Consider the following 72089-nt stretch of genomic DNA (forward strand, 5'->3'; position numbering starts at 1 on the left):
AAATAAGATAATACTTCTCATTTAGGCTCCATTTCAATTGCACCAACAATGTGGTTGAATATGAATGCTTGATTCAAGGTCTCCTACTTGCCCAAAAGAGAGCAATTCAAGCCTTTAAAGTATATGGAGATAGTAAGTTGGTAGTTAACCCAGTGAGAAATTAGAACATTAACAAGAATGGTCTGCTCAAGTTTTATAAACATAGAGTATGGGATTTTCTTGAAGGTTTCAATGCATTTAATATTCAAAGCATCCCTAGGAAAGAAAATAGAAATGCTAATAGACTTGCAGCAATAGGTGCATCTTATGATGTGCCAGGGAATCTTGAGGAGGAAAAGAAGTAGCAAATCAAGGTGGTAGTAAGGCTTGCCATCCCTGACAACAACACTCAATGGCAAGTGTTTGAGTCTGATGAGAAAATTGTGAGTTCCTTGCAGAATGAGGTAGAATTCTCAGATAGAAACCAGTCAAGACTGTAGGACCAGTATGGTGATCAGATCATCAACCTCAATTCCAACAAGTTACCTAAAGGTCTCATTACCTTGGAGAGTGTCTTTAATCCTGATGAGAAAACAAGAGGTAGAGGCATGAACCTAGCTACTGATGGAAATGATCACACTCCAGTCACGATTGCTGATGGAAGATCCTTAAATATGGGAAAGGTATGTTCTGAAACTAAGCAAGAAAATTTTATTCATCTATGTCAAGAATTTAACAATGTATTTGCTTGGACATACGATGATTTAAAGGGTTTTGACACAAGGTTATTTCAGCATACCATAGATCTAGTTGATGATGTAAAACCAATAAGACAAAAACAAAGACCAGTGAATCCTAAAATTGAACCCTTAATGAGAAAAGAGCTATCCAAGTTGATTGAGGCTAATATAATTTTTCCCATCAAGCACTCATCATGGGTAGCTAACCTAGTCCTTGTTAGGAAGAAGAATGGAGAAATCAGACTGTGTGTGGACTTTAGGGACCTTAATCAGGCTTTCGTTAAAGATCATCATTGTATCCCTTCCATGGAGAAAATTTTTTCCAAGGTCAGTGGTTCAAGGAGATTCTCTTTTCTTGATGGATTCTTTAGTTATAATCAAGTGCTAGTTAAAGAATCTAATAAATATAAGACTGCATTTACTACTAAATGGGGCACCTATGCTTATTGCAAGATGCCATTTGGGCTAACCAATGTAGGTGCTACATTTTAGAAGGAAATGAAGATGGACTTCAAGAAATTGATTGACAGGTCTATCTTAGTCTACCTTGATGATATTACAGTGTATTCTAAGAATGCAGAAGATCATTTTGATCATCTAAGATAGGTATTCCTAAGATGTAGAGAGTTTGGGGTGTCCCTTAACCCAAGCAATTGTGTCTTTTCCACCAATCAAGGGAAACTGTTGGGACACATTGTATCTGAGGATGGTCTGACCATTGATTTAAAAAGGACAAAAGCAATACTTGCCCTCCCTCTTCCTAAACACAAGAAAGGGCTACAAAGTTTCCGTGGTAGGATAAATTTTGTAAGAAGATTTATTCCCAATCTTGCTACCATGGTGAAACCTCTTATAGCTATGCTCAAGAAGGTTATGGCCTTTGCATGGACCAAGGAAGGGAAGAAATTTTTTGACAAGATCAAGGTAGCGATAGCCTTAGCCCCTACTCTCATGAACCCAAATTTTGAAAAGGATTTCATCCTCTATACCCTAGGTGTAAGTTGAGCATCTCTGTTGTTTTGACTCAAAAAAATGAGAAGGATGAAGAGCAACCCATAGCTTTCTTCAGTGAAGGGCTTAAAGAATATGAAGATAAATATAGCTTTGTAGAGAAGCAAGCCCTTGCAGTCATTAGAGCCTTTAAAAATTTCTGACACCTCCTATCCCATAATAAAATCCATTTGTTATTACCCCATGCCAGTGTAAAGGATTTCCTTCTGAACAAGGATATTAGTGAAAAGAGAGCTAGCTAGATTACTAAAGTGATTGAATATGACGTTGACATCCAGATTACCGAGCTGGTAAGGGGAAAGGGGTTGTACAAACAAATTTATCATGCCAGGAATCTGATGAAGAGGATGCTATGGTGTTAACAGAACAACAAGAGGTAAGAAAGGATGATCCAAGGAGCTAGATAGATGACATGAGATGTTTCTTATTAGGGGATGGATACCCTTAGGCATTGGACAGAGCTAAAAGGAGACAATATAGATTACAGTCAATCCCTTATGTCATGATTGATGGTATCCTATTTAGGAGAGGTTTTAAAGGACCCCGGCTAAGATGCATTGACACAAACCAAGCTAAAAGAATAGTCAAAGAGCTTCATGATGTCCCTAATGGTGGTCACTTCTCAGCAAGGACAACTGCAATGAAGATAATGAGGGCTAGTTATTATTAGCCATCCCTATTCCATGATTACCATAGACATGTGAGGAAGTGCGAAAAATGTGCCTTCTTCTTTGGTAAATAGAAGCTTGCAGGTCTTCCCCTCCATCCTATCCAGCTAGATCAACCTTTTTCTCAATGGGGATTGGATTTCATAAGCCCTATCAATCCTTCTTCCAGTTCTGGTCACAAGTGGATTTTTGCTACTAAAGATTACTTCACTAGATGGACAAAGGCCATTGCATTGAAGGGTGCCACTAAATCTTCAGTTGTTGAGTTCCTTGATGGAATTGAGACCAGTTTTGGTGCCCCTTCAACCATTATTTCAGATAATGCAAAGTCTTTTGTTGAAGCTCAGATTTGTGCATGGGAAGTGGATCACAATATCTATTTGAGAACATCCTCAAATTATTACCCCCAGGGTAATGGCCTAGATGAGTCATTCAACAAGAACCTGATTAGGATCCTAAAAAGGACAATAGAAGATAACCAAAGATGTTGGCATAAGAAGCTGAAGACTACACTATGGGTGGATAGAATAACACCTAAAAAATCGTTAGGGAACTCTCCATTTGTACTAGTATATGGTAGAGAGGTAAGGCTTCCAATTTCACTGGAGTTCCTAGCCCTAGAGTTAGCTCATTAGTTGGAACTAAGTGAAAATGATGCTATGACAATAAGAATGGTAGAGCTAATGGAGCTAGAAGAAAAATTAAATAAAGCAATGTAGACCCTAGAGATACATCAGTAGCAGATGAAGAGGAATTTTGATAAGAAGGCTAGGGTTAGAATCTTCTAAGAAGGAGATTTAATTCTAAAGTGGGGTGCAGATAGGGCAAAACTAGGAAGACACTCAAAATTTGATGCATTATGGAGTGGCCCCTATCTGATTGCCAATTGCAAGTAGGCCAATGCGTTTCAATTGAGCAGGCCAAATGGTGAAGTTTTTCCCATTCTAGTCAATGGGATTTATCTTAAAGATTGCTTCTGATGAAGGTCAAGTTCCTATATATAAGTAGTTTAGTTTCCTTCTGTTGTTTCTTGCTTTTCAAGAAGTGTGCAGGTACAACTATCTTCCTATGAGGTAGTAGATTTTGAGGTGTTTCAGGTTGCAGAGGAAGTTTTGTTTCTGGTTCCAATTGTGGTTGCAGAGTTTTTTAGGGTTTTCATGTTTTGACCTCTCATAGGTAGGGTTAGGGTTTCACAGTATACACTGGACCCATTTTTTTGACTCCATAGCCCAATGGATACATAAGGCCACTGGTCATACACATAGCAAGCTTGTGTCCCCTATGAGTCGCCAGAAATGTTACCACATTTTTTTACCTCCGCCAAGATTCAAAATTTTAAAATGTTTCCTCGCCCAATGGTTACCCTCCTCGCTTTATTGTTATTTTTAATCGCCATGGGAATATTGAAAAAATTAAATGTTCAAACCTTAGAGTATTCCCTTATTTCCTAAGGTTGTTTTTTGACCACCCACGACACCTCCATCGTTAGATCAAAGAGAATCAATGGTTAGGCCCTATGTTGCTATGGAGATTTCCAAAGCCTATCACGATAGCAACATAGCACCCTCTCAATATGTGGCACGGTGGGTCTAGTTTGCAAGGCAGAGGTTAAGGGGTAGGTTGGGAAAGTAATGCATCATCAGAGGGCACTATGGCGCTAACAAAAAATTAGTGCTTCTTGCCATTAGCAACATAGTGCCCAGCCAACCAAAGATGTAGTGGGACCCTAGGTGACATGGAGGTGTGGTTGCATTGAAATGAAGTCTTGACTTATCGCCAGCTGGGTGGATCTTGATGTCAGCAATTTTGGACCCACTATCTTTCAGATGTTTCATGTAGTTTTCTTCACCCTTGGATCAACACAAATGAATGATGGGTGCTATCTCGCTATGAGAAAATGCACGTGATTTTTTCATAGTAACATAGCACCTTAGTGACATGTGGTAGGTTAGTGGGGTCAAGCAATATTAAGACGTGATAGGTGGTGCTACATCAGGCTAGGTGTAATAGTTGGATCATGGGCCCGAGAAATTTCAATGGATGAATGTGTAGAGTACAACGAGTCTTCATGATCGTCAGATCAATGGAAATCTATGGTGGGCACTATCTCACTATGGGAAGTTGCACACTATTTTCCCATACCAACATAGTGCCTAAGGGACATGTGTCCTCATGGGCCCAAGGAGGAAGCACACTAAATATAATAGTTAAGGAGCTGACAGTTAATGTTGCGGTCAGGTTTGGAGACATCATAGTTAAAGTTAACAGTTTAAAGGGTGGCGCAGCTACTTGAATAGAAGTTCACCACTGGGCGCTATGGTGCTATCACAAATTTTGAGTATTTTTCCCATAGTGACATAGCACCCAGTCAATAAAAGTAAGGTGGTCAACTACAGAAAGACTTCCTAGGTGGCAAAACAAAAGGAGGTGATTTGCCCGCGTGGCCCAGTTGGCTTGTGGGACCTTGTTGACTCTTTGACCTACTAATTTTTGAACTAGAAATAGAAGAAGTCAAGTTTTCCATGAAATTTGATCTTGTGATCAATGCTCAACTACTCCAGAATGAGTGATAAATGTAGAAGGGACATTCTATCATCATGGTGAATCCATCTACCTGATTAGAAGTTATTCATCAGCACCATTCTATCTTCTCAAGGCTCTTTCAGTGAGATATCAGATTGTGTTTTACCAAAGACCCATGCCTCAATCAAATTTTCAGTGGGCGAGGCTTAATGACAGTTGTTGAGCAATAATTGCAGAGCAAAAAATTCCTAGTTATGCCAAAGCTATAAAGGAAAATTTTGTAAATTTTGTCCAGGTCGACCTTTCTCTGACATTTCTCTGTTGTTGCTCTACAATTCTAGTGTGAATTCCCCTGTGCCTTTGAACTGTATGATTCTCCACTTATCTCCTTCAGCCATTGGTATGAAAGTGCAAGAACTCTTTGCCTTCACCATTATTTTGTGAAAATCTATAATCTACATGACTGTATCTCTGTTGGCCTGTGAATGACATATAAGTGAACATCTTTCCTTGTGTCATTCATCTTGGTTTTTTGATCTGCATGTGGTTATTAGATCAAAGCAAGTCTGGATGTGTATATCCTTAGTTTCATTCTAGTTCAGTAGTGCATATATGGTCAGGAATTGGTTTGAACACTCTATTTTGGTCCATCACCTCTTTAGATTAGACTAGGTAGATTTTCTTTCATGCTCTCCTTCTCCCTTTTCCTCTCCAAGAGTAGTTAAGTGTACCCTGATAGTAAGAGGAATCCGGCCTTCTCTGGAGACTCAACCTCACAGTTCAAGTCCCACAGCTTGGAGGTTGTTTCCATGTTTCACTAAGTTGTCCTCATTCATAGGCCTTGGACAAGGGTGCAAACCTAAGTGACAACAATTACTTTAGGCAGTTCCTAAAGTAAGATCCACTACATCATTTTGTATTAAATGAGTGTCAACTTATTTGATACAAGGCACTCCCTCTATCTTTTACATATCTTTTGATAGGGATATCACCCCTAGTTTAAATCTTAGATACTCATAAGCATCCTTAGGTAATACTTTTGTGAGGATATCAACAATTTGCTCCTTTGTGTTAATATATTCCATCATCACCTCTTTATCTTGAGCCATTTCCCTTACATAATGATACTTGATTGCACTGTGCTTTTTTTTTGTATGCATAACAGGATTCTTTGATATATTGATAGCACTTGTATTATTACAATAAAGTGTCACTAGTTTTGTGATTTCTTCTTTCATTCCCTTAAGTAGTTGTTTGATCCATATAATGTTTGTGTAGTTAATAGCAACAACAACATACTTTGCTGCTATAGTAGATTGGGAAGTACAACTTTATTTCTTGCTAGTTTATGTAACATGTCTTTTTTCTAAAAATAATGCTCCTCCACTCGTGCTCTTTCTACCATCAATATTTCTAGCCTAATCAGCATCAATGTAGGCTCTCAGTTCAAATTTTTCATTCTTCTTATAGTATAAACCAAACTTTTCTATTCCTTTCAAGTATGTCATTATCCTTTTCATAACCATCAAGTGATTCTCTCTAGGATTAGTAGAGAATCTTGTAGCTATCCCCACAACTAATGCAATATCAAGTCTATTGTGTATCACATATTACAATTTTCCAATCTTGGATTTGTATAATGTTTGATTTACCTTAGCAAAATAATTTCTTTGATAGCTTGAGTGCTATCACCATAGGTGTGCTTACTGGTTTGGAATTCTCTAGTCTAAATGTCTTCAATATTTCTTTGACATATTTTGATTGAGTGATATATATACCATATTTTAGTTTATATACTTGTAGTCCCACAAATAATTTGATCTCACTAAACATTGACAATTCAAATTATTCCTTCATCTAAATTGAAAAATCCTTACACAAAGCATCTTGATCTACAAATATGATAGCATCAACAAATATTTCAGATAATAATATACCTTTGTCCTTATCTGTCTTCATGTATAAATTTTTGTTATCATCTATCCTTTCAAATCCAATCTTCACAAGATAAGCATGGAGTCTCTTATACTGTGCTCTTGGTGCTTGTTTTTGTGTAGTCTACATACCATGTTCTTATTATTTTTATTAACAAAATCTTTTGGTTGTTTTATGCAGACTTCTTCTTCTAATATGCCATTTAGAAATGCAGACTTGACATCCATCTGATAAACTTTGAAACCTTTGTATGCAACATAAGCAAGTAAAATTCTTACCCCTTCCATTCTTGCAATAGGGGCAAATGTCTCACCATAGTCAATTCCTTCTTCTTGTGGATACCCTTGGAAAACTAGTCTTACTTTGTTTCTTGTCACTTCACCATTCTCATCTAGCTTGTTTCTGAATACCCATTTGGTGCCAATCACATACTTGTCTTCTACTCTTGGTACTAGACTCCATGCCTTCTTCTTCCATTGCCTTGTGCATGTCTAAACTCTGAGCACACTTCTATGAGTCATTATATCTAAGATTTTTCAAGAATGAGGTCTTAAATGGCAACTTATAACTCTCTATTCATGGAGTGCAAGAGTTTGTAATGGAGGCTCTCAATTTTACCTAGTTTGTACCTATGAAAGTACACCATGAAATAAGAGATTCAAGGATCAAAATATGAATGCAAATGAAGATGCAAACTAATCTAAATGATAACAATGCAAACCGATGCAAGAAAGGAAATTTAATCTATGAAAGGAAATAACAATGCAATATTAATTTAGGAAAATAAACATGGATCTAAGTTAATATGCAAATGTAAGGATGGAACCCCATGATGGAATCCATGGATGCATGAGAGTAGAAGAAAAGAAGATAGAAGTTCTCCATAGAAAGCTTTAGTATTCAAACTCCTTCAAAAATCACTCTACAAACCTACAGCATAACAATATCATAATAATGGATGTTCAAACCTACATCATAACAATAGAATAATTATGGATGTTCAAAATGATGAGAGCGCTTTCCCTTACAAAGGAAAATATGGAGGTGAGAGGCTTCTCACAACCAATATGGGATAATAGAGTTTGATCAATGTGAGACAAAATTCCACCAATGAGAAAATAGGAGCATTTGAGAAGAAAGAGGGAAGAGGAAAAAAAGGACTCCCACTTAGAGATATGTGCATTTAAGTGTAGAGAAAACAAAAAGAGATTTATTTAATTTCATTTCCTTTTTCAAGTGGCTTTAATTTTTATTTATTCAATTTCCTTTATCATCACAAAGAGATATTTAAGTGGGAATTTTATTTAATTAAAAGGGAGCAATTTATTTCAATTAAAAAGGAAATATTTAATTAAATTAAAAGAGAGGTTTTTCTCTTAATTAATTATATGTGGATGAATTTAATTAAAAGAGAGGTTTTCCTTTAATTAAATGGGTACTTATTTAATTTAATTAAAAGAGAGATTTTCTTTTAATTAAACAAGACTTCAAATAAAATGATCAACCTTTAGAAAAATAAATAATCAAATTTGACCAAAGAAGTTGATTTAATAAAATATTGCAAACCATTTGATTCAAGAAATTGATAAATTGATAAATTGAATAATGGGGGCCCATAATCTAGGTGACAATTTTAGGTTGCATGCATTTGCCCCTCTTTGACTAATGTGTGATCAATTTGAGAACACATGTAGTCAAAGAATGAAATTGAAGTGTGAGATCAATTTGGGATTACAAAAAACCCCAGATGTGTGGTCGATTTGGAAACACATTAGGACAAAGAATACAAATAAATTTTGACTTTAAAAAAACGTCAAGGATAAAATTGACAAAAATAAATCAAGGATTGAAGTTTGATAAGTGTTGCCCCCTCGTGATCAAAATCAAAATAAGATAGAGGAGAAAAAATAATTGATAAAATTAATCAAATCGAACAAAAGATAAGGTTCTTGATGTGGGATGAAAGATATAAGAATAATAGAACCAAGGTAGATCATCAAGTGTGAAATATTATGCCCCAAAGGTGATTTAGAAGAAAATAAGTGGGGTAAAAGAAAATGGAAGATAGAAGTTTGGAAGAGATGAAAAGAAAAAAAAAGAAGAAAAGAAAATTTTCATAAGAAATAGAATGCTCCAAAATCAATCAACCATTTAAAATAGAAATTTTGATTTAGATCACAAAAGAAGATAAGGAAATGAAGATCAAAACATGACCATAGTTGATTAAAAGTCCACAAGAAAGATGAAGGGAAAACCCTCTCAAACTCATAATGCAACCTAAAAATGCAAACTAACATGAAGTCTAATAATGCAAGCTACATGAAAATTCAATGGTGTACTTGCAACAGAGCAATTTTAACATAGGATTTTGTGTTCATCATTTATTAGAGACTGTAAAAGAACTTATTCCTATCATTGGGCCATTATTAATGGACATTAGAAAATCACACAATCATCACTAGTCACAAATGCAACTATGAAGATATGAATGTGATTTATATTAGATTGGAATGTGGAAAGATTCTAACATAAGCATCAAAGACATAAAGGTCAAGATGACTGTGATGTCATCTTACCCAATTTAATGTAGCAAAACCATGGTCACATCAAGGCATAGATGTCAGGATGACCATAAGAATAGTTATGAAAAAATACTGAAGGATGATGCTTCAAATCTCCTAAGTGTGTTAAAGGGACAACAAGAGACACTCTAGAGTTTCAAGACCACACCCACAAGAAGAAAATAAATAAAAATATGCCCCATGCCCCAAGTCCTCTAGCTATGCATCTCGGAGAGACTTATTAGACAAGGACACTCAACAAAAATCAATAATAGTTAGCACACAAAGAAAAGATCATGACATAAGTCAAGCATTAAGTTTTGAATTAAAAAATGTAAGTGTGTTAACTGATACTGAGTTCTGAGCATAAGGACCAAATCCTTGCAAGTAGGTAAGATCACATGACGAAACTAGTTAAGACTAAATTGATAAGTGTTGAAAAAAATTTGATGTTAGGGATCATATTGAAAAATAAAATTGGGATGGTGTTGAAAAACATCTCTTGCAAGGTATCCTAAAGACTAACATAGCCAAGAGACCAAACCTAACATAGTTAGGCCCCTTAGACAAAGACCAATTTCGAAACAAGGCAACAAGGACAAGGCATGATGGAGAAAGACCAAGTGTCAAGGACATTCGCTAAGAAAGAGAGGTGCAAATGGCTCAAGTAGTGCTCATTTCCAAGTTTTCACCACTTGAATTTTTATTTTTAAAAAAATTTCAAGACTTTTTATAATTTTTTTGTATTTTCGCTACCAAGGTGTTTATTCCTAGGTTTTCACCAAGGCACTTTTTCTTCTTTTCTTTTTTTAATTTTTGAATTTTGAATTTTTTATTTTGTATTTTTGGAATACATAATTTTTTTATGAGATACATCAAAGAACCTATTGCTAAGATGATAATTTTTTAAGGACATTTTTCGATTTTTAGAATTTTCACAATATACCATTTTTTTGGATTTTTGAAATATATCATTTTTTTTTTTGTATTTTTTTAGGATCAATAAATATATACAAAGGTGCCCCCAGATAGAATGAGCATCACTTTGAAGAAAGAGAACATTTTTTAGTCCCAATGTCTAGCAAGGTAGAGGACATGATGGAGCAACAAGCTAGTGGCTATGATGGATAAGCAAGGAGTGTATGAAGCTAGGGAAAAATTGTCATGTAAAGCACATTTGGACAAGTAGTGAAAGGCTAGAATAAGATAATTCATGAAAGGATAATGTAAAAGTGGAAAGGATGCAATCCAAAGGAGTAGACATGTTAAGAGGCTTCATAGCATCATATTTTACTCTTTTTTATTAGATAAAGACTAAAGGGGTAAATGGGAAAAGGACAGTGAAAGACTAGAATGAATGGAGGAAAATAGATATAAAGGCTAAATATGAAAGGAATGAAAACAAGATCATCATAAGATAGCTCACAAGATAGCCAAATGTTTGTGTATAGGTCAACATTGTCGAAATCAAAAGAGAATGGATGAAAGATGTACAAGAACTACACATGATGCCTGATTGTTAGGTTTTCATTATGGTACTTATCCAAGGTGCCACAATAGAGTGGTTTTCACCATAGGATAAATTTATTTCTCTTTACTTTTTCTACCAAGGTGTCTAATTACTAGGTTTTCACCAAGGCACATTTTCAAATTTTTCATTTTATTTATTTCTTTCTTTTTAAATTTTTTTTTAAAACTTTTTTTCTAAATTTTTTTGGAAGAAGTCAAGCTTTTTAGACAATTCTCTTTGAAAGTTTAAGCCATGACATGTAAAGGAGTTGAAATGATATGCTCAAAGATGTTGATAAGAAAAGGAAGATGGAAGACAAAAATGAAGGATATGGCTTCATACAAAGAGAGTGAGATTGGAAGATGAAAATGAAGGCAAGATAAACATCAACACACACCTTGAAGGGTGGTGAGAGGATGGAGAAAATGTGAATGGATGAATATGTGAAGGAATATGATGAGTGGATAGAAGAGGTTGTGGTTGTGGTGCATGGAATGGAAGAATGTTTTTGGAAGAAGATGAAGTGGAATTCTTTGGAAGCTTGAATGTCAACTTCAATTTCTATTTAACATCAGAATCTCTCAAGAGAGACTTTGGAATCCATATAGCCATAGGCCTCTTTTTATTTATTTTTGATGATTTAGAGATAATATCTTCAATGATGGATTTTGGAACCCATACTTGTCTTATATTTTTTTTCTTAGATATCTCTTTTGACTTTATGCCCCCATGTTGATTATAGGTGACATGGTGGTCTTCTTTTTTATATGGATTCTTGAATTGCTTCTTTTTCTTGTATTGAACATTCAAGTTACTTCCAAAAGACTTGGGACTTGTGGAAGAAGAAGGATGATATGAATGGTTTAAGTAAGTGGGTGGATGAAAAGGACTGAAGGATATGCATCTACATTGATCTTGAGGAAATATAAGAGAGGAAGGGATGTAAGGACCCAAGATGGATGATGAATTAGGAGAGTTGGGAGGGAAAAGTGAAGGGAAATAAGGAACAAAGATATAAGGAAGATGTGAAGCATTTAGTATTTTTGGGAGAGGTCCAAGGATGGATGTGGATGATGCAAAAGGGTAATCAATAAGTTCATCAACATCTATATTATAATCAAGAACATCAACATCTTTAGAGTGAGCATTAGGATTTTCAATAAGGTCATGAACATCTTGAATAGGAGTACTTGAAGCTTAAGAAGACTTACGAAGAGTAGAAAGTGGAAAGGAACATGGAGTGATAGAACAAGAAGATGGAATAATTTGATCTTGACAAGGATCTTTGGATAGCATAAGTGTAGAATTTTGTTCTTGATTTTCAATAGGCTCAACATTGGAAGTAACAAAACTATTTTTTATAACCTTAATGGAAGCATCATAATTGGAAGGTACAACTATATTAAGGTTATTTTGATTTTCAATAAGCTCAATGGTGTAAGTATTAGCTTGATCTTGCTTAGGAGAAGATTTAAGACATGGTGGAATGAATGAGGAAGGGCATGGAGTATCAAAAGAACAATGAGATGGACCAAAGACATTGTAAAAACAATTGGATGACATAGAGGGTTCCTTATCTTGATCTTTCTTTATATTCTTTTCTTTATAATTTTTAGAGTCCTCTTGACATGAAGCCACTCCTAAGGAGAAGGAATCATGCTAGAATTGTATAGAAGACTTTGGAATAGATGATGAAGAACTAGCTGAAGTAGGCATTATAGCACATGAAGGCTTAGGATCTTTAGGTTTAGCATTATCAAGAGTATTTTCAGCCAAGTGAAGGTTAGCTTGAGTTTCTTTAAGAGGTTTTCTTTAAGGATAACTATAGGTAACCGCATGAAAATCATTAGAATCTTTGTTGGATGAAGGATTGGTAGAAGATTTGAGAGACTAAGAATCTTTAGGGGATGTATGGATAGTGGAGGAAGTAGAATATGGAAGGGGAGCATTAGAAGACAAAGGTTCAACATTAACATGATCTTTCTCAAGACTATAATTTTTATTTTTAGCATGATGGTTCTTAGAAGAGGAACTTTGATGCCATTAACGTTCTATTTCAGTACAAAAAAATGCTTTCTCTTCCTAAAAAAATGTAGATTTATCATTTAGGTATTGTTCACAAAATTTGTCAATATTTTTAAAAAAATTTGAGTCATATGGATTACCATCAATATCTATCTATGACTCATCCCCTTTAAGCACAAGCATAGGGCTAGGAGGACTTTAAGGATGCATAGGAATATAATAGTCATCGTCATCATAATCATTGTCACTATAGGCATTATAGATAGGCATATGACAAAAAATTTCATGTTGCTCATTATGGTATGTCTTAATAAGAGGAATAAGACTCTTGGTTGAAGTAGAAGAAGATTGATATCTTGAAGAATAGTTAGGTGAAGACCTAGATGAATGATATTTAGAAGAATCATGGTAATACATGGAATATGAAGAATGTGAATGATATTTAGAAGAATCATGACAAGACTTGGAAGATGAAGAATGTGAATGATATTTAGAAGAATCATGATAAGACTTAAAAGATGAAGAATTTGAATGATATTTATAAGAATCATGATAAGACTTAAAAGATGAAGAATGTGAATGATATCTAGAAGAATCATGACGAGACTTGGAAGATAAGGAATATTTGGAAGAAGGATATTGTGATCTAATCTTGCATATGATTGTAGCAAGAACATCTGATTTATTCCTTTTTTCAATCATTTTTTCACAAGGTTAGCATCCATATATCTATTGTAATAACAACACTTTTCAAATTTAAGAAGGAGGTCAAGTTCATCTGAGCTCAAATGAGGATCCCTAACAAGATATTCAAGATTCATCATTCTAGAAGAAGAAGAATCAAGCATGGAAGAAGAGAAATGGTGAATAGAAGAAGGTAGACTATATGATAATAGGAGGAAAATAATAAAGAAGACATGAAGAAGTGGAAGAAGGGAAATGAGAGATTAGAAAGACATGGAAGATGAAGAAGAAAGAAGACCAAGAGTCATTTTGTGAAATTTAATATCATTTGAGTTCATTTGAATGTTGACCAACATATAATAGCACTTGTAAGCAACATGAAAGAAAAGGTACTAGTTGATAGGATAATCCTAAGAAATGTTAGTACCAAACTAGGATAATAAAAGGACTCACTTGTCCAAGAAAGAGATGATAGGATAAAATATTGCAATAGGAATAAACCAACATAAGCCACAAAGGTGCCCACAACTTTGGGTGAATACCCTAGCACATATGGACTAGGAGGATGATTTACCCAGATTTTAATTAATTAAAATTAAATTTTGATGAAAGTGGATGGATAAGAAATTACTAAGACTCTTCAAGTGTAATATCAAAGAATCTAAAGTATATCTTTCTCAAGAAGGATAGTCTCCAACTCACCAACTTCAAACAAGGTCTCTTATGGAATCAATGATTACTAATTTAAGAGGTCAAAGCACAATAACCCAAGGTGCAAACAAGCTTCTAACAATGGGGTAAGTAGCCTAATCTAAACTAGATCAACCTAGGGAGATTAGAAATAATAGGACAACAAAGAAATTTTCTCATAAAATCTTGACTCAAGAACTCAAATTTTATTTGTTTTAAATGTCCAACTAGGTGTATCAATAGATTTTTAATCATGAACCAAGCACACAAGACAACAATTGGAAATTTCAAGAAAATGTCTTCAAACAATGAGCAAGGGACAAAGAAACCTTGTAGATGAACAAGAATAGTGTCATAGTATCTATCTAATTCTTAGAATTACCACTATGTATTTTCTCAAAATATTTTTCAATCATGCACATACTCATAGAAAAGAAAATTCAAAAGCACTATGGTTCTTAGTAATATTCAACTCTGTAGCTTTTGCAATTTAGAGTGGGTGAAATCCAATCTCGACACACCAAGGTTTTGACATATTTTGAGAATTTAATCAATCAAAGATACTAAGGAGATCTGATAGTCCAACAAAAGACTACACCCATGAGGACTTCCCCCACAAGGACATTTATATAGTGGTTTCTACTATCACATCAAAAATGGCTATTACCACTTGAGGTACCATCCATGTGGTTGACCCAATAAAGAGAATGTCCACTATGGTTTAACCCTCTCTAATCAAGGAAGACTCACAAAGTTGTACCACATGGGTACTTGGTTTGGATTCAAACGTTCCAAGTTTTTGATGTTTCCAAAAGAGAATAGAGCATACTCCTCTAGCCTCTTCACCTTACTCGAACATAGAAAACAAGATTCTTTGACATGGTAATTTGAAATCACCTCACCAAATTTTTGAAAAATCCAATAACAAACACCACCAATCTCAAAAGAGAAACTACTAATGGATGTTGAGGACAAATCCAAGTGGAATAGTGAGATAATAACAAATATCCTTCCCTACCTACAAGGGGATCCATTGTCAAAAGGAGCTTCACATGTAAAACAAGTGAATGAAGCTTAGTCTCTCAAGATCTCCCAAATAGTATTCATAGGGCCTAATTATTATGTGAAACATAGATGCATGAAAGAAAATCTAGATCCAATTTTAGAGCACTAAATGAAGTGTGAATCTATGAAAGCATGTAAAAAAACTCAAGCCAAACACATGAGAGAGTACATTTTACTTCCAAATCCAAATGTTATAGAGATCCAAAAAAAATCTTGAACACTCACTCGCAATAAACAAAGCAACAAGAAAAACAAGCAAACACAAGATATGCAATATATATCCAACTTATGCAAAACTAGGGTTAGATCTGAAAATCTAATTTTTAAGAGTGATAATAATCAACAAATAACCCAAATGAAAGATCACATCATGCATTAATCCATTGTAAAAATTAAATGCAAGCTATTCCTTAAATGCCCTTTTTTTATTGATTTTTTTGACGTAGTCATCAAGATTGGACCTATATGATATGAATTCAGATCCAAAACCCTAAATGTAGAAAAGTGACCTAGATCAAAAATTAAAGAGCTCTCCAAAAATGTTAGAGTTCTGAAAATATCTTGTCATTTGTACCCTAGGGAGCAATTTTGTCAAAATAAACTAGTTTTTGCAAATCAAACTATTGATCCCTAATATGATCTATAAAATCAAAACACAAAAAACCAAATCTATTTAGAATTTAGAGAGCTTTCCCAAAATGATTTTTTATTAAAAATAAAGAAAAAATTATTAAAAATCAAAAATACCTTAGAAAATATAAATATTAGACTCAAGCTTTCTTGAAATGTCACCACTTTATAAAAAAAAATTCAACTTAAAATAGCTAGCCATTTGGGAGATATGATCAAAGCTTTCAGATCTAGAGTTTTTTATCTCCAAACAAATTTGCACAAGGGGTTAGATCTAAAAATGTCCACAACTAGCAAGTAAAGGTGGGTGGCCCCACGGTGGGTGCCAAAGATGTATGCCTAAAATGTGAGCACATGTCTATGAGTCATCATATTCAAGATTTCTCAAGAATGAAGTCTCGAATGGTGGCTCAAAGCTCTCTATTCATGGAGTGCAAGGGTTTGTAATGGAGGCTCTTAGTTTGACCTATTTTTTACCCATGAAAGTACACCATGAAATAAGAGATTCAAGGACCAAAATATGAATGCAAATGAAGATACAAACTAATCTAAATGATAACAATGCAAAGCAATGCAAGAAAAGAAATCTAATCTATGAAAATAAACATGGATATAAGCTAATATGAAAATTCAAAGATGAAACCCCATGATGGAAGCCATGAATGCATGAGAGAAGAAGACAAGAAGATAAGAGTTCTCCAGAAAAAGCTTTAGTATTCAAACTCCTTCAAAAATTGCCCTCCAAACTTGTAGCATAACAATATCATAATAATGGATGTTCAAACCTCCAGCATAACAATAGAATAATTATGGATGTCCAAAATGAGAAGAGAGCTCTCCCTTATAAAGGAAAATATGGAGGTGAGAGGCTTCTCACAACCAATATGGGATAATAGAGTTTGATCCATGTGAGACAAAATTTCACCAATGAGAAAAGAAGAGTATTTGAGAAGAAACTGGAAAGAGGAAAAATATGACTCCCACTTAGAGATATGTGCATTTAAGTGTAGAGAAAATAAAAAAAGATTTATTTTATTTTATTTCCTTTTTCAAGTGGGTGTAACTTTTATTTATTCAATTTCCTTTTTCATTACAAAGACATATTTAAGTGGAAATTTTATTTAATTAAAAGGGAGCAAGTTCTTTTAATTAAATAGGAAATATTTAATTAAATTAAAAGAGGGATTTTTCTCTTAATTAATTAAATGTGGATGAATTTAATAAAAAGAGAGGTTTTCCTTTAATTAAATGGGGACTTTTTTTATTTAATTAAAAGAGAGATTTTCTTTTAATTAAACAAGACTTAGGATAGAATAATCAACCTTAGAAAAATAAATAATCAAATTTGATGAAGGAAATTGATTTAATAAAATATTGCAAACCATTTGATTTAGGAAATTGATAAATTGAATAATGGGGGCCCATAGTCTAGGCGACCATTTCAGGGTGCATACACCTTGTACTAATCATCATCTTCCAATGTATCTTTCACTATCTTAGGTTACTTCATGCTTAAAAAACATGATTCAATACTTCTCAATCTATTTCTTGTCATTGGCCTTGCATCTTTGTCTCCAATGATTTGATCTATAAGATGATGTCTTTTGAAATATTTGGATAGTCTAGGCACAATTCTTGTAACTACAATTTTTCTCTTAGCTTCAATGTCACTGTGTACATCTCTGTCGGGTGTTTCAACATATCTTTCATGTGTGCTAATCTCATAATCAAAATGTACATTTTCCTCATTTTGCAACTCAGTTCTTGAATGCAACTTGGCATTCACAGGTTGTGACTTGGCAGTTATTGAGACTTGCTTTTGGTTTACAACTTGATTTGTAGCATCTTCTTTAGTAGGCATTCATTTATAGAAATACACAAATGATTTGTATTCTTCTAGTTCCTTTGTAGATTTATCCTCATGTACTTCTATAAATTCATCAAAATTCACATTTGCACTTTCCACAATATTGTTAGTGTTAGTAATTAAACAATTGTAAGCTTTATTTCTTGTGGATTAACCAAGGAATATATCTTCTTCACTTTTTACATCAAACTTTCCACTCCTAACATCCTTAAGAATATAGAATTTTCTTTCAAATACCTTAAAGTATTTCAAATTAGGTGGATATCCATGCCATAGTTCAAAATGTGCTGAATGAGTACCTTTCTTCACTTGCACATAGTTCAAGGTATATACAACAATACTTATAGCTTCTCTCTAGTATTTCAGAGAAACATTCTTCTCCATCATGAGTGTTTTGGCATACTCCATTATAGACCTATTTCTTCTTTTAGCAATTCCATTTTGTAGAGGGGTCCTAGTTGTAGATGTCTATTTTTCATTCCTCTATCATTATAGAACATCTCAAACTCATTTGAAGCGAATTCTCCTCATTAATCTGATCTCAAGAATTTAAGACTTTTACCTATTTCTTTTTCAACTCTTGCGAAGTACCACTTAAACATTTGAAAAGCATCAGATTTTTGTTTTAGAAACATGACTACCATCATCCTAGAGTAATCATCAACAAATGACTTGATGTACTTATCTCCTTTGTAGCTTTGCACTTCAATAGGTCCACACAAATTAGTATGAATAATTTCAAGTATTTACTTAGATGTATAAGCTTTACTTTTAAAGCTTGACTTTGTCATCTTGAATAACTAATATTGTCTGCATATTATATTATCTAGTTTCTTCAACTTAGGCAAACCTCTAACTCTTTTCATGTTACTGATACTAATCAGATTATCAAAGTTAACATGACATAATCTATTGTGCCAAAGATATACATCCTCAAATTTTTCAATAAGACAAGTAGCATCTTCTATATCTAGATAGAATAGATTACTTCTAGTTTGATCACCTTCTCCAATCAAGTTTCCATTTGTGTCATATATCTTGGAAATTTTATTTTCAAACTCAACTTTGCATCCCAAATTATTCAATTGTGACACACTTAACAAGTTATAAATCAATTCTTCAAAATAATAAGCATTGTCACATGACATCCTGTCTGTGAGTTTGATAGACCCTTTTCCTTTTATCAAACATGGTGCATTATTACAAAACCTTACACTGTTTCCATCATAACAAGGTAAGGTAATGAACTTACTTTTGTCTCTAGTCATTTGATGTGAGCATCCACTATCAATGATCCATTTTTCATTCTTGTTCACACAAGTCATAAGTGAAGTTACCTCATCCTCATTAGATTTGTCCTTCATTACAACATATATCACTTCATCATCATTTTCATCTGAATCATGTTCATCAACAATGTAGCATGAATTCTTTCCTTTGTATTTTTAGTCTCTTCCATCATCTTCTCTTCTTTTTTTGTGCTTATTTCCTTCTTTTTATTTCTTCTTCTGTGTATATCTTGCAGCAATATGACCAACTTAATTTCAATTGAAAAAAATGATGGGTAACTTACCTTTGAATTTTCCTTTTCCTCTATGAAATCTTCTTTCCAACAATTCTTCCAATTGTTCAATGTCTTTCTCATCTGTGTTACTATCACTGGATGCATACTTTATCTTTCTTTCCTTCTTCTTCTGCTTTACCTCCTCAAAGTCCTTCAATAACAATTTTGCTTTTAAAGTTGATTCAATACTCTTTGGTTTGTAGTTGTCAAAATTAGATAGCTCAAAAGCCATGAGTCTACCTACCAGACTTTCAAGTATTAGATCATTTCATTATACTATACATCTTAACTCTTGGATTGCAGAAACTCTAATGGCATAAATAGGAAATAATGTCCTAAAGACTTTACTTAGCATAGAATCATCATCTATTTTACTAGTAGCACCTTTTCTTGCACTAAAAACTTCTTTTATCCTAGAAACATATTGAGCAATATTCTTACCTTCTTCAATTCTCATTTCATCAAACTTACCTCTGAGGCTCTCTGAGTTGGCTCTTTGAACACTTTTGTCTCCTCTATAGATCATGTCTATGGTATCCCGCATCTTATTTACACTATTAAGGCCTTTTATATCATTAAATTTGGCTAGCTTAGGGCAGAGACAATCTCCAACACTGCCTAATTGTGTTCTTTCTTTTTCTTCATTTCTTTAGTAGTTAGTGCTCCTGTTGGATCAACATACTCCACTAAAATGCAATATTGTGCATGATCTCCAAGTCCTCCAAGGTATACCTTCATCAAATTTTACTATGCAGGAAAGTTATCTCTGTTGAGCTTGGGTACTTCTCTTTTTTACATCTTGATCTTTGTACTTCTAGTACCTTAAAACTAATCGTCTTAAGCAGATGGCTCTGATACCAATTGTTGGAATTCTTTTAGAATAATTAAGAGGGGCAGGGTGGAGAGGGGGGGGTGAATCAATTATTCAAGGTCTATATGTACCAATGAAAATTTTCATAATTCAGTGAACCCATAAAACATTCTTATCAATGCATGCATTCATTGTGTATCAACTAAAACTTATATGTTACTATCAAATCAACTTCTAGAAATGTAAAGCATGAAACACAACACATCCATCAACACATTTGACACAATAATTTAATGTTGAAACCCAATTTGGTAAAAACCACTAGTAACATGATACTCTATTTTCACTCTTCTAAAATGATGCCTTGTTAAAGGCCAACCCTATTAAAGGTTACAATAGACACTTCTAAATGTGATTTGGTCAAGGGATTTTAGTCACCCTGCTAAAAGTGAGCCTTGTTAAAGGACTTTAGACCATTCAATTGGAATGTAACCCTATTAAAGGATTTTTCAATGATTGTTAAGTCAACCTTACTTCAAAGGATTTACCCATGATTGATACAATTGTTAGAAAGTAACAATAGAGCTTTGTTTTGATACAACTTACAACCTTACTTGTACATTATAGATCCCTATTTAGTCCTCAACTCTACTTAGCTTCCATTATTTACAACTCTGATAGATTATTCACCATTCAAGCATTCACCCTCTTAATCTTTTTTTCTTAGTATGGCATTGTAAACTTCTTCACTTGGGTCACTTGATCAAGAAAAACCCCTTTCCTTCTCCTTATCAAATTTTTGCATCAAACTCTCTAACTCTTTTACTTCATGACCAAATATTCCTATATACAAGAAACTAGAACATATTCTCACTCATTATCGATCATCAAAACTAGGGTTTTTGATGGATTAGGTAGGATACAATGTATCTACCTCATATCTTGTCTTCTTTAGAAAATTCTCATAGAATCCATTTGAATTCACCTCCAAAATAGTTTACATAAGATTATGTGACACTAGCTCATTAATCTTGTCTTCCTCCTGATTCACAAGTTTCAAGAAAAAAAATTTGTCAACTTTTATTTGAAAAATCTTCAGTCTTTTTCATAATGTAGTAGCTTAACATTATCAATCTTCTAATGCTTGACACATAGTGTGCTACTTGGCATCAACTATAAAATCACTTGGCATCAGCTGAATTTTACTAGTGCTTAGCATCAACTAAAAAATTACTTGACATCTACTAACTTGCTTGGCATCCACTAGAATTTTCTTTCACTCAACTCCAAGTAACTTTTTTCTTGTCTCAAACTAACTTTTCTTGGAACCTACTATCCACTTGATCAATCTTGGCAAATGAACTTTGTTCAACTTTATACTTCTAAACTTTATGAGTGTATCCATCCATTTTGTAACCTCAAATAGATCATCAATACATTATGTTATCACTATCTTAACTGATTCTTATACTTCATTACATAATCATAACTCAACCTTTCCTCTAGGTACATTTTTTACATCTTGTTGATCATATCCTCCTCATCAATCAACTAAGTGATAGTACTTGAAATATATAATCAATTGTCTTACCAGCAAATACTAGGTTTGACATCAGTGATAAAACAATGACTGAAACACATAGTTTTCTTCTATAATCTTTCTAATCAAATGATCTTTTCAATTAGATAGAAATAGTATATGCCAAGCATTAGAGACTTCAGATGCTGAGTGAAATAGTTTTCATATAGTTATTTGTAAAGGCACAAATAACTACGTAAATCATTTTTGAATCAACTAAAGATTGAATTATGATATTTTAGAGACAAGGATGAATCTTAATTAGATTCCCAATGCAATTACATGTAGCCAATCAAAAAAAGTGAAGGTTTAAGTGGAAAATAGATGAATCACAACAGTTGATTCATACCTAACCCTAAATCATGAAAGTGTTCTTAAGGAGGACAAACCCTAAGCTCTCTAGTGCATGTAAGGTGTTGAAGGAGAGTATAGAGAAGTTTTCATGTACAAATAGAATGTTCATGGTGGCTAAGGAGTCGTTAAGTGAGATTGCATTACATAATTAGTTAGGAATAGAGGAAAGAGAAGAGTATACATCAAAGAGACATTTGATCAACAAGGATCAAGAAGACAACAATTTAGAGGTGAACATCAAGCAACCAAGTGCTAACTGTAGGATCATTGCTAAATCATTCTAGTAGGTGAATCAATCAAATCTCTTAACAGTGTGGTCCTAATAGGTTATATTGAAATCCTTTAATAGGGTTCTTACTTAATTGTGAGTTAAAGTACTTTAGCAAGGAACACTTCTAACAGGGTGTTGAAATCCTTTAACAGGGCGAGACCTAATTGTATTTGTCATTCTTTAACAAGGAAAACCTTTCACAAGGTAGATCATGTCTCATGATCAAAAAATTATAACCTTCACTGGATACACTTTATTACTCCAATAGTGAAGATTTGTGGGTGTCATCCCCACCCCAGTTTTAGCTTCTCACTTGGAGGGTTTTTTTGTAATCATGTCTAATGTCATATGTGTGAATACTTACTTTCTTACATGTTTTAGGTGTGCATGATTTACATGTTATTTCAGTTTACACATTGAATTTATGAGATGAATATGTGGTGAAAGGTGTATGGTTCCATGTTTAAACTATTGATTCACCCGGGCCCTCTCTCAAAATTTTACCTTTCCTATTGTAATTCCAACAATTGGTATTAGTGCCTTGTTCTCTAAAAGAGAAGCTTTGCAGTTTTGAGGAAAGATCTTGAAATGGAAGTCTACAAATTAGGAAAGACTATTTAGAATCAAGAGATTGAAATATATCCCATTCTACATCAAATGAATGAAGCAAGAGAAGAAATAAAGAAATCCTTGAAGAGAAGGTAGGAAATTGCTATTGTAGAGAATGAGACACAATACAAAGAGATAAACACTACTAAGCTATTTTTTGATGGAGATTGTAATGAATTTGATGCAACTATTATAGATCTAATGGAAAGGAATAGAGTCCAAGATGAGGAAATTATACTTCTCAATTTAGAGCAATAATCACAAGCCATATTACTATGTGAGGTGACTGAACAGAAGAAGAAAGCTATGAAATACAAAGCCATGATTGAAGATGATAAAATAATTTTGGCCAATAGACTAAAAGAGAAATCATCAGAGCTAACCAATATTTCCAACATGGAATTGGATACACTAAGTCAAATGATGAATGCTAACTATGAGCTGAATGTCAAGGACATTGAAATAACAACATTGAAGTTGCAGAATGAACAATTGCAAAGTGACCTAAAAAGGGGAATTTTTTTTTCTAAAAGTTTCAATAAGCCTAATGAAGCCATCAAATACTTTGAGCAACTGTTGGGATACCCTAGATCCAATAATGACACATCTAGACTTGGATACACAAGTACTAAAGAAGGAGAGGCATCCAAAAGTGCTAAAGAAAGGAATAAAAAAGGTAAGGATTCAAAACCTACTTGTCATAATTTTTGTAAGAAAATACATACTGCTAATGTGTGTAGGAGAAAAACTATAAATCAAAATGTCAAGAACAAGGGTTCATTTCCATAAGTGCAACAAAAAAGGTCATTAGGCATATGAATGTAGCACCAAGACCATGAACACATAAATATTTGAAGGATACTACTACAACTATTAGAAGTATGTACATAGAGCTTTTGAGTGCAAATCCAAACCCATGTAGTCATCAAATAGGAAAATGAAGGTAAGGAATAATGGAAACTCTTATAACTAGGATTATAATACTAGATATAGCTATCATTATTGTCAAGAATATGGACCTGTTCCTAAGAATTTTATCAGGACACACTTCAAAGGTGACTACAAAAGGTGGTTAAGTCAAACCACATTTTTTAGCTACTTGAAGACAGGTCACATCTATAGGTATTGGCCAACAAGGTCAAAGGCACCAAGTTGTGAATTTGACAAACGAAAAGGCAAGGCAAATGTTGAAAATATCAAAAAGAAAATGAAAAAGACATGGAAGAAGAAAGATAATTGTAGCACATCAAATGAAGAAGGGATCACTTCACCTAATGGGTCTGGTCATCACAACTAGTCAAACTAAGTAATCAAGAGGTATGTGGGACTGATATTTAAAAGTTATATCATTCATTAGTTCCAAAGGATTTAGAACTAAAATGATTACATAAGCATGAATGAAGATGCAAGATGTTTTTAGGAATCCAAGAAAATTACCTATGTTTTTCATGTTGTTGTTGAGCATCAAAAGTTTCTTGTATATGCCAAGTAAAATGCTAGAAGATGTTGAGCTAATAGACTAGCTAGTTGATGCCAAGCTAGTAATGGATTTCAAGTGAATGGAATGTTAATGGATGCCAAGTGAGATGAAAATTGGTTGATTTCAAGCTTATAGTTGTGTAAGCACTTAGTATTAATTCTAGAGTTTTAAAGGGTATTTCATTGGTTTTAAGCTCATTTCACATCATTTCAAAATCAAGAGAGAGTAAGGAGAGTAGAAGGAAATCTAGAAATCCATTCAAAATGGTTGTAGAAGGTTTGAGAAATTATTTAACACTAGTTCATCATATCTTATAAGGTATTTATCAAGAGTCAAGCTACATCACAATGGCATCTAGTTCAAAGAATGTAAAGGGTAAGGAGGTTTTAAACATTTAGCTAGTTACTAATGAAGTTAAGCAACCTATATTCAAGGCCATGACAAACATTTCTTACAAGAAAGATCCCTCTGGTGTGTTATCCATAATACCACTGAATTTTTTAATGGTGCAAGATGTTAGGAAATGTTATAATTGCAAAATAGGAAGTATTGGTGATATGAAGATTAGGGAAGCATACAATAGATTATGTGAGAAAGATGTATTTAAATGGTGTAGAGGCACCTAAAATACAAGCTACATGATGTTAAGAGACACTATATGAGATATGAAAATATATTTGATTCATTTGTGAGATATTTTAGTTGATATGTAAGGCTATGTGAAGCCATTTGTATAACATTGTTAATATTTTCATGCTAAGGTCCTAGTTTTGTCAAGAAGATAAAAATATGAAATAATTTCTAATAAATGCTAAAATTTATGTAAATTTTCAAGTAATTCCATTTTAGGATGATTCAAGTGTCCATTCAAATAGTTTTTAAGTTTGGAGTTAAAATTGTGAAGTTGTCACAATGACATAAAAGGTTGTAATGCAAAAATGCATAAAGTGCATAATGTTGTAAGGAGAAGGATTATTGGTTCAAAAGGTGGTTGGGATTTTGTAAACCACCAAAAAAACTATAAAATCATTGTATTGGTTGTTCCAAATCAGATTTGAATGAATGAGAAGAGGAAGATCATTTTGAAATAATTGGTATCTTCATAACTTGTAGTTTTGATTGGTGTTAACTATTTTTATGTGGTTTCCAGGTATTGTATAGACCTTTAAAGCATATAAATTTTGTAAAAAGTGTAAATTATTTCAATTAGGGTGAATAATATTTCTTTTTATTCTATTTTGGAGTGATTATGCTGAGAAATGAATAAGTTATGGTAGATTTGGCAAAAGTTGTTATTTGCAGATTTGAGACTACTTGACCATAGACTTAATGCAACATTTGGTATGGAAATATTTTGGAGAGTTATTACATCTAATAATATTCATTGAAAATATATGTAAACTAACTTTCATTCCCTTTTGGTTTGATTCATTTTTGTGCGTATTTGTGAAAGTGATATGCATTTGAATGGAAACTAGTTTTTAAAGATCTCCATTGGAGTTGCAAGCTATAATTTTTTCTTGTAAAATTATTTATCAATGGAAAAATAAATGGCTTATACATAATGAAACTAGAATCACAAAGGATAAATTAAAAATTAATTTGGTTTCATTTAGATTTTTTTTGAGAAACATATTAGGTGCCCTAGGCAGGGTTATGGGTTTTACTTTTGGTTTTTGACAAAAAAATTGGGTCTTGATAAAGAGATCATTACTTGTAATTTGTTTATTATATTGAGGTCATATTTATATATATTTTAGAATGAATAATTCTAAATAGAAATTCCAAAGGGTTTGGAAATAAATTATTAGAATTGAAAGTTATGAATGATATTCTATGGAATAGAAATTAGACTATGTAAATGGTGAAATATTGATGAATGTTGTGTTCACCTTATGAGATGCCTCTAATAATGGAATACTTAAATGAATTTTGAAGGGATTAGAATGTATCCCACTTTTTTTTAAATTTTTAATTAGACATAGAAGTATGATTGTTTGAATGAAGATGTTGTCTTTATTGGTGTATAATGTCAGGGTTCTTTGTTGAAATCCTTGAGATGTTCATGGTTCCTTGAGGGTGTACTAGCCTATTGTGAATCCCTTGAGTTGAGATAAGAATACTTGAAGATAAATATATAAGGCTATACATTAGATTGGTATTAGAGCTTGAAGATCTTGAGTGTGTGAGTAGAGCACTAAGGGAGGCAATCCACACTAGGACCTTGGAGATTTGGTATTTATTTTGTTGATGAGTTTTGGTTGTAGGTGCTCATCCATCTTGTTGCATGTGAAGGCTGGGTTGTGTGTATAGAAAATAAAAGTATATCAAAGTCAAAAAGAAGGTCTAAGTCCAAGGAGTGGTCCATTTTATTTCCAAGAGACTATGGAGAGAGGCAAATAGGAGGACTCCTAGGTGAGGCACAAGGGTGAGTTTGAAGCAGCATTGTAAAGGTGGATCTCTTATTGATAAGGCACCGTGGAGTTGCAGCCATTAATGCTCCACTAATAGGAGTATTTGAGAAATTTATTTTGAGTAAAATCTTGTGTCTTTGAAAGCTAAGTTGATTAGAGAAAAAGCTTGAAGAGGAAAAGGTGAAGGTGAAGATTTTTGGTTAAAATTTTTTTCTTGCAGGTTATTGGTTGCATATTTCAAAGGGACTTGAAAACTTTTCAAGGTTGGAGTATGGTGAAAACAAACCTAAAATACAAGATACATAAGATACATGAGGTTAAGATTCACTAGATCAGATATGAAAATATATTTCATTCATTTATTAGATATTTTAGTTGATATGTAGTGCTATGTGAAGCCATTTGTATGACATTGTTAATATTGTCATGTTAAGGTCGTAGATTTGTCAAGAAGATCAAAATAAGAAAGAACGTCTAATAAAGGATAAACTTTATGTAAAATTTCAAGTAAGTCCATTTTAGGGTTATTCAAGTGTCCATGCAAATAATTTTTAAGTTTGGAGTCAAAATTGTGAAGTTGTCACAATGACATAAAAAGTTGTAGTGCAAAAATGCATAAAGTGCATAATATTGTAAGGGGAAGGATTATTGGTTCAAAAGGTGGTTGGGAATTTTTAAACCACCAAAACCACTATAAAATCATTTTATTGGTCATTCCAAATCAGATTTGAATGAATGAGAAGAGGAAGATCATTTTGAAACAATTGGTATCTTCATAACTTGCAGTTTTGATTGTGTTAACATTTTTTATGTTGTTTTCAGGTCTTGTACAGACCTATATAGACTGAAAATATTGTTAAAAGTGTAAATTATTTCAATTAGGATGAAAATTACTTCTTTTGGTTTTGTTTTGGAGTTATTATGTTGAGAAATGAATAAGTTATGGAAGATTTGGCAAAAGTTGTTATTTGCATATTTGAGACTGCTTGACCACAGTCTAAATGAAACATTTTGTATAGACATATTTTGGAGAATGAGGACCTCTTATAATATTCATTGGAAATATTTGTGAACTAAATTTCATTCTATTTTGGTTTGAATCATTTTTGTGCAAATTTTTAAAAGTTATATATATTTGAGTGAAACTAGTTTTTAAAGATCTCCATTGGAGTTGCAGGCATTAATTTGTGCTTGTGAAATGGTTTATGAATGGGAAAAATAAATTTATTATATATCATGAAACTATAATCACAAAGGATGAATTATAAATTTATTTGGTTTCATTTTTTATTTTTTTTAGAAAGATATCAGATGCCCCAGGCAGGGTTTTGGGTTTTACTTTTGGTTTTTGATAGAAAAATTAGGTCTTGATAAATAGATTATAACTTGTAATTGGATTGTTGGATTTGGCTCATATTTGGATATATTTTAGAAGGAATAATGCTAAATAAATTCTAGAAAGGTTTTGGAAATAAATTATCAAAAATGAAAGTTATGAATGATATTCTATGGAATAGAAATCAAACTATGTAAATGGTGAAATATTGATGAATGTTGTGTTTACCTTATCAGTGTTAGAATCTAAAAAGATTAATAACCCAGAAAACTAGTGCAAAGAGTAAATATCTAAACTATGAATGCAAATGATACAAAATCAAAATAGCATCATAGAGTTAGTCTCCAAGAGAGTAATGCAAATGCTGGAAGCAAAATAGCATTAAGAGGATGCAAAAACAAGAGATGCAAATACAAGCTAGGTAGCATGCTTATATAGGCTAGGAAGAGGGAGGAGGTGGCAACACTAACCAATGAGGAGCAACCATCTATCAGACTAAAGATAGAAAAGTATCTTCCCAAGATAGCTAATGGATGCTCACATGTAGGAAGGTGACACCTCACAACCATTTACCTAATAAGACATGCTTTATTAACCTAAGAAAGATTACTAAAAGTGTAGGAAAAACCTAGCAAAATAGGAAAAATAAAAAACTACACTAACATCTCCCCATAAGTGAAGCTTAGGTGGATGTAGAAATGGGTCTCGGCAAGTCAAGCCTGATGAGGTACCCATGTACATAAAATTCCCCCAAAAGAGAGAGAAAAGAGACTCCCCAAAGAAAATTAGGACTCCAAGTGAGAGGAAGAGGCCCCCCCAAAAGATGAAGCATCCCACACCTCTAGAAACGGTTGCAAATTTTGTCTGATTGATCCACTTACATCGAACAAGTTTTCTTCCCTTAGGAAAAGGGACAAGATCCCAAGTGTGGTTCCTCATCAAGGAACTATACTATTCCTGCATAGCTGTATCCCACTCAGAAATACCAGAAGCCTCATGAAAGGACTGTGGATTTGAGGCAGCAGCAATGAAGATATATAGAGCATCTTGGAATTGTAAACGAGTCTGCTTTGTGTATGATGGATCCCCAACCCAATCACCTGCAAACTGCAAGGTTTGTCTAGCCCAAAGTGGACCAGAAGATGGAGAATCTAGAGGAGAATCATCAACCTATGAATGATGACTAGGAGAGGAAGGAGGTGAGTCCTCTGAATCACTCTCTGCATCAAAAGTGGAGGTAGAAGACTGCTCAAGTGAATTTGACCCATCAGAAGATCTATCATGTATTCCAAGTGACTCTAATGTCAAAGTAGAAGGCAACCCTATGACCATGCTCTTCTACTTAAGCTGATGCAAGTAGTGGAAGTTAAGATGGCCAAACCCCTTGTACCATAATCTACTCACATCATTAGAGTGAATGAGTGAAATAGTCAAAGGAGGATCAAGAAAAAAGTTAGAAAACATATGGAGTCGTGATGGATGATCTGCTCTCCCAACTGCAACTGTAGAATCATTGTGCAACTCACATATCTCCATTGAATCAGGAGTGAACTCAACCCACTTGTCTAAACCTGTGTGAGTGATCTAGTATACTGATAGGAGATTAGTTGACAATGAGGGTACACAAAGAACATTTTGGAATGTGCCAACCCCCACATCAACAGACCCTCTCCCACACACCTCAATAGGAGTGTTATCACCCATCAAAATAGAAGGCATAGTACACGGCTCCAAGGATGCAATTTCTTCCTTAGATGAAGCCATGTGGTGTGAAGCACCTGAATCAAGAACCCAAGTGGATGGTGAGGAAACAACTACAAAAAGGGCCTTGCCCTTTCCTTTCCTCTTGTTGTTGTCTTTTTCTTTATTAGACCCTTCATTAGAACTTTGTTTGATAGACTCAGGAACACTGATATTATTCTTCTCAAGAATGTATGTCAAGTGATCAAGTTGTTTCTAGAAACATTTATGTTCATCATGACCAGGTCTTTTACAATAGGCACATTTGACCTTTTCTTTCGTAGGCTTATCGTTGTTGGAAGATGGTGTATCAATAGTTGCTTTTGAAGAAATTGATATCTGATCCTTCTTCTCCTCGCTATTCTTTTGTTTCTTATCCTTACTATTGTTGTTACTACTTTGTCCTTGTTGTTCTTTTGTGCCTTGGTTGGCATCCAAGGCATGTGACTTAGAGGACTTAAGAATGCCCATCTGGATTAGCTTGTCCTATTCTTGAGTGAGATTGACAGCAAAATCATCTAAAGATGGCATGGTGAATTGAGTACCAAGTGCACCCTTAGTAGCATAGAAGGTAGAGACAAATATAGAATATTCTGAACTTAGCTTAGAGAGAATACTAAGAATTAGTTGTTCATATTTCTTTTCAATTCCACATTGTTTTAACTATAGCCTTAGTGATTTCAATATGGTGAAGAAATCTTGGATTGTGTTGAAATTGCCTGGACTCAAACTAATTAATTCATTTTCTAACATATGATGCCTCATTGAATCTTGTGTGCCAAATAGTGTTTCTAGCTTTGTCCATACTTCATTTGGTGTATCCAAAGACTCAATGTGAAATAGCAAGTCAGGAGAAATAGACAAACATAATGTTCCAAATGCCTCATCACATTTGTCAAACCACTTAGGCTTATCTTCATCTTTAGCAGGTTCAGTTTCAAGTCCCATAGTTATCCTATTTAATCCAGCTTTCCTTAAGTGAATTGTCATGCGTGATTTCCACTCAAAGTAATTGTATGGAGTTAGGATGGGCATATTTTTTTGATCCATGATGAAGAAATACAGAGAAAAAATGCTAGAAAGAAGAGAACCTAGCCACGACAATGCCCTAGGCCCTGCTAAAAGCCTCAAATCTATTAGGAGATGGTAAATCAAATAGAATGTATACAAGAAGAGCCCATTTCCCTAACATGCAATAAGTAATAAATCTCTTCATAGATAGAGGTATGCATACTATACTTTCTTACTATTGAAACTCACACTTAATCTAATCATATAATAGATTTTGTATCACATAAGGCTCACATATGTTTTAAGCTATCTTCATAGTAGTTTCCATGTCACACATCTTACACATTATTTACACAAGATAAGATCTTTACTTATATCTCATAAATAAAAAAATCTCTCCTCAGTCAGCCTCCATGTATTCACACACTTAATTTGATATAAAATCATGTATGGATTAATATCTATAATGTCAACCCATAATTAATTAGTAACTATTTTGTCACCAAAATATTAAATTAATTCATTTAACTCATATTTTTGATATGCTTTATTTTGCCTTGTTAAATACTTAAACTGTTAAATCAACTATAACTTACATTGTATTGTCCATATACATATGCACATTGACTTACATCATCATGACATTATAATATATCTTTCCAAAACTATGTATTAGATAACTTGAAGTGTGTCATCCATATAGATCACATATGTTTGTGTACTGCTACAAACTATCTTGCACTTAGACAATTTTCTAACTCTAAATACATAAATGAAATACTGAATACATGTTTCAATAAATGAGAACAATCTAGACATCTAACTAACCATATTGCCAATAGATTTGTGAGGGAATACAAATATTTTAGGAGAGGGATGACCATGGATTGTTCTTGTTTGCTGCAAATGAAAGGATGACAGATGTTATAAGGGGAAGTGGTGTGAGAAGAGGGGAATTTGGAGAGAATTTGACCATTTTGGAGAATGTGAGAGGACAATGAGGATTTATGAGGGTGTGGGATTGCAAGATAATATGTAAGGGGTATTTTAGTTTTTGTAATAGCATTTAATGCACATGAGTGAGGATCTGATTGATATGACAAGACAATGGACATTAATTTTGATTAGAATGTCTTAATCCACACTTATAGTTGTACAATTTTTTAGGAGATGATTAGGCTTAGTTTAGGGAATGGATTAGGAGGTAAGCAATGGTGTTAGATAAATTCTAGTGGGTCAGTTAATTAACTAGTTTAATTGGGAAAATTAATGGGTTAGTATGGGTGAATGGGGTGGATTAGGCTTGAGCTCCTGGATTGGGATTTTATTAGGAATTTATTCCATGGATAGAGGATTTGATTTGATTGATTTATTAAATCAAAGGAAAAAATTAGATTTAAATTAAATACCAAGTGTAATTATTTAATTTAATAGGAGAATGTGAGGACTCACCCAATCCATCATATCATAGATACTTTACTCACATTTTGATACTTGTCACTAATGTTTTTTCATAACTTCAAGATTTTGATGGATGGTGATTTATATTACCCATTTGATTGTGGCATTTACTTTTGGTGATTTGCACTTATGATATATACTAGAACCTAATTTTCATGCATGATGGTTTAATGATTATGGATTTAGTATTTCATCACTATGAGAAAAAATGGATTATGATGATATTAAAAATACTAATTTGGCTATGTTAAATAGAGATTAATGTTGATATGTGGATTTTGATATTCCAATGTTTTCAATATATCATATAAAAATTATTAGAAAGGAAAGTTAAGTGTGATAAGTGGATACGAAAATTAATGTGAATTATGAAATATTAAATTGTCATAGACATATATACATGTATTTTTATATGATTTTACTTAAACTACTAATGGTTGGGTTTAGCATGCATGAAATTGAATGATAGAATTTAATCAAGTTCCAAAAATATGTAAACACAATATAGCCAAGGTGAATCTTTGGAAGATTCAAGACCTCATTGTTATGTGTTTATTTTTTAAATGTGAGTTTGCATGTGTGTCATAGATTTAATTTGATGATAAATTAGAGACATGTCATTGCAATTTGTAATGTATTTTAATTTTTTACTTTACACTTGTATTGTCCATTTGTAGATGACATGCTATTTAAGGCTTTTCAGCATGAGGTCACTTAAAGAAAATCTAATCCTCATTATATACTAAAGTAAACCCACTTGGGAGAGTGTTATGAAAGGTCACCATCATGTAATTTGGAGTGTCAAAAAGTTTTCCGAAGATGCCATTTTAGTGGAAATAATTTACCCACATGATAGTATTATTAAAATATATAATCCACTAGCATTGGGGGGGGGTGTGAATCAGTTATTCAAATATTTTCAAAAACCTTATTAATCCTTAATCATATGAGAAATATAATTGGCAACCATAACAAGATACTCATACACAATTACATGAGATATGCTAACTATGAAAACCCTTAATCATAGAGAAAACCCCAATGGGGATGATACCCACAAAATTATGTACTAATATAAATATTCTTTAGTAGAGGTGGGCCATGTTAGAAGTCTATTAAATACATCTAGTACATATCAGTCCCTATTAGTAGACTTTGAATCCTTATTAGGAGATTCCATGCACGCTAGGAGTTGTGCCAACCATGTTAGGTTTTGTCGAAGGTAGATGGACCCACTATCCAAAAAACTTTAGGGGAAAGACCAAAGAACCCTATTTAATGAATTATAATTGTACTTCCTCTTACTCTATTGTGTCAACTAAAATTTTCCTTCTTCTAATCATGATATCAGATCACCAACTTTGCATCCAATAATCCCTTGGATCACTTACTCACATTTATTAAAAAATCTACTCGTATTCATACTTCCTTTATCACATTCACATCCCATCCATATCCACTTCACACTTAAAAACCAAGTAAAATACTTTCCTTTATACCATGTCCTAATAAAAATTCCTTCAGTCAGCATTGAGGCTTTCCCAATTAATTATAATAGAACCATAATAAGATAATTAATTATTTCATAATGACATAATAATATCAGCTCACAATCTTAAAAAATTCTCACATGTGTGACTCTAGACCTTGCACACTCAATGATGTCATCAAAATATTTTCCCCTACTACTATGTAACTTTTCATACCTTGATTCTATTTCTATTAAGAGATATAATCTAATCATTAGAAACTATTTATCAAATACTTTGTCTTTGTAATACTCTCTATAATTCAAACATATCTTCTATATGCCTTTGACTTAAGTCCCATGCACTTAATGTCATCATCATGGAAAAATGTAAAACATGTCCTTAACTACACTATACCTGAACATTAATTCTTTTTCCATACAACCATGATCTATATCTACTACTTTGTCAATCTTTACATAAACCATACTACATTGTCATCAATGAAAAACACAACCATGAATGCAACATGTATATTATGCCACATGCTCACCAATTCTTAGGATAATAACCCAAAGGAATACCATCATCATTCATGCTATGAATCTCCCCCTTTGGCATTGATGGCAAAATAGATGAAAAACATCGAAGTTCCAAGAATACCAAAACAATACTCTACTACAATTACTATTTTACTCATCTTTTCAAATCCTCTTCATCAATAAAATATAAAACTCACCATAACATCTCTACATTTGTACTTCTTCAACTTTCATTGATAAAAATCAATTGATCGTACTTCTCCCCTATTGATATAGCTCAATGTAATTCTAATAGTTCTCCCATTGACATCAATTTGTACTTATCTTCTTCTTTGGAATTAATAATTCTTCATGTTGAGTATCTTCCCCATAGAGATATCTCTTCTTCTTATTTACATGAATCTTTCTAAATATCCCTTGAACATATGTTCTCATCTCTCCCCATTCAACTAGAGAATGTTTCTCATATGCACTTCTCCCCCATTGACTTTAATGAGAAAGGATTTGGTTTGTCAATAATTTTCTCCAAGTCTTTAACCAACTAGAGTGTCCAAAGATACTATTCAAGACCAATTACTAAGAGTCCTTAGTGACTCTAGTCATCTTAGATACCCCTCGATATAGGAAGCATCACCATTTCATCTAGTCAAGCAGTGGTGCTATGTACCACTAGAGTGATGCAATATCTACATCATTCATTCTAAAGTAGGCAACGGAATAACCCTAAACATCCCTCTCAAGTACTCTAATATATCTTCAAGCAAGAGCTTTGTAAAGATATCTATAATCTAATCTTTTGTACTGACATACTCCAATCATATCACTTTCTCTACAACCACATCTCTCAAAAAATGATACTTAATAGATATATTCTATTGGAAATATTATTATAGGCTAAAGTTAATAAGAGGGGAGAGGTGAATTAGTAACTTTAAATTTTTTTATCCCAACTATCAATTAATCCTTTATGTGAATTTTGATCAAACTACATGCATGAGAAACTAAAAAACATGAAAGCATACACAACACTTTAACACAATATTTGGTGACCCAAAAACCTTCCAAATAGAAAGTAAAACTAGGGTGGGGATGATACCCACAAGCTTTAGTACTGTAGTATAAAGTTGGCCTATTAAGGCTTACAATGATCACTTTTGATGATCTGCCCTATTAGGAGCAATAAGGACTACTAGGTCCACCTTGCAAAAGGATTTACAAACATATAATGAAGTATGCACTCAATAAAGAGATTTACATAAGACTATTAGGTCTACTTTGTTAAAGGATTTGACTCATCCACCTGTTAGGATGAAGCAATAGTTTATTTCTAATCTACAACTTGGTTTGCTAAATGAGATTTCTTTGAGTGTATAAATCACCTTGTTGTGATAGGTATATCTTTGCTAATTGTTATACTATTGTAGACTTTATAATTTTATCTTTAGCTCTTTTTTAATTATTGCATTACTTTCCTTCAATGATTTGGATATGATATAATACATTACATATATATCAATCCAATTACATAATTACAAAGTTGAGCACAATACAAGTTTACACAAATATTACGAAGTCAGCCAAAGTGTAGAAACTTGGGTCTTGAAGATTGACTCAGTGAGGTTTTGATACTCAATATACACTATCAATGCTCAACATCATCATACACTCGGTAGATATAGAAACTCAGTCCATACTAATCACTTCCAAGTAATCATGAACTTAGTCTATATTGGTGACTCAGTAAATACTATGAAACTTGGCATATAAACTAAATCACTTGATTCATGCTACATAGCTCAGTCAATGTTGTTACTTCAAACTCAGTATAAATTGAGTCTCTTGGTTAACACTAAGAAGCTCAATTAACACTAGACTCACATCACATCAACTGCAAACTCAATAAGCACATAACTTAGTTTCTAGCACACTGGTAAACTTGACATACACTAAGATGCTCAGTTTACTCTACTAATTATCAGCTTTGTAGTAACTACTTAGTGCAAACTAAAATCTGTCTAAAGGACTCAATAGCAACTGTAGAACTTAGTAACAATTGAAATGCTTGGTTAACAATTTTAACTATACAATATGCTTGGTATAAGCTTACAAAATGAATAAGTGTATGTTACTAATAACAAACATGACTAAAATGTCAACAATCTCCCCCTTTGGCATTAGTAACAAAAAGGCTTATCAGTCAAAACTAAATTATCCATTACCTTATGTCTCCAACTCGGTAGACTATACTATTTTTGAGATTTTCCAAAATTGGTTTTTTAAAGGATACATTTATGTACATGGTAATGCTCCCCCATACATAATATACAATATACTATAAATATAATATACATTTTCTCTTACAATCTACAATTATCTTTCAATTTTCTCCCCTTTCTCTTTCACATCTTATCCAATCTTTTCACATCTTCTCCACTTATATCTCCTTATAACTTCTCCTATTGTTTGTCCCCATTTTTGACATTAATGCCAAAGATTTATGCTTATATTTACATAGTAATGCTGAAATGAGACAAGAAGTTTGAATGTACCTTTAGGATGATCACCAAAGTCTTGTCCCAATTCTCTTGCAAGGCCCAACATGTGTGCAATGCACCTATACTTCTACTAATAGTGCAATCATGTGGTTTGTAATAGAGAAATTATTTTCATAGATGAGCATTTTAGATTGTTCAATGTGCTTTTTCAGTGCATCCATGTTAGGGAGAATCATATTCTGATATCTATCAAAGTTGATCTAGTTCTTGCTTCTCCTTTGAGTGATTCTACCTACATATCTATTAGACATCTAATTCTATTAAAGTTAGCAAAGCTAGAACTTAGGTCAATTTTCAATTGTTGTGTACTTGCCTTTAGATGTTCATCAATTTTATACAATTTGTCTTTTATTTCTTTTGTGAAAATTGATGTATCACATAACTTGCCAAAACGTAATGATACATTAATGTAAGAAGTTTCTAGAGATCTTAAGATTGTATTTAACTCTACTTGATAAATGGAAATATATTAAGCAATAAGTTCTAAAACTTTATTCTTAAACTTTTCTTGGCTTTTTACAATAGTTTATCCTACCCATCCAAATCTTCATTGTATTTCTAGACTACCTCTAGCAACTGATAAAAAATTGGTTGAGAAGCATCAACCTCTATACCTATATCCTCTACTAGAATGTTCTTTTCATCCTCAATGAACTTGAACTTCTTTTTTCTTTCTTCTCTTAGCCTTTGTTGCTTGGATTTCTTTTAAAGAAGTTCACCAAAAATTTGCATCTGATCGGGAGTTAGATTTGAAATGTTCCACTTTGGAATGACAATCTCCTCATCAAGATCTATATCCTACTCCTTTTCTTTGACTTTACCCAAAAATTTTGTGCTTGGTTGAGGCTTGGTCTCAATTATCCTTGCACTTATTGCTTGTGTACTAGGAATGGAAGCAATAGTTGAAATAGTAGGACTTGCTACAAAGATGGATATTGCACTCATTTAAATACTGATGGTAGGAATACCTATTGTAGACAAAACTGATGTAGAGGGTGGAACTTGCAACTTAGTAGATGAGGTACTAGGCACTATTATCAATGGAGTACTAAGCTAGACTAGTGCATAGATTGATTGAATGCTTGCACTTGCAATGCTAGTCACAATCAATCATGTTAAGACTGTCTTCGAGCTTGATGCTATCAATGTTTTTCTTGAAGAATGAGGAAGTGAGCCTATAACTGCTACAACAATCTTAACTAGGTCAATTTTATCAACATCTTGTGTATCTTCCTTGATAGCTTCTTGTTCTTTTTCCTCTTCACCATCTACATTATCAAAATGAGTTACTTCTTCATCAATTTTCTCTTAATATTTCTCTTCCTAGTTGTCATCATCTTTATCACTTATACTTACAAAAAAATTTCTTGGTTTGTGAAGAAGATAGACATTCTTCCATGTATTTTTTGCATTCTTCACAACATTCTCTAATTCATTCAATAAAATAAGAAAAGTATTGAATCTTAAGGTTAACTTTTCTTCAATTTCCTTTAAAGATTCTTTCACCTCCTTGTCATTCAAATTTGGCATAAGATGCCTCAAGGTCTTCTCATGTATAAGATGCCTCATCTAGAATCTAGTAAGTAAGTTTATCAAGTGAATATTTCCATTTACCCATCTTGGATATCAATATATCTTCAATCTTCTTATGCTCATCAACAGTTTTGGTCTCATATTTCAATGCCTTGAAGATTTTTATTCTATAACTTGATTCCAATTCTTTCATTCTCTTCTCAAATGTGGGTGGAGACCTCTCAAAAATTATGTCTCCTCCTTCTCTATCTACTTTCTTCTTGGAGGACCTCTTGGTGAACACAACAGTGGATGTCTTGGTAGGTTTGGTAATGATTACCTTACCCTTTTTCCTCAATGGCTACTCTTCCTCTAATTTTTCTTCATCCTCTACTTCCTTATCCTCACCCTTTCTATCTATCAACAAGAGAGTGGAACTTGTTTTCAACTTGGTAATCCTCTTCTTACATTTGTTAACTACCTGAGGGAGCTTAATCTCTAGTCTATCCTTGCCTTAGCCTCATAATATGTGCCAAAATAGGCTTCTTTAGGATCAAATGGTTCATTTATTAATGCCTCAATTATATCCTTTGTTTCATTAATATTCATCTCATATTCTAGAGGTTTCACCCATACAATTTGAGGCCTAACTGCCTAAATGTATACGTTGTCACTATCTACCATAAAAAAAATAGCATCTTTATAATCCTCAACTAGTTTCTTGGGGATTTAGAATCTATTATTCATTTTCTCCTTAAATGCATCAAAATAATTTTCCATGATGCTTGCATAATTCTCTCCCATTTCAGCAATGTATTCATTAATCTAATAAAGTACTAGCACATCTTTCCTCCAAACAATAGTACCTTTTGATGGAAAGAATTTCTGAACATAGAAAAATAAACATGTCAAAAGTGAGCCAAACTTACATGGATTGTTCTTTGATGTCCTGATGCTCTCCATGTTTTTGTTGAACTGATTTAATAGTAACTTAGCAAGGTCAAGAGATAGGTTATTTTTGACTACCATGTAAGCCAAATCTATAGCTTCACATGACGCGCTATTTAATCTACTAGAGTTGTATAACTTGTATGCAATGATGTGAATACTAAACTTCAATTCCATGTCAATCACACTACTTATTTTCATTCCTCTTCCATCCCACTTAGCTAGGGTTCTCTTTTCCAGATCAACTCAACCTAGTGTTTTAGTTGTTATAGGTTTTGCCAACATTGGGAGACTGGAAATCCTATGTATCATCTTCTTTGTGACCAAAATTGCTTGCTCCAGCCATAGTTGACCATTGTGCACATGACTAAGGATAATCCTTATCCATTTCACTTGGAAATTTTGTGGCATGTGAGGAATGTGAGTTAAAAATTTTGCCTCAAGATGTTGATGCTCAAGTTTCAACACACTATCAATGCATAAATCCTTCAAATGTTCATCCATTTCTAGTGTTCCTATATCTTGTATAGTACATTTTAAATGTGAATGGATATCATTAATCAAAAGTGCCTAGGGAGGGCTCTATGATTATGCTCCACTTAGATCTATGGTTTTCGTAACTGCAGGAGTCAACTTGAAATTTGGTGTCTTCCATTCTACACCATGAACCAACATGTCTAATCCTCTTTTTGCTTTGCTACTAGTGGTTTCCATCTTGTCTCAGTAGGGTTTGAGAGAATTTGAGAACTTTTGGTAACAATTTTCTCAAATTGCTTAAATGCTCTTGAAGATCACTCTACACAATTAGCTCTCAAAGATTCATGGTGAGAAATGACTTTAATTTCATTCCTTTTATCAAATTTTGCCATAAATTCCTAGTACAAATGTTAGATCAAATTGATAGACTACCATCCACTTTACTAGCATTGAATACTCAGTAGAGTCTTCCATGATTCGATGACCACATACGACTTAGTTACTCCTGACCTCACTCAGTAGAGTTTGTAAACTAACCTTTCTTGGTAAGGAAGGTAACTTGGTGATCCTTTTGCATCTTAAATTTTGATATGGATCTTTTTTCTTATCGACTGGAATTGATTTAGATGTCTTCTTTAGTAGCCAAGTTCCAATTCTCCTTTGAGAAATCAAGTGGAAATAATGGAGTCACTTGATTCTTGAGTGACTTGATCATTTCTTAGACTTGCATTCTCAGTAGACTTTGGAACTTGTTGTTGTCTCATTTCCTTTTTGATGTTATTAGTTTTTTCCTTCTTGTCATCTTCAATTGTTTTAGTATTCATATAGTTCTTGGTAAGATGACCAAGTTCTATACAAATGAAACATCTTTTGGTAGTATCTTTTTTCCTCATGTGATTCTTTACACAATTCATTCTAATGTGTCCAAATTCTCCACAGTAATGACATATGCACCAAGTGTTATAGTCCCAACCAAATATAGCTTTCACTATATGTTCTATTGGATTCAATATCTTGGTTTTGCATTTTGATGACTTGTGCCTGTGCTTCTTACATTTGTGACATTTGCCTTCAAATTTTTGTTTCTCTTTGCATTTATTTGCTCTATGACCATGCTGATTACAATTGTAGCATTTTCCATTGCTCCAACATTTGTTTGAAGTATGACCTATCTTACTATAGTGACTGCAAGTAGGTTTATTCTTTTGAACTCCTTGCTTGGATGTTTCACCTTCTTCTGTGTATCCAATTCCTATTTTTCGTTTTTGTTTGAAATGACTTTGCTCATTCAACTAATTCATGTCTACTTGGGATTTCATCATTCTTTCATTGGTTTTCCTTTCTATGTTTAGATCATTCTAAAATCTTTCATTCTTTAATCTTAGATTCATGATTTCTTCATTTGCATTAGTGAGTTGATTATTGAAGTCTACTTGTTGAAGATATAGGCATTGAATTTCATTGTTCTTTCCTTCTATCTCTTCTCTTATCTTATTCTTCTCTTCCAAGACTTCACACAATCTCATTGATTGAATTTCTTGCTCTCTTCTTAGTTTTCTTACTTCTTCAGCTCTTCTTGAAGAGAACTATTCATTTCTAACAGTTCTTTAATTTCTTCATCATCTTCATCTGAATTTCTTCAATGGATGTCTTCAATTCTTTCTTCAATATAGAGTGAATCACTCATCTAGATTGCAAGATCTTTTCTTCTTTTTAGGGATTGATAGAGTTGTTCTTTTTCTTTCTTGAGTTTTCCAATAGCCAGTCCCAAATCTAGCTTCTCATCGTCAATAGCTTTGTGAAGTCTAAATACCTCCATTGCCTTTGATCTTTGTTCAAGCTGTTAAACTTTTCACTAAGAACCACAAAGCTCTGATACCAATTGTTGGAAATATTAAGATAGGCTAAGTTATTGAGAGGGGAGGGGTGAATCAGTAACTTTAAAAACTTTTAACCCAATTATTAATTAATCATTTATGTGAATTTTGATCAAACTACATGCATGAGAAACTAAAAAACATGAAAGCATACACAACACTTCAAAACAAGATTTGGTGACCTAGAAACCTTCCAAATAGAAAGTAAAATTGGGGTGTAGATCATACCCACAAGCTTTAGTATTGTAGTATAAATTTGGCTTGTTAAGGCTTACAATGATCACTTTTGATGATCTACCTTGTTAGGAGTAATAAGGACTACTACATCCACCTTGCAAAAGTATTTACACACATAAAGTGAAGTATGCACTCAATAAAGAGATTTACATAAGACTATTAGGTCTATCTTTTAAGTGATATGACTGGTCCACCTATTAGGATGAAGCAGTAGCTAATCTTTGTTCTACAACTTGGTTCGGTGAATGAGATTCTTTTGAGTGTATAAATCACCTTGCTATGATAGGTATATCTTTGTTGCTCCTTATAGTGTTGTAGCCTCTGTAATTCAATCTTTTGTGCTTTTCTTATGATTACATGCAATACATTACATATATGTCAATCCAATTGCATAATTATAAAGTTGGCCACAATACAATTTTACAAAAATATTGTGAAGTTAGCCAAAGTGTTGAAACTCAGGTCCTGAAGACTGACTTAGTGAGGTTCTAATACTCAACATCCACTATCAATGATCAACATCATCATGCACTCAATAGATGTAGAAGGTCAGTCCATACTGATCAATTCCAAGTAGTCTTGAACTCAGTCTACACTAGTGACTTAGTGAATACTAAAAAACTCATCATATAAACTAAATCACTTGATTCACATTGCATAGCTCAGTCAATGTTGTTGCTTCAAGCTTAGTATAAATTGAATCTCTTGGTTAACACTAGACTCCCATCACATCAAATGCAAACTTGATAAGCACTACACAGATTAGTTTTCACTAGTAAACTCAACATACATTGAGATGATTAGTTTACTTTGTTGATCATCAACTTTGTAGTATCTACTTGGTGCAAAATTAAATCCATCCAAAGGCATCACTCGCAACTGTAGAACTCAGTAACAACTAAAATTCTTGGTTAACACTAATAATTATACAATATACTTGGTATAAGCTTACAACCTAAATAAGTGTATGTCACTAATAAAAAAAATGATAGGAATGTCAAAAATATTCTTAGTCTTAGAATGTAATACATGATTCTTAGGCATAATACTATACTTCTATTATCATAGTATATGATTGTTAGAAACAATAGTCCACCAATATAACTAAGAGAGGGGGGGAGGGGGGGTGAATCAACTATCCAACAGTTATAAAATTTATCTTTTTTAAACAAGCTTAACCATTCAACAAAAGTAGACAATAACCATACAAAGATGCACATAAACAATTAAACCAAATATGTTTACTAGGGAAACCCTTGATCAAAGAGAAAACCCTAGTGGCAATGATGCCCACAAGATGATGTACTAATATAAATATTCCTTGTTAGAGGATAGACCCTATTAGGAGTTTGTTACAATATTTAGGAAAATAAGTCCCTATTAGGAGACTTTGAATCCCTATTAGGAGATTCCAACTCTACTAGGAGTTGTGTGAACCTTGTTAGGAGTTGTGGTTTATTGTATGCAAGAAGAGTCTATTGCCCAAACATGAAATTTAACCTACTATAAGAGGTCACTACTAAAACAAGTAATTTATTAGTATCTTCTTCTTTCTTCTATCTTGTCAACCAAACCAATCACTATTAGACTTTGTAGACTAGGTCATGAACCTCATATTCAAATACCAAACCTCAGATCACTTAGCAAAACATCAACAATGAATTTTCCTTGACTTCTATACTGCTCTACTTAACTTTGCATTCCACACTCTCTATTACTTTTTGAACGTTCGCAATTCACATTCATCCATATCCACATATATCATGATAAAGGAAAATGTCCTTTCTTTATACTAATTCCATAAAATAATTCCCTAAGTTGACTATTAGTCCTTCTAAATTAATTATTATAGGGTCTCACTAAGAACATGTTACACTTAGTGATAACCTTGATCTTCCACCTTTCAACTTGAATAACTTTCTGTACATGCAATATTATAATGAGTGATCTTAGCCACATCATCCTCAATATATCTTCTTTATGTTATCAACCTCAATCCTCAAGATATCAACTCTACTAAGAGATATAACAAGTATATCAGAACATGCATCTATAAACTCTATCTTAGAATAGACATCACCAAAACTTACATAACTTCTTCTAGACTTATTCCTTTTTCTTCCAACATTAACTACATATACCAAATATTGAAAAGTGTCTCCCATAACCTTGGGTGGTTATCATGCTCAACTAGCCACCGGTACCAACTTAATATTTTCATTGTTCTTTTGTCAGATACCATAGAAGACATCAAAGATGCTATGTTGATATCAATGACAAACTCAGTAATGAATGTAACATATTATCAAACCAATCTTCAAAAAATCTCTCCAATCTTCCAACAATATCCCCCTTTGGCATTGATGGAAACATAGATGAAAAACATCTAGTTCCAAGAATACCAATAAAAGATAGATAGTCTTTAAATCCTCTTCATCAAATATATTCACCCATTGATATACCTCAATTTTCTTTATACCAAATTGTTATTACAAATACTATGCTTATGCCAAACATCTTCCTTAGTGTACCACCAAACTTCTCCTCTAGTATAATACTTTCCTGCAATATGTTTTCCCATAGTATGATGCCAAAATCTCCCCCATACTATGATATTTTTCATTCCAAAATTCTCCCACATTGACATCAATGTCAAAGGTTTTAGCAACCAACATTTATGCATCAAACTTTGTAACAACTAATACTTACTCAGCTCGAGTGTCAAAAGACACTTTTCAAAACAACATCAACAAGAGTCATAGATGACTCTGTCCATCTCAAATACTCCCCTATATAGGAAGCATCAACATCCAATCCAAAAAAATAATGGTGCTCTGCTACCCTAGACTAATGCACTCTTACATCCTCTACTCTGATGTAGGAAAGGACATAACCCCAAGCATACCTTGAAAATACTCAAAAGTCTATTTGGGAAGATTCTTAGTGAATATATCTACAATCTACTCTTTTGTGCTCACATACTTCAATCTGATATCCTTTTTTGTAATTTTTTCTCTCAACATATGATACTTAATAGAAATGTGCTTCACCCTTGAATGAAATACTAGATTCTTAGACATATTTACCATGCTTGTGTTGTCATAATGGATAACAATAAGTTCACTAATCTCTATCCTTATATCTTTTAGCATCTACTTCATCCAAATTACTTGATTTCAATTATTTGTTTCTGCAACATACTTTTCTTTTATTGTACTTTGACATGTACAATCCTAATTCTTACTTAACCAAGAAACCAATCTTGCTCCAAGAAAGAAAGCTCCTCCACTGGGGCTCTTTCTATCATCCATACTACCTACCCAATCTACATTAGTCTAAGAACTTAGAGTAAAATCATTAGACTTTTCATACAACAATCCAAATTCTAAAGTTCCTTTTAGTTATCTAAATATCCTTTTCATTGCTTCATAATGTGCTTCTCTGGTATTAGCTGAGAATCTTGCAACAATTCCAACTGCATTTGCTATATCAAACCTTGTGTGAGTTAGATATTGCAATCCTCCAATCATAGATCTATACTTCTCCTACTCGATAGTAGGTGTTTAATCCTTAGTAGATAACTTGTGTCCAATTACCATAGGTGTTCCAATAGGTTTACATGTTTCCAAAGCAAAGCTTTTTAGAAAATCCTTCAAGTACTTAGTCTAAGAAAAAAAGTTTCCTTCTTTATTTTGTACTATCTACAATCCTAGGAAATATTTCATCTCTCTTGTCATACTCATTTCAAATTATTTCTTCATTTCTTTTGCAAACTTCTCACTTTCTTTGTCATTTCCTCCAAATATGATGTCATCAAAAAATATTACCAGAATCATCAAACCATCATCAGTTTCTTTCCAATACAAATTACTATCTACCATACATTTGCTATATCTGAGCTTTGTCAAATGATTTTCCAACCTTACATACCAAGTTCTAGGTGCTTGCTTCAATCCATACAATGTTTACCTTAGTCTGCATACTATGTCCTTGTCATCTGTCAAAGGATATCCTTAAGGTTGCTCAATATATACCTCTTCTTCAAGTTATCCATTTAGAAATGTTGACTTGACATCCATTTGATACACTTTGAATTTCTTATATGCTCCATAGGCTAAGAATAATCTTATAGGTTCTATTCTAGCCACTGGAGCATAAGTATCCTCATAGTTTATTCCTTCTTGTTGTGAATAACCTTTACATACCAATTTTACTTTTTTTCTTACGACTTCTCCTTGCTCATTCATTTTGTTCCTGAATACCCATTTAGTTCCTATCACTTTCTTATCTGTTGGTCTAGGGACCAATTCCCATGTCTCATTCTTTACTATCTGATCCAATTCCTCTTTCATAGCTTGCTTCCAATAATCATCTTTACATGCTTCATTTTCATTCTTTGGCTTAACTTGAGATATCAAGGATAGTTTTTCATTAACTCTACTTCATGTCATCACAACTTTCTCTTTGCTTCCAATGATCTATTTAGATGGGTGATTCTTTATCATGTTCTTTCCTAAAGCAGGAGTTGTCATCTCAAATCTTGGCTCAACTAAAGGTTCTAAGCTTTCTTTCTGCCTTTGCTCTTCTTCATTCTGTAAATCATTGTTAGTCTCAAGAAATACATCATCATTCCTTAGGTTAGTAATGCCATCATTTAAGTTGTAATCAACTATTCTCTCTTGTACTCTAAATTTTTCATCAATTCTCACGTTTGCACTTTCCATAATAGTCTTAGTTCTCTAATTATAAAATCTATAAGCCTTTCTTTTCAATGAATAATCAAGAAACATACCTTCATCATTTCTAGCATCAAACTTACCAATGTCATCATCTCCCTTTATGTAACACTTACTTCCAAATATTCTGAAGTACTTAACTATAGGTGAGTGACCAAACCACATTTCATAAGGTGTCTTTTTTGTGTCCTTCCTAACTTGAACTCTATTCATAGTGTAGACTATTCTATTTATAGCTTCTCTCCAAAATGTCTTAGATACATCATTCAGTACTAACATAACTCTTGTAGCTTCTAGAATAGACTTTTTCCTTCTTTCTGCAACACCAATCTATTTAGCATTTTTCAACTCAACTCTTTCTTCTACTCTAGGATTAGATCTTTGTTCCTCAATTTTATTCAACCATTCTATAAATCATTTCTAATGATAACTTCCACATTTTCATGGTTATCCTTTAAATCAACAATAGTTATCAAAGCTAGCTCTTCCACTACTTCCTTTTCCTTAAATAAAATTATCCTTATGACAATCATTCAAGAATATTTCCATACTTGCTTTAAATTCTTCATTTTCATTAGAAAGTGAACTCTTTCTAGATTTCCTCAATCTCCTAGGGCATGTAGATGTATAATGACAAAAATCATTACATATCCAACAAGAAAAAATTTCAATACCTTCTTTTTCTCTTTTCATGACCAAATCAATGCCTTCCTTGATCTTCATGTCTTCTTCAAATAAATCCCCAAGAGTTGTTATCTTTTGTGTCAAAATTTCCACTAATTGACTTAGGACTATCTCCTCTCATCATGATCTCCCAAAGTTGTTAAACTTTATCTACAAGAACCTGATGCTCTAATAATAATTGTTAGAAACAATAGTCCACCAAGATAACTTGGGGGGGGAGGGGGGCATTTTGAATTAGTTATCCAATAGTTATAACATTTATCTTCTTTAAGAAAACTTAACCATTCAACAAAAGTAAACAAAAACCATACAAAGATTCACATAGACAATTACCCTAGATATATTGTCTAGGGAAACCCTTGATTAGAGGGAAAACCTTGATGGGAATGATGGCCACAAGATGATGTACTAATTTAAACATTCCTTGTTAGATAATAGACCCTATTAGGAGTCTATTACAAAATTTAGTACAATGAGTCCCTATTAGGTGACTTTGAATCATTGTTAGGAGATTCCAATCCTGTTAGAAGTTATGTCAACACTATAAGGAGTTGTGGTATAATGTGCACTACCCAAACATGTAATTTCAACTACCAAAAGAGCTCATTGCTTAAACAAGTACTTTACTGATATCTTCTTCTTTTCTTTATACTTTCCTCTATCTTGTCAACCAAACCAATCACTAACAAACCTTGTAAACTAGTTTTTGAATCTTGTATCCAAATATAAAACCTCAAATCTTTCAAAAAAATGTCACCAATGAAGTTTCCTTTACTTCCACACTTCTTTGGTCAAACTCGCATTCTGCACTCTCTGCTTCTTTTTGAACATTCATAATTTGCATTCATCCCTATCCACATATATCATAACAAAGGAAAATTTCATTCTTTTATAACAAGTCCATAAAAAAATTCCCTGAGTCAGTTGTTAGTCCTTCTCAATATCATAGGACCTCACTAAGAACATGTTATAGTTAGAAATAACCTTAATCATCCACCTTGCACCTTGAATAACTTTCCATACACACAATATTATGATGGGAAAGCTTAGCCACATCATCCTCCACATGTCTTCTTCATGCCCTCAATCTCAATCCTCAAGATATCAACTCTACTAAGAGATATAACAAGTTTACCAAAACATGCATCTCTAAATTCTATCTTAGAACAAACACCACCAAAGCTTACATAACTTCTTCTAGACTTATCCTTTGTACTTTTGACATTAACTGCATATACCAGATACTCCACACTATCTCCCATAACTTTGGATGGTTATCACTCTCAACTAGTCATTTGTACCAACTTAATCTTTCCTGATGTTCTTCCATCAGATACCATAGAAGACATCAAACATGCTATGTTGACATCAATGAAAAACTCCATCATAAATGTAGCATATCATCAAACCAATCTTCCAACAATCTCTCCACTCTTCCAACAATGATAACAGGCTCTAAAAATGTTACCCCAATATATTTCAATGACTTCTTCATCCACATGACTTGATTATAATTGTTTATTGTTTCTACATACTCTTCTTCAGTTGTACTTTTTGAAATACAATCATGGTTCTTTCTTAGCCAAGAAACCAATATTCTTCCAAGAAAAAATTCTCCACCACTGGTGCTTTTTTTCTCATCCATATTGCCTACCCAATTCACATAAGTATAAGAACATAAAGTGAAATCACTTGATGTGTCATACCATATCCCATAATTAGCTATTCACTTCAAATATCTATATATAATCTTTATTGCAGCATAATGAGACTCCTTAGGATCATCTTGAAATCTAGCTACAATCCAAACTACATTTTCTATATCTAGTCTGGTGTGAGTCAAATATTGTAAACCTCCAAACATTGATCTATACTTCTTCTATTCAAGTGCAGGTGTCTCATCCTTTCTAGATAACTTGTGACTAGTTATCATTGGTGCATCAATAGGTTTAGAATTATCCAAGCCAAATATTTTCAACAATTCTTTCAAATACTTAGATTGTGAAATGAAAATACTATAATTGTTTTGCACAATCTAGAAACCTAGGATAAACTTGATTTCTCCAATCATACTCATCTCAAATTCATTCTTCATTTTTTTAGAAAACTTATCACTTGCTTCATCATTTCCTCCAAAGAACATATCATCAATGAATATTACTATTATTAGCAAACCATTCTCAATTTCATTCAAATACATGTTACTACCTATAGTACCTTTAGAAAATTGAAGATTTTCCAAATACTTGTCCAACTTGTTGGGACAAAAAATTGCATGGTTAATTTTTAGTCACATATTGAAAATTTTGAAAAAATCAAGCCCTTAAATGCTTTTAAATGCATTTGTACCAGGCTATACCTTTGAGCCCCATTATGTGTTTAATGTTTCTAAAACCTTTCATTTAGTGAATCTATGTGTTCCATGAAGTTAAATTGTCATTCTGAGTTATTCTGTGAAGTCTTGTTTTGAGCAATTGTCAATTCTGCATTTTCACCCAAGTGTCAAACAACAACAGGAGGTTGTGTTTGCAATTGAATATCTTGCACCTAGAAATGTTTCATGACTTACCACTTTGGGAATGTCTAGTGTCCATACCAAAGAGTCTATATTTTAGATTTAAAGTTGTTTTGAATATGTTTGACTAGGTTTTGAATCCCTCAAAGTTGGTCATTTGTTGTTGTCATGCTGATATGAATAGTTCTAAATTCTAGGAGGCCCTATTTGATGAGTTATAACTTTTGACCAGTTGACCCAAATGAGAAAAATCCTTTTGCGTTGCATTTTAGAGGTCAAATACATGCTATGTTTCAAGTTTGAGCTTATGAAGAATCCTTTTGATCATTTTTCAAATGTGATTCCAAATGCAATTTCTAACTTTTTACTAGTGTTTAAGGAGCAGATTTTTCGTATCCCTATTTGTGATGTCATATCTTTGATCTCATGATTGGTAAGATAAAATGGATTATACCAATATGTTTTACTCTAAAAATACTTCAAGTGTGCCAATTTTTAAATCTTGACAAATTTGTTTGCACACTTTCCCAAGTCAATTCCATTTGCAAAAGGTATTTTTCTGTTAGTGTTCCCAATCTCCAAATTTGAGTAGCCCACTTTGACCGCTTGCCATTTGCACCTAGTTATTTTTCATGAGCCCAGATGAAAAATTTATAATCTCCTCATGACAATGAACCAACACCACAATTTTCATTTCCCCAAGTATTTGTTTACCTAGCTTTTGAAGCCAAATCTGAATGAAATTTAGTGTTTTCTGACATGTTTTCTTGCAGGTAGTTCTAAGAGGGCAACTTTGAAAGTCAATATATTTTGACTGAGAATTCATCATGAGATGAGATTTAATAAGGTAGAAGTATGTGGAACAAAAAATTAGTATGTCAGATTTTAGAGTCAAGCTAGGTGTTTGGATCAATTTTCAAGGATAGTCAAAGGACCTTCTAGCATTAAGTTGACTAGTTTCAAAAAGAGATGAAATAAGTTTCAAATGTTGATTCAGTGGTAAAATCTAATTTGGACTTGTATCAGATGGTGAATAGATCAATTCAACATTTCAATTGTCTAGAAACGAATTATTTTTTAGCTGGACCCACTTTGGGGCCCAATTGATTTCATCAAGTTGACGAGTTTGGGGAGGATTCCAAAAGAAATATTGTAGGGAAGAGTTGATATGGTGGTTAGGCTTGAAGGGATTTCTCTTGTTACTATTACCAATTTTCTTGTAAATTCTCTCTCAATTCCAGTCTTGTTAGGATTGAAAGAGAAATATGAGGAAGCTATCCAAAGATCTGATGTGAAAGAAATAGTCATTATTAGATCAAGTGGTAAATTCTCTAAGGTTTTTGATCTAGGAACACTAGGAAATGTAAAATCTATAGGACCAATGCCTAATGGGGAGGAAAATTCAATGGGACTTATAACTAAATTATTGGAAGATGCAAGGAAACCTTTTGTTGTCGCTATCCAAGGTCTTGCTCTTGGGGTGGACTTGCAATTGCTTGAAATTTGACACATCACAACATTAAAAGGGATGTACTCATTAAGAAACCAAGTATTATAAGATTCCTTGGATCTATACATTTTAAAAAGGAAGAAACTAAATTAAAAGCATATACACAATTTTTTCTTTCCCTACCAACTAAGAGAACACATCTTTTGACTCTTTGCACAAAAAATTTACCATTCACCTTTTTGATGGAAGAAAACTTCCTATTGTTTGTGACTCAAAGGATTGTTACACCCAGTGCTTACATCTCTTTGGTTACCATTTTATTCACATGTTAGTGAGCTAGCTAGTTATATATAAGTTGTTGGATACAAGTGGGGGAATCGGCTAGGAGGTAACCATATATAGAAGAAAGAAGTTGAGCATTGAGGGAGCATCCTCACATTTTTAACATGAAGGGAAGCCATTTAATTCAATAGAAGATCACATGGCAAGAAAGAGCCAACTAGTCAATAGAGGGAGGTTAGTATATAATAGAGCCTTATGATCAAAGGAAGTAGTCCACGAGTGAGAAGAAGACCCATGCATGAAGAAGATTTGTATGGAGTTTAGAGGAAGTAGTGAGCCATTGGAATTGATCCACAGTTAGATAAGGATCAAACCCATGCCAAAGGAGAATAGAGAAGCCTATGAGAGGAGGTGTCCCAAGGCAAGGCAATCCATGCTAAAATAAGGAGCTTCACACTATTGTAAGTCCCATGCATAGGAATGAGGTATCCCATAGCCAATATTGAGTCCCACATTTTGAAATAAGAAGCAACAACCAAGGGAATGAGCCACTAAATTAAAAAGGAGGCATCTAAGTTTAGAAATGACACCCAAGTGGTAGTCAACACCAAATTCGGACAAGGATGCTAAAAAAAAGTCCAAGATGGTAGGCAATAAAGTAGCAGTTAAAGAGGAGCATATGCAAAAATATGAGGCAACTAGGAGAGCAAGGTGATTTGAGAGGAAGCCAATTTCAATCAAAAGGGAAAAAATACAATAGGCATGGCCTAGTAGATAGAGAATCCCAGGGTATTGGTAGGAAAGGGTCAAAGCTGCAAGAGAGTTGGAGAATACATAGCAGATGTAGGAATCCGTTCATGTTACAAAAGTCATTCTTGACTATAAATGTGATAGTGAGGCTTTGTATTTCTAGTATGGAATCAAATTAGATAATTTAGTTAATACTCAAATTGTATATTCACTGATTGAGGAACAAAGAGGAAGAAGGCATCAAACTTTGAAGTGCTGAAGAATTTGTGAGAAGAATAAGTCACTTGTCAAGAGCAAAGGCATAGGGAAAACATTAAGAGGACATTAGTCCCACATTGCCTATTTATTGGCAAGGTTTTTAAATTTAAATATAACAAAACTCATAGTCTAATATGTCTTAAAGAAATCATTATTTTGTAAGCCACAACCCTGTGCATGGGGTTAGCTAGTGGACGCCAACTAGAGACTGAAACAAAGAAATTTTAGACCAAAGTGCTAGCGAGCTGATATGGTGAGATGTGCTTATATTGTGACATGTATCTACATTGGAGGACTAGTGCATGCCCACAAAATAAAGATGCTCACCAAATAAGGAATGTGGGTATGTGTGAAGGTGAAAAGTGGTAGTGGATCCCAGATGAAGTGAGGAGGTGACAAGTGGTAGCGGGTCCTTGATGAAGTGAGGTGGTAATGAAGCATGAGATCATGACATGCATCCTCATCTAATGGCTGGCACATCCCCACTTCCCAGAGTTACAAGGTGGTTAAAAAATGCAGGTAAGTGGGAGAGTTCCATGTGGCAATGAGGTGGTAGGTCAAGATGAGGTGGGCCAATTAGGTGTTTCCATGTGGCATGCCTAGTCAAACCTAGTTGGACCTCAGATTTAATGGCTAGCAAAAACTCAAAAGTTCTAAAGAAATAATTTTTAATTATTTTAAAAAAGAATATGCATGTCAATAGGTTTTAAATTTAAAAGATTAATTTTCTAAAGTTGAAACTTTTGAAAATTTTAAATTTTTGAAAATTTAAAGGTGCAATCACAGATCCATGTAGAAAGGTATTTTTAAAATGAGATTCTAGAGGTTCCTAATAAGAAAATATAGCGATATTATATATTGTCAAAATTAGGAGAAGATGAACTTTCTGATTATTGATTTTAGTTTTGCATAGGAATTCATTGGTTCAAGTTATAGCCAAAAATGTGAAATTTGGGCCTCTTCAGTGGAATTGGTCAAAATTGAAAATCTAATTAGGAGCTTGGTAAAACATGGTAAGAATGTAGTTGGGTTCAATTTTGGTCACCTTTATTTAGTTTAAACCCAAATTTTATGAGCATGCCATGATGCAATTCAGGTTCTTCGTGACACCAAAGTTTTTGTTATTCTAGTAAAGATAGTTTCAAATTAGTTACAGGAAAGTGATGAAAACAAAATCAGATCAAAGTAGATAGAGATTAGAGAGATTCTTTACATTGCATAGGAGGGAATTTCAAGTGGACAAATGTCAGACATAGAATAGATCTAGGAATTCTTTCTCTCCCATATCTTTCTTTCTTTCACTCATTGTAAGGGTTCCAGTCTTTAGAGGAAAAGCACTCACTACTGTGATGCCAGGTTTTGGTTCTAGTTTTGATGTGTTCCCATACTATGACACCATATTTTTCCTTCAGTAAATTTCTCTTGTATGAACAGTAGTAGTGAAGATGAATATAGATAGTTCAGATCTACTAGATGTTTCCATGTTCTAATTTCATGCATATGAATGTATTATTTTAAGGAAATTAATACAAAGAACAACAAGTGTTTGAGTTTTCATTTTAGATCTTGTCTCCTTTCTCAATGAATTTTCAATGTTTTATGATCTTTGAACAAAGAGCCTAGGTCATAGTTGTAGTCGCTTAAGGCTTTATGTTATGTCATTGTTGCCTATAACTCCAGGGGTTATGTAAATGCTTCAGAGAAATCAATAGGGTCGCAAGTTTATTGAGGAGGATATCAGGTAAGAATGAGATTTATATTGAACATAGATGTCTATTTACAAGGTGAATGGATAGATAATATATCTAAACATAAGAATATGTCTTAGGTATCAATATGTGTGTGATGGATTCATGGAATTTCTTAATAGATAAGGCATTGATCAATTATAGGATCACTTGTTCATGCTGTTGCATATTAGGGGTTTTGTTGAATTCAACATTATTAATAAAATGCTTTTCCCCCTTTCATGTTGAAGAGCTAAAAAGTTTGACCCTCACTCAGCTTGTGGATTTCATAAATTTGCATTTAGCTACTATAGGTCTGTATTATTGCATGAGTGATGGAGATATAAGGGTTAAATCTACTGATTATAGATTTAGGAATATGTTTTTGCACTGGTACCATATTGATTAAATCTGAAGTCCACCCACCTAGGTTTTGCAGAGCCTAAAGTAGAAGAAGGGCCTAACCTTATAGTTGGCCTAGTGTCTAAAATGATGTGTTAAAGATGGGAGTTAGTTTCTCCTAGATGTGTCATATTCTCATCGATGTAATTAGAAATCAGTAACATTTTCAAACACCAACACAACCTTGCATACCAGGTTCTAGGTTCTTTCTTTAAACCATATAGAGTTTTCTTCAATTAGCACACCATATCCTTTCCTTCTATTAGAAGAAAACCTTAAAGCTACTCAATATAAACCTTTTCTTCAAGTTCTCCATTTAGAAAGCCTGATTTGACATCCCTCTAATATAGTTTGAATTTATTATTTTCTACATAAGCTAAGAAAATTCTAATTGCTTAAATTATGGCTATAAGGGCATATGTTTTCTAATAATCTATTACTTCTTACTATGAATAACCTTTGCATATATGTTTAGCTTTGTTTCTAATAATTTCACCTTGTTTATTCATCTTGTTTTTGAATAACCATTTGTTGATCTTAGATTGGTCTTGACAAGTGTGTGTCAACACACTTAAGTTATTTACTTAGTTCATGTCAAACTAGTAGTACATGTCGAGCACAACATGTATATATTAGACCATGCCAAGTCAAAGCAAGTGCCGAGCCACTCATGTGTTGATTCAATTAAGTGTTGAGCAAATAGTATATGCTAAGTGACATAGGAGAGAAGTAAATAGTGGATGTTGAGCAATACAGGTACCGAGTCATAGCAGAGAGATTAGTGTATGCCAAGAATTATGTTATGTTTCCATAATGCACGCCCCATTCCTTAGCAAGAATAGGTACCCCTACTTTATTTTTGGTTTTCTTCAAGGCCCTAATCTAAGGACTCAGTCATTTTAACATCCTGCATAATCCCCTAGATTGTGTCTAGGTCCTACCAAAAAGCTCAAAAGACAAAAATTAAGCAATTAAGTGAAATAGGCTAAGTAATGAGGATTGTTGCACAATAAGAACACCAATTAAGGTGTGATAGTGCATTGAGAAGGGAGAAAATTTCTTTAAACACAATTGTGCTGATGCATAGTGGTGCTAATGTATAGCTATGCCAAAAGGATGTAGCACCTATACATTGGGGGGTCTTCTCCATCCATCACCTTATTCCTTTCATTTGCACATTTTTTTTCAAACCCACTAACATGCAACTTCACACCTAATTTGGTGTGCTTCCTTAGCTTCTCACACACATGACCCTTGCTCCATACTTTTACACACAAATAGGTGCATTGAAATTCAATCCCCCTCTACACCAACTGAGATCTACACAGAGAAATGAACAAAAATTAGTGCACACTAGCACACCTAGTTTGGTGTGCTAGTGTACACTGATATTTTGAAAAAAAATTTAAAAAATAAACATTAGGATGACCCCTAGGAAAGGGGTTCACATCAACGCACCTACCCGAGTGCACTAATGTGCACCCCAAAATGTTAAAAAACACAACATAAAAACTAAAAGAAAAAGAAAAAATCCAAAGTTTGGTGCACATTTGTACACCTAACATGGTGCGTAAGTGCGCACCAAACCTTAATACAAAACCAAAACAAAAACATTGGTGCGCACTAGTGCACCTAATCAAGTACGCTGATGCACACCCATATCAAAGTACAAAACATAGGAGAAGAATAAGGTGTGCACTAGTGCACCTAATCTAGTGTGCACCTTATATTTTAAATAAAAATTAATAAAAAAGAGGATAATAGGGTGTTTATGTGCATTTAAATTTTGAGTTTTTTTTCATGATAAGACTAAGCATTATTGTAATCCTTGTCATTCTTGATTTTGAACTAATGGACATCTTTCTTTCATTCTTTTCATTCTTGATTTTGATGATTGTAATGCAAATATAATGGCATCTTCATCAAGTGAGAAATTGGGACCAAAAATTATTGTGTTCAAATTCCAAGGTATGCCATTGAAATCAAGATTCCAAGATGATTACATAGAGATTAAGGACATAGACTTGTGACGCACTAATTTGGGAGAATTCCTAAGGATTTGCAATAGAACCACTGAGAGGTCAGCAATAGTTTCCACATTAATCTATTTAGGGCTAGTAAGAATAACTTCACACTTGATGTCAATGCAATCCTTAGAGCTCATAATGACACTTGCACAACACTTTGTTCCAGAGGAAAGGGTGGTGAAGAGTGTAACTATAGAAGTTGTCCTAGACCTCCAACCCAATAACATTGAAAGAGTATTCCATCTCCTGAGGGCAGATCAATTCATCAAACTCAACTATGAGGCAACATAAAGGTGGTACAAAGAGCACTTGAATGAGACTTATGGGATCATCTAGTCCTCGAATTTGATAGAGAAGAATCCTTTGGGGAAGGTCATTGGTAAGATGGATATGACAAGGGGACACATGAAAAAAGATATTCAATACTCAATCATTCTTTTGAGTAGGGTGGTGGGTCTACTTGTGACTAAACACCTAAATGTCTTCATGATACATTTCATCAAGACTATTAAGATGACAAAGCTGCAACTTGATTGGGCCACCACATTGAGTGAAAATCTATGTGAGAAATTGGGAGCAATAAGGGATAAAAGGAAGTTCTATATGACTTCATATTTGGCCTATCTATTGGCTGCAAGGGTGAAAAACTATCCTAGATTGTATAGAAGAGGTAGCATGTAGGATCCAAATGCTTGGCCATATATTGTCTATCCCTAATTGGTCAGGAAGAAGCTTTGGGGCCAAAGCAAGGAATACATAATCGTGAATGATGCATTCATATTTTCTATCATCTGATTCATAGAGGGTGATTATGCAAAAAGATTATCTGATGATGTAGTAGCATGGATAATAGCACTTGGGGTATATTACATCTAATTTAAAACATTCACATAGCTGAGGGTAGCTAGTGCCACTATCAACCCAAAAAAGCTCCCAAGATATCGTAATGACAGACTTGTTCTATTGCAGATTGACCAACAAATTGTCTTAGTATATGATAGGGTGAGGAAATAGTGTAGACCATGTTGGAGATGGCCTCTAGTTATAGGGCCTTATAAAGTAAAGAGGAAGCATGATATTCCTTCTTTTGAATGGGAATGGGATCAATATCCCCTAGAGGAGTACAATTCCTCAAGGTCATGCTTTGACAACATCAATAGAGTTTAGAGTCTAGCAGGCAAGGAATTTCAACATGAAGAAGTCATTGAAGACTATTGGATGAATGCAAAAAATGACTATGATGTCCATATCAGGGATTATTGTAGGATGACTTTTTATTTGGTGGCAAAGGCTTTGAAGGTCTCGATTCCATTATAGATACTATAACAAGACCCAAATGAGTTGCTCGACCCTCTGTTTTATGTAGATAAGATTGGAGAAAGGCCAATAATGGATGTTGAGGTTGAGATGGAGGAGAATGATGATATTAATCATTGGGTCAGGCACATTATCAAGTTCAAACAAGATTGGCTTGGGAAACCATCTAAACTTCATCCAATACCTGAGACAATAATCTTCTATGTGCAAGTCCACCCATCCAAAGGTAGAGGGAAGAAAGTCACTATTCTTACCTTTGTAGCCCAGTAACCTATAAGGCCAGAAATAGTATGCCAAATTGACTAACTAGTTAGATACTATCACCCTCTAGAGAAGAAAGGAAAGAGTAAAAAAAAGAGGAGTTCTCCTCAAAGAGTTGAACTAAAGGAGCATGACATCCCAGTACCTCCACAATAGCAAGAAGAAAACACACAAGGGCTAGAAGATACTAGAGCTTCCCAAGCCCAGATAGACCCTCAATTGCTACTAGTTGCACCCAACCAAGTAGGAACATAGGGTAAAATAGAGGAAGTCTCTCCTCCTTCTCCCCTTCTACCTCTAGGCAACAAAGAAAGATTAAAACCCCTATTAAGAAAAGGAAAAAGGTGATAAAAAGGATGGTTCCTTTCCCATCTATCTTGAAACTCATTCCTAAAGAGGGGGAAGAAGAAGAGGAAGATGTGGACGAGGATGTGTCATTACAAAGAAGAACATAGCTAGCAATAGCCACAAAGTAGGAGAGGAGGATAAGTTCCACTATGACACTGCTATCAGCCCTAGAAGAACCTTTAGAAATAACTATTTTAGAGGATGAATTACAATAATGGGTGGATGAGTAGGAAGTAGGGGAAGATGATGTGTTCAAAATCTTAAATTTTGACTTCATGTCCATGGGAATGGAGTTGATTGGGGACAAGATCAAGGATACCCCAATGAATCAGCCTCAATAGAAGGACTAGACATACATGCCACTAGAATCATAGGGTCCCAATCTTTCTTAACCATCCCCTTTACAAGTCATAGTGGTAGAGAAAGGCTCAACTACTCTATTACCTTTGAGTATTGAAGAAGAGCAGGTTCAAAAGAAGCCTTCACAGGAGGAAGAGCCACAACAAAAAATGACTGATGAATTGTCTAAAGAGAGACATATGGTTGAATACCCTCAAAAAACCTCCCAAGACACTGAGGTTCAAACTATGGGCTCCACTGAGATGGAAACCATAGAAGGAGAGCCTTCACAAAGAGGAAGAACCCCAGAGAGGAGTGATAAGGGGAAAGTAGTGGCATAGTAAAATCCTTTATCCTAGAGAGGTGGGCCCTCAGTGGAATGAGTCCTAAGGTGGTTGCAAAAGGAAATGATAAGAAGTAAAAAGCCATAATTCACCACTAATAAATTGGACATGTATGAGTTGATGGAAGTTTTGACCAAACCCTAGTCCCTTAAAAGAGAAGCAAGATTGTTGGCCTTTATCAACACTAACTAGAATAGAGATTTTCTTGCACCAATGGCTATCCCTCCTCCTGATGTAGATTTAGAAAATCTAGACCCACAGGACTATTAGATCAAAGAGGATATGCTCAAGAAGCCCCACATTAGATACCACTAGGTTGATGGTCACAATGGGGATAAAAGAGGTTTTAGAACCTTGGAGTAAGAAGGGGCAAAACTCAAAACACTTCAAAAGAAAAATGAAATCCTAAAAGGATATCTAGCTAAAGTGGTTGGTCTCTTAGATCTAGAACACCTTGTACTTAATGTTGCATTAGAGAGAAGAGATGGAGGAGGTGGGCAGTTGAATCCATTTTTGAATGCCTACTAGTAGTGGTGTGAAAGTTTTGTGGAAAATGGTGTCTTAATCATTCAAGGAAATCTTAAGCTATTACATGGTATGCAAGAACATGTAAACAAGATGGTATCAATTTTGAAGAAAGATTTTAGTATTATGGATGAAGTACATGCTTGGAGTGAGGATTTATAGGTATTATAGGCTATAAAAGGGTAGAAGTACAAGATTTTGGTAGATGTATATACAATAGAGAAATTAAATTTAATTGGTGATTGGATTGAAAAATAGCAAATAGTAATATAGTAATAGAAAAATTACATGTGTAGATCCATCGGCCCAAGGACCAAGCAAAAGAGTGAATATTGGAGGCAGAGAAACATTATAGCGATGCGTGTTTCAACATTTTTGAGGATGAAGAGTGGGAAAAATTAATGCCTATAGAGATAGTGGTAGAGAAGTTCTATAAGATTTTTGAAGAAACTTCTATTGATGATGACATTTGGCAGGCCTTTAGAATAGAAGAAGCCTTGCTAGAGTTGGATACAAAACTCAAGGATTTTGCTGATACCTATATTGAAGTAGACAATTATAGACAAAAGGTCAAAGATAAGTATGATGCTTTAGATCTATTAGATGTGGCTAATATTACTAAGATTATTGAGAAATTAAAAGGAAAACATCCAAACATAGCTCTAGTATGAAGGACGACAAAACCCAGAAGCCAAAATTTTAGTTTTGACACTTAGTAAACTTTTGTGTTTTTGGAAAATTTGAGGTGAGAAATTGTGCAAGTATGTAGGTACCCAGGTACCTAGGTGAGATGGTGCATTTTTCTAGAGGTTCATCAATAGTTAACTATTAGTTCCAAAAATAGAGCTTTCCATGCATTGGAAACACATTCTGATGGTAGTTTAACTCTGACAGACACCTAGTGAAGGATCAACTTCTATTTTTGACACTGCTAGACATGACTAAAGGCTTTATTATTCTTTTTATCTCATAAATTATTTGTCCTATGACATGTAAAGGCTCATGCATCCAATTAATGAATACAAAATGGATAGTGTCCTACTAAGCACTAGTTAGATTCTTAGTTTTTTTATTAATTTAAAATGCATATTATTGCATTAAGATATCTCTCACTCTCAACACAAGTTGAGGAGACAATTTCTTATAAATACTCCATTGTAATATGTAATTAGGGCCATAATTATTTTGCAGTAAAATTATGCTTTTGGTGCTTGCATTTGGAGTGTAGTGATTCTTGCCTAAATGTGTCATTGCTTTGTGAATTTATGTTCATGGAATTGTGATTGAGCCAAAAGTTTATTGCTTTGTTTTTGGTTGTGTGATTTCTTTTAATTATAGTGTTTGCTATAGTTTAATGAATTCCACTAACATATCTAGCTCAAGAAGAAATCATCGAATTGTGTTTGCATAAATCCTTATCTCGCATGAGTATACTTTGTGTGGCCTTGTGATTTGATGGAGAGTGAAATATCATATGATTATTAAATTTTCCTATTGATGATTGCATCAGTGGAATCAAGGAAGTGTTGCTCCTATTTTCATTGGTTACCCACTGATTTATTTGAAAGCTTAACTCATAGGCTTGTTGTTTTCATTGCTTATGTTCATTAGGATTTTAGTTTCATGTTATTTTCTTTAAAAGTTCTTGTTATTTTCTTTACTAACCCCTTTTTAAATTAGGAATTCATATTAGTTGCATCATTAGATTGCATTCATTGGAAAACATAAAAAATACAAAAACATAGTTCTTTTTGCATGTTTTATTTTGAAGTAGTGTGCAGATTCTACATGTCATCCAAAATCAAATGAACCAGAAAAGGCCTCGTCCTAAAAAAATAGATTTATTTTCAACTGAGCAGATTCTAGTAGGTCACAAGATCAGCCAAAACCTTGGAGTTGATTCACAAGATTGACTTTTCAAGAGAGGAGTTCAAAAGAATTCCTACCATTTAGCATAGTGCATAATGACAACTCAATAGAAGTGGTGCTAGAAGGAGGGCCAACATTTTGATTTTTGGAATAGAAGAAAAATCATTGAAAGTTTCAAAATCCTACACTTTTTGTGAGTTCATGAATTTTTCTAATTTTTTCATAAATTTAGGTGTGCTTTTGTGTAGGTGCACAGGTTCATAGGTCCATAGGTGTGCAAAATTCTATGGTGCATTTCATTTTATGATACATTTTACTTCTATAGAGGTGTACTTTCAAGAGTTAATGCAACCTAGAGGGTTTTGATCTAGAATACCCATTTCAGTGAGTGTTAAGATCTTCATCTAGTGCACATGAGTTTCTTCAGCTTACCCACTTCCACAAACCATGCAATGATAAAGGAATACCTTGAATTCAACCACTTCCATTCAAAATTTCATCATCTTCTTCAACTCCACCTCCACTCCAGTGGACCACCACATATTCTAATAGTTCCACCTCAACAACCACCTTTAGGTCCACCAAATCCTCGGATGGCCCTCTTTGAAAATGTTGTAGACTCACCAATCAATTTGAGAGGTGCACTCCATGACCTACCTAAGAATCCCAAGAAGTTTTCCCCAAGGTTTATTTATGGAGAAACATGAACTACTGAAGACCACATTAAAGTATTCAAAGAAATTTGCAACCAAAAATAGATTGTGAATGAGGATGTGGTCCTTCGTTTATTCCCCTACTCTTTGGGAGAAGTTTTAGATTACAGTAAAAATATGTTTTCAAGGGACCCCAAAACCCTTTCATATCCTCAAAAAGAAAAAAGAAAAATAGCCATCAAGAAAAGAATCTTTAAACCTACTAGAAATGACACCAAAATCAAGTTTTACAGGGACCTAAAACCATGAACATAGTCCAATTAAAGTACCTAGGTTTTACAAGGACCTTGAGGACTCCAATATAGTATTAAACTAAAAATCAAAAAATAGAACCAAACTCAGGAACCAGATGTAATAACCAAAAAATAGGACCTGAATAGAAACCAACTAGAAAAGAAGACATAAAGAAACTATTGTAGTTCTGTGATCATCTTAAGTACCTTGTTACCAATAATAGCTGTATCCTAGATGGAGTTAGCAATCAAAGAAGCAGTAACAATCAAGGCTTTCTTCCTTGTACTCTATCTTGTCCTCTTGCTAGGACCCTCCAAAGACATGGTTCCTTCATTTTCTCTTTTTCCCGGGCTTGCCGTAGTAGCACAAATGCTTGAAGTAACCTGCTCCATTTTTGTTCCACTTTCCTTGATAAGCATTGTAAGATTCTACTCATAATCCTTAAATTTTTTTTGGTATGTCTCAAATTTGCACCTCCAAGTGATTGATAATAGCCCTGTTAGCTTCCTAGTTATGTTATAAAGTTTCCACTTTCTTCTTCAACCCCATTATTTCATTATAAATCCAAGAATTGACTTGGAGAAAAGAATTAGCTTTAAGTTTGGCAAAATATAGGGAGGAAAGCTTGGTTTCCCTCTCTGGGGAGTCACCCACATCTTCAACAATGGCATGTGGTAGGGACACAACTTTATTAATTTGTTCCTCCCCATCCAGTGGCTCCTCCTCTCTAGTATCCATAGGGTAATGTTGACTAGGGACCTCCTTATCATGTGCCTTGGTTTCCTTTGTAAGAGTGGAAGCCTTCCCCATGTTTTCCTCCTCACTGATAATGTCTTGATCATCAATTAAATTATCTTTATCTTTATAACCTCCCTCAGACACATTCTGAGTACCCTCATTATCAGACATGCTTTGTTCCAAGTTATCCTCAGTTGTTTCTTCATTTTTTCCTTTCATTTCCAGATAACCTTCCAAGTTAGAGCTAAAATCCTTGACATCTATCCCTTCCTCTTCCTCTAGGATATCCTTATCCGAACAGATCATCAAGGTCCACGACCCACATTGTGCCAAGAAAACCTGAGAAAATAGGGTGGCACACAAAACGAGGTGAAAATCCCAAAAAATTGGAAAACTTCAAAATTAAAACACATTTGGCCTTTGGGTTCAAAACCCCCAAAAATCCAAAAATAAATGAAATCGGACACCGTATGAAAAAATGGCTAGCATAACGATGTAAAATCCCAAACCCTCATCTCAAGAAACAGAGAAATGTTTATACCCGCCCAACCGGGTAGAACTAGCATACAAAAACGGAGGGGAACACTAGTTCCCAGCCTCCAAACAAATGACTACCAAAAATAGAAGCTGAAACAGAGCAGAAACATTAAAACGGGAAAGCCCTACCTAACAGCCAAAAGGGCAAAACAAGAATCTGAACCATAAAATAAATATCTCGCAGAAGTAGCTAAAAATTGCGGCAATCCAAGGTTTCCCCAAGCTGGATCCAACGAGCCCAATCTCGCGACTATCCCATGGTCATAGCTCCCACAACGAACAAAATAGTAAATCCTCATGAAGAGGATTTTGGGTTTTACTCTCCAACTTTCCAATTCAAAAGTGAGAAGTGAGGAATTAAATTCCTCTTTGGATATTTATTCACTTTTCGGGTGAATAATCAATTAGGGAATTTAACCAGCCAATCTAGTTAAACCCCGAATCAACCCAAACGAAAACAAGCTATTCCTATAAATAGGAATTCATCTATGGAAAAGTTGCTAGAAATTAAAATAAATCAATTAAGAAGCCCGAAAACCCAAAAACACATAAATCTCCTAAAACAACTTTCACGACAAAGCGAAACTCTAAATGCACAGACACGCTTATTGGTCTAATCACATAATGCAAATGAGTTCAAATTTAATAATCACCGAAAGGTTTAAATTAAACATTTAATTAAGGATACGTCGACCATACAAGGGCGACATTGGTAAAACTTGAACGGCTGAATCACTAACTCCATGTGCCACTGCCAGGGATATAAATCCTGCACACTAAACAACACGATCAAGTGCAATTGCATATAATAACATAGCCAAAGCAATAAATGTATTAAATCACCTAATTTAACCATTTATTTAATTATATTAAAATAATCTATTTACATCACTCACGTTTGCAAAAGGCATAGCAACGCAGGAATGAAGTAAATAACCATAGCATTAAATCCATCACATAACAAAATCAGAGGTATGTCCAAATACCAGATAACCAGATAACATCATAAAACACACTATCATCTCAAAATGGCATCATCATGCAATATGATTAACTGAACAACATAGTAGTCTGTTATCTATGATACTGGAATCAAAGAGTAACATTTGACCCTTAGGTCATCTCAAATGTAAAACATCACATGAGTAGCAAATATCTCTCTAATCAGAATCTAACAAGGTAAATGTCTGCAGCACATAACCAAAGAATCCAACAAGAATAATCCATTCTAATTACTTAAGCATTTAATAATGATTGATTACTCTGCATTAAAAGGCATTTAAAACACATAAGCAAACTCAGTCATAAACATGACTAACCACTACTACAGGAACCTAGTCCTGTGTAGCATGCTAAAAGAACACAGTGCAATCTTTGCACACATCTCAAGGTAATCATCAAACAACCTCATGATACCACATTGATCCTGGTAACCACTGGCACGAACCCCAGTGAACCAAAAATCACATCATAATCTCAAAGATCAGACAAAAGCATAAATAAAGCAACTGATAAAGAAGCATAAATCCAAACACCTCAATGGTGTAGACCACTCAGGGTCACAATCATGATCCCATCACAACAAAAGATCAGCAAGGTTGCATCCATCAGGATGACTTACAGAAGTCAAATGGGAGAGGCACTACATGTTTTCCTTTATAATGTATGAGATATACGAATGATTTCAAGAAGTACAAAGAGAATAATGTGAAGATAAATAGAGCTAAGAGAAGGTGAAGAGAACTTCACTGTTGAAGTTTTATTGTGAGATCCAAAGTGTGATACTTGGATCCAAGGTTTGTGACCTAGTCTACAAGGTCTAACATTGATTGGTTTGGTTGACAGGATAGAGGAAAAATGTTAAAGTACAATACAAACAACTATTCACTAATGAATCATAGTTGAAAGATCAGTTGAATAGTGAGTTCGATAATCTTGCCTTAGAAGTTGGTTTCACAGTGGGTCATGTTGGTGTTTGAAAATGTTACCCATTTCCAATTACCCTAATGAGAACAAAACATATCTAGGGGCAGCTAACTCCCATTTTCAACATGCCCATTCAGACACCAGGCCAACTATAAGGCATGACCCTTCTTCTTCTTCAGGCTCTGCAAAACCTAGGTGGGTGAACCTCTTTAGATCTGACTATGTGACCAGTGCAATAACCATATTCAAGATCTATAAAAGCAGATGAAACCCCTGATTCTTCTATGCTTAACCAGGAGATCACAAGCATGAAATAGCTAAGGACATGACTCATGAAACTAGAAAGCTAAGTGCAGGTTATACTTTGAATACCTTTCAACAATAAAATGAAAATGATTTAATAGATTGATGACAACAAGACCCAGGTATGAGCAACAAGATTTAATGATCCTATCTGTGATCAGTGCCTTATCTATTGGGAAATTAAATGAATTGTAACCATACATCTCCTGGAAATCTTAGACATATATCTACATCAAGATCCATGATCTATCCTTCACTTTTTGAACTGACATCTACATCAAAATGAATCTCATACTCAAAAAATCCCATCATGAAATCAGTAAACCCTGTGATAAACACCAAGCGGTTACATGGCTCTTGGTTCAATAAGCAAGGTATTTTAGTCACATACATCACTAAATGAGATGCAACCTAATCTATGGTCTTTGATCATAAACTAGAAAAGATTACACATCCACAAACATGAGACAAGATTCAGACTGAATTTGAAACCATTGCCACTCTTTATTTGCTTTCTTTGAAATCAAATACATGAGAGATGTATAGAATACTTCATAAATCACCTAATAGACATGAACTATTTGCATAAAACTCAAAATGTTGTTCAATACAAGAAGAAATGCTGAAGAATGGTTTCACAGTGCAAAAACTGGAACCCCTACAATGAAGGAAAGAATGAAAGATATAGGAGAAGATGAAAATCCCGAATCTGATATGCAACTGCCATCTATCCACTTGGAAAAACCCTCTCAATAGATTCAAAACAACTTTCAGATCTTTTCCCTCAAATGCTAAATCAAATCATTTTCAATTATGGCTCCAAAAGCATCAAATATTTGAAACTATGATTGAACAAACTTCTGATTTGATTCCTGGTCTTTACCTATGGTAAAAGTGAAAATTTGTTTAAAATTTGACTTCTAAAATCCAAGAAAATATTCTAGAACTTATTTTCTTCACATTCAAACTTTACCAAACCTTCCAAACGACTCTATAACAAGTTCTGATGCTTCATGATGAAAATCAGTCATTGCACTAAGAATGCCCTAGATTTCACTAAATTGTCTACTGACTGAACCAGTGCAGACTTGTGCAAAATCTAACCACATATTCAGAGAATTTACTTCCTCTCGATTCCAATGGTATATTGCACTACCCATTTCTAATAAAAAATACCCTTGTAATGGTAGTTTGAAAAATAGGCCCCTGGACTGAACTTTGGCAATTAAAATGAAAAATTCTAAAAATTACATAGCTTGGACTATATAAAAATTTAAAATATTTCAAATTCTCATTCTATGCATTTATATTCTCTGAATTTTCAATTGAAAATCACTTTGTTGTCTCCCTCAATCCACTGTTGCCATGTGTCAAACATTGATTGGCTATGACCTTTGGAATACTCATTAACATATCATTAATTAATTTTTAACTTTTCTTAGCCCTGGGACACTTTAACAACTCCATTTTTGCCTATACGCTAAATGCTACCTTTTACATCTTTACGATCACGAGCATATCATCAAAAGCCTTTATTTTGTGCCTTTCGCTCATACGAGCCATGCGTATCATCGGAGAGGTTTGGAAATTGTTTTACGCTATTACACTCATGTCAATGTTTTCGACTTTTCTTTTACGCCCATACGGGCATGAGCATATCCTCGGAGGCACTTTAAAATTTTCTTATGCTCTTTCACGCGCATGAACCTATGAAGCATATGAGCGTAAACCTTTAAATTTCTTCTGCTTTCCAATATGCTTTGATGGGTTACTCGTAGCAATTTAGGTGCCTTTGCACTTTCTTCCCGCTCATACGGTGAGTCGCCATGTGGCACTTTCTTCCTAGTGTTGATCATTAAAACTTGTTGACACATTTCCCTTTCAAGTAGCTGGACTGGCGAGCCCCTCCACGCACCGAGCGTCATCCATAAAGAAGTGTGTCTTAAGACACTATCCATTCGTTTGAGATTTTATTTAAACAACTAAAGATCCTCCCACAAGCTCAATGTCGGATATTTCCTGTAAATTGTGCCTCACATAAATTACCTCCTCTATTTTAAAATGTTGCTCTTGTTTAGCATTGCATATGGATTCTTTTTTGCTCAGCTGTCTTCATTCTTAAAATGCCTGCTTCTCCATCTCTGAACATGTTGAGGTGCTGCTGTTCACACGTGTACCTCTACTCATGGCGTGGGAGTTCCTACAAGTAATAAGCTTTACCTGATGACTTTGGCTTCTTCTTTGTGCTGCATACACATCCTTCAGTGGATTGTACCTTTACTGTGTTACCCTACACTCTTTCGTACATGCTAACGGCTTCAAAGATGCATGAATGTGGGCTTTGCAGTTTTTTTTTTTTTAAAACTTTGCATCAAACTCCCTTTGACTGCAGGGTCTTCATTTCCTTTTGCTTGTGAGACTAGGCTTTCTTCTATTTGGGTGCTATATTCTTCTATATTTCCATGGTTGCTTGCTAATGAGTGGGAGTTATGCCTCCTATAGACCATGTCAATGTTGCGTGAGTATCTTCTATTTCAGTGGCATCTTCTTCTTTTTTACTACTCACGTGGGCTCCTTTCAAGCATGTGGCTTCCTCCTTTTATGTTGCACAGGATATATTTTTAAAATTTCTCTTTATTTTACATCATTGCTTGCTGCTTTTGGTGCACGCAGACCTATTCCTTGTGGTCTTCCTACAGCTTCCTCCATGCTCACAGCTTCCGAGATGCATGAATGCTTTCTTTTTTATTCGAACGTGTTGTGTGGGTATCTTGCCTTGCTTAGATGTATTTGTGTCTTGAGGAAAACCCACTCAACATTGTTGATCTTCCTTGTTAGATTTAAAATTAGGGAAAGAAATGTCCATGGTTAAAACATGTGTATTTGTAGAATTGTCGACATCACTATAAGAAAACCTTGCATTGTTTGAGAACCATGGACCTGATTGGATTGCGAATTCATTTCCTATTGAAATGCATGAATGGCCATGCAAGACTAGTTGTACACTTGATGAAACTTCCATCCTTCCACTACTTGAGATCGATTTGTCATCAGAAGATTGCATAGTATTAGGCAGACAAGCTTTGCCATTAAACAAGGATGGATTGGATGGCACTAAAATACATCCCATATTGTGAATCCTTTGCATTGGTACTGCTAATTGTTGTGCCTGATCAACAATGGGTGTATGTTTCAATGGTGATGAATGTAATCCATTTGAAATAGGAGGTCCATTTGTTGCCTTCAATAAACATGTTAGAAAACTAGAAAGTGCATTCGGTTTGAGCTCCGAAGACTGGACAAACGGGCACATGAGTTAATGAAAAATGGGGGAGTGGTACTTTTCCATGAGGAAGGTATGATTCTATAGTTTTGGGTCATGATGAATCACGAGGTAAATTTGGCAAGGGCGCAAAGTTGACTACCTAGATTTCTGGGACAGAAGATACCAGTAAAATATCATTGTTTGTGAATGGAATGACCCTGGTAAAGTGTGAAGATGGATTCATCAAGACTTGAAAAATGACACACTTAAAGTATTTTCAATGGACAATATAGGGGAACAAACCAATTGACTTGACCAATCATTGGTCAGGAATTATAATGCCACGAACAGGGGTCTTGACAAATCTGCAAATGCTGACACCAGCAAAAAGTCAGAAATTCCATTTGGAAACATGCTTGAAAACTGATCAAATGGATTTTTCAAGAGCTAAAACTTGAAACATGACAAGTATCTAACATCTAAAATGCAAAAAAAAAGGAAATTTAACATTTGGGTCAAATGGTCAAAAGTTACAACATGTCAAACAGGGCTTCCCAGAATTTTGAATATTTTGTAACAACATGACAACAGTGACTGACAAACTTCGAGGGATTCAAAAGCTAGACAGATGAACTCGAAATGACTTGAAATCTAAAACATAGGTTCTTGGGTATGGATACTAGATAATATCAAAGTGGCAAGTCATGACACATTTCTCGATGTGAGATATTCATTGGCGAACACAGCCTCCTATCATTGTTTGACACTAAGGCAGAATTGCAAATTTGACAAATACTTGAAACAAGACTTCGCCAAAAGACTCTAAAAATCACTTTAACTTCATGAAACATTTAGACATGCTGAAAAAAATGTGCTAGAAGCATTAAACACCTTAGGGGTCTCAAATGGATAGCCGGGTACATAGGCATTAAAAACTTTCATAGGGCTTAATTTTCTCAAAATTTTCAAAATGTGACTGAAAATGGGCCATGCAATTTTCAGTCCCAACAGTGGCTCTGTCTGGGGATGCATGTCCCTTGCGGGTATGGCAAGAATTTAGATCTCTAGGAGAAGTAGACCATTCCCCAAAAAATTCAAAACTTCTCTCGAACAGCTTATTCAAAGCAAGGAAACAACTACAACTACCAAGATTATGTACACACGATGACCCCAGGCCACCGAACTTCAGCAAAATTGTTTACCTCTATCATAAACATGATTATAATCCAAAATTTCATGCGGTAAACTGAATTTTCTTCTTCTATTAGTTTCACCAATCATATTATCATCATATAACAAATCACTTGGCAAAACAAAATCATCACTCTTACTTTCATAATGCATATAAAAACTTACTTCATCTTCAACCATTAGCTCATTATGAAAATACTGGTCAGCATACTCAAAAATATTAGATTGAAACTGAAAACCTTCTCTAACAAATGACTCATGCATGCTATCATTCTCGAATATGAAGGATTCATATTCAACTTGGGGAAAGGGATCACACATACCTTGAAAAGATGTGTCCTTAAGCATAACCGCATGATAATCAAATGAACAATCTGACTGATACTCACATATGTCATCCAAATTAGAATATGAAACTAGTCCATAATCTTCACATTGTTCTTCACAATCAGCCAATAGATTAGTCTTCACATCGGAGAGTTCATCATAAATCTCATTGCAAGGTGCATACCGATTTTCAAAAAAAACTTCGTCAAACATCTTGTCATTTACCTCCTTAGATGCAACATAATCATTAGTTTCACTATCAAACTCAGAAGAAGAACATTCTGATCTCTTACAGCAGTAAGACAAGGTATCATTATCAAACTCACTTTCAACTAAATCTGAATTGCCCATGTGTTCTTCAAAAAGAGGATTGATAATTCCATGAAAAGCACCTTTGTAGACATTAGGACAAGTGATGTGTTGATCAATATCAAACTCCTCACCATATAACGGATTAGCAAAAACTTTAAAACCATTTCTAACATCACTATCATGAACACTTTCAGCATATGAAGAAGAAAAAATAGAATCATATGAAGACTCAACATCCACTCCATCAACGAAGCATGTAGAATACAAATCAAAGTTACTTTCATTGTCTCCATATAGGTGATTCAAATGTCTTGCAAGCAAATCAACATTTATCTTACCAATAGGTGTTGATGCATTAATCTTAGGATCAATCATGTACTGATCATAACTGCACTCATCCTCAAGACACTCTTCTACACAATTAGGTAATACGTCTCTATGGATAACCTCTTTGTCTTCATATTGTGTAGACACATTTTCTTCATAACTTTGAATATCGAACTGATTTACACAATTCTAAAATGGAAACTCACTTTTAGATTTAGAAATAGTATTCGTACCTTTATTAGCAAGA

This window comes from Cupressus sempervirens, chromosome 5 (genome assembly GCF_028749045.1).
Source record: "Cupressus sempervirens isolate cs-2001-9-10 chromosome 5, ASM2874904v1, whole genome shotgun sequence".
In the NCBI taxonomy this organism is placed as follows: domain Eukaryota; kingdom Viridiplantae; phylum Streptophyta; class Pinopsida; order Cupressales; family Cupressaceae; genus Cupressus; species Cupressus sempervirens.